General features: G+C 42.4%; 1 protein-coding gene across 2 annotated transcripts; it reads left to right on the top strand.

Moving 5' to 3' along the window:
• The first annotated feature begins 34,882 nt into the window (after positions 1-34,882).
• On the top strand, positions 34,883-63,931 carry LOC126512167 (protein FRA10AC1 homolog). Of its 2 annotated transcripts, none has more exons than XM_050159782.1 (14): positions 34,883-35,078; positions 37,262-37,335; positions 39,148-39,240; positions 39,366-39,411; positions 42,526-42,602; positions 43,767-43,850; positions 45,006-45,090; positions 48,639-48,684; positions 50,896-50,979; positions 52,742-52,784; positions 54,558-54,673; positions 57,491-57,529; positions 62,570-62,648; positions 63,632-63,931. In XM_050159782.1, exons 2-14 carry the CDS (start codon positions 37,262-37,264, stop codon positions 63,672-63,674), a joined length of 909 nt encoding a protein of 302 aa, XP_050015739.1. In that variant the 5' UTR covers positions 34,883-35,078; the 3' UTR covers positions 63,675-63,931. The 2 variants fall into 2 exon arrangements, with proteins under 2 accessions (XP_050015739.1, XP_050015730.1); XM_050159773.1 differs by having other exon boundaries at positions 34,886-35,078; positions 50,896-51,009.
• Positions 63,932-64,407: the final 476 nt, after the last annotated feature.

Here is a 64,407-nt window from a genome sequence, read left to right as displayed (position 1 = left end):
TTTCCTCTGCGAGCAGCTAGGTCAGCCTTGGTGGCCCAAGCCCCACAGCTATTGGAGGAATTGGCAAACCAACCCAGCTGAGAGCCAGAGCCAAAGAGAAGGACGCCACAAAAGGAGCGCGGAGTTTTGGAGCACGGGTGCGGCGTTCTCCGGCCATCCTCAGAATGACTGAAGTGGGTCCCGGGAGTGTGCTGGCGATCTAGAAGAGCTGACGAAAGCAGAGCAGAAAGGAACAGCCTGTGCTGTGGGGATGAGCCCAGTTTTCCCCTCAGCCTGGCGTGGCCTAGGAAACCCCACATTAGCTGTGGTAAACAAGTCATTAAGAACCTTCAAGAATCGGGCCTGGCCCCGCCTCCTTCTGCAAACACTGGACTAGCAAGGCGGTGTCATTTCAAGCAGCTTTCTTACTGGACCAGGGGTTTTGAAGCTGAGCGTCAGATGCAGTAGTTAGCTGGGAAATCAACCTGATGGGTGCAAGCAGCTTTTGAAAGTACGTGATTCTGCATACGAATCTCAGTGAATAGCTCTCCTAAGGGTAACTTGCCTCCTGACTTAGTGTGTGGGAGTCCATCGTGCTGATAGGGATTTTGTTTCTTATAAGTGGCTTACAACTGGAGAAAAGAAAGAATGGGGGGAAGGAACGAGGAAAGGTGAGATTTCCTCCCCCTCAAAAAAAAAAAAAAAAAAACACTGTATCAGAATATGCTAAGGATCTTTGACCACCCCAGGGTCTGTGAAGCAGCAGGAGCCAGACCCGATCAGCTTCACTTGCGGACAGAAAGCAGAAATTGACCCTGGTGAAGTATTGCTTCTAATACTTACTAGCTCTGTGACTTTGAGCACACTGCTTATCTCCTCTGTGCCTTATTCTCTACATTGATTAAAGTCATAGCACGTTTGCATGCTTAGCGTTAAAACAGACTATGATGTGTGTGTGTGATGAAGGCAGGCTTCTGCCAGAATTCCATAGGAAGTGGGGTAGTAAGGGTGGCTAGTGGGCGGGCCGATCTCTGTGGGGATTTAGGAGTAGAACCATGTAGGACTCTTTGGTAGTGAGTGAGAGACTCAGCTGCCACCTCTGCCAACCAAAGCACACAGGAACCTGTTTCCATGGTGATAGAATGCCTCTAGAATCCAAGAAAGGGTTGGGCCAAGCAGGTTTTGAGCTAGAGGAACTTGTGAGAGCTTAGGGACCTCGGTGGCATTTCAGAGGAGTCTGAAGGCTGAGCTAGTGTCCGGTGCCGTGAAAAGGCAAGCCTCTTGACGGGCATTCCCACGGAGGTGTGTGACAGGAGAGGGATGGGTTCTGAAGGAAAGTTTGGTGCTGCTCCTAGAGGCCCAGGAATGGACACTGGGCAGGCAAAACCAAGGAGCGTGTTACCATGGCGCCAGGATGTGCTAGCTAACATTTCCCTTTTCTCTGTTCTGCCACGCCACACCCAACTCCACCGCTGAACAGAAAAAACGATCAGAAGGCAGTTTGGACAAACAGCTGTGGATCATTTCTCAAGGACAGCTAACTTTGGCCTTCTAATGATAGAATCAGCAGAGTTTTGCTTTCTCTGATCCAAGAGAATGAAGCTTCGCCCAAAGGGGAGTTGAGAAACAATAAAAATGAAATCAGGTGCTTATATAATGCCCACTACATGGCAGCTGGCATTCTAATGCACAGTCCACCCACTAACTCCCACAATTCCGTGCGCTGGGTGTTGCTGTGATTCCCATCCCCATTGTTTCCAGAGAGGACTATCATTATTTACCCTATACTCACAGGAAAGAAATACAGGGGGGAAGAAGCTTGACTGGAGCCCTGCAGCTAGTGGCACGGTGCTGGACTCTAACCTGGGACTTCTGACCCTGATATCCATGGTACTTATTGCCTCTCTGATGAGCCCTGGGGAGTGGGAAATACTGTGTCCTGCTTTGGAGGACAACAGTACCAGCACCTTAAGACATTGCTTTGGAACTACAACTCCCAGCATGCAGCTGAGCTAGCTATTATTTTTAACTCCTTCTTTACCAAAAGTTCCTCACTGTCTTGTGTAAAATTATTTATTTTTCAATGACAAGATGCAACCTCTCTATAGGATGATTGTGCGATTACATGGATGTAGACTAAGAGGCAGTAGATGGCTGAGCTTCTAGGTTAAAATAGCTTCTGCATTTCTAGTGTCTGAAAGAGAAGATTGGAGACCTGACACACTGAAGATTCATAAGCTGTGAAAACTTAACCTGGGCCTCAAACTCGGCTGATCTTTGGAGTTACGCAAGGAATTTTTAAAGCCCATGATGCATCTGCCACATAGATTATAATTTATCTGTTATTATTGTTGTTTGGGGACAGGGTTTCTTTGTGTAGCCCTGGCTGTCCTGGAACTCACTGTGTAGAGCAGGCTGGCCTTGAACTCGCGGAGATCAACTTAACTTCTGCCTCCCGAGTGCTGAGATGATAAGTGTGCACCACCATGCCCAGCTATAACTTAGCTGTTTTTTAAAAATTTCCCCCATGGAAGTCTAAGGAATCATGCAGGAACATAAAACAGAAGGCATAGCTTGATACCTAGGGAGGTGTCAACGTTGGTAGAGTCCGACAGAACAAGGAGAAACTACCTCTTCTGAAGAAACAGATGAGGCAGAATAGGCTGTTCGTGGGGGTCTGGGACTTGGCTGTAGTGGTCAGCAGATGATGCCCGGAGTGTGAGAGCCCGAGAGAGCAATGCTTGGTAAGGGGTGGAGTCTGGACTGATTGGTTTGTGTGTGTGGAAGGCACAGCCACCTTGCTAAGTCAGCTGCTATCTCTGGGGATTGGCCAGAGAAAGGCACTCCCTCCCCGTCAGCCTGGTCTCAGATGCCAAAACATCCGAGTCCAGGAAAGAGTACCCACTGACTTACAGTTTTCTGCCCACTCTTCAGTGCGAAGCTCATCAGGCCATGTAGAACCAGAGACAAGTTGGGGACTTGAAGATCATCCCAGAAGGAGTCATGGTCTCCAAGCAAAGGACAAGAAGAAAGTAAAGTAAGGACTTCTGTCCAGGCTGGGACAGCCAATACCCCAAGGCCCTCCCAGTCCAGTGAGAAGAAAGACACCAAATTTGACTGCTTCAAAAATTCTTCTTTGGATGCAGGCCACACAACTTACTTCTCTGTCCCTTTAAGGGAATGTTCAACAGCCAGGAAAGGAAGGTAAAATAGTTATGTAGAAAAGAAAAGTTGGTTTAGAAGTGTGAGCTTGAACTTTACTCAGAAAACAATACGTCACATTTTGCTACATTTTATCGCTTTATTTCTTTATTTCTGACTTTATACATTTTCATAATTTGAACAGTTCCTGTTCAAGGCTGAGCAGAAAGCAAATGGTGGTTCTTGTTTAGGTCTTCAAGAAGAGAGCTACTCCCAGCTCCTGCCAGCAGAAATCAAGCTACCCCTGCTTTTTCTCTGATCCACTTCCTTCCCAGAGAAGGAAAAGGAGTGTTGTTCTCATGGGGATGAAAAAGAGTGAGCTGATGATTATGATAACCTATATCCTTGCCATATAGTGTTCCAACTGTTTCATGTGCTTTAGAATCATAGCCCACTTAGTCATTTAGAACACAGTTTGGTTATTGGTCTCCAGTTTCTAAGTCAGGAAACCGAGGCTCACCACAGTTAGGCACCTTGCTCAACTTGTCTAGCTGGCTTTAAGATAAAACATACAGACCTTAGGTTCTATGAACTTAATAATCTCTCCATCATTACAGGCCCATCTCTTTGCATCACAGTGGTTTCCTGGAATAAATGTGGTCTCTCTTCATTCACACAGGAGCAAGCAAAATCTGTGTAAATGTAGGACCTCCATGAAATGGTGAGTGTTGGGCCTGTATGCTGGTCTAGTTGCTGGCCAAGATTGGGTCTTGAAAATACTGGCATATGGGAGGACTGTCTCTGAGATATAGAAGAAAAGCCATGGACCACAGTCTGCCACGGGTGAATTCTACGATTTGGGTACCACTCTTAAGATTGTGCCTTTAACCAAAATGCATAACTTCAGACCAAAAACAGAGCAGGCCATATGAAAATGCCACAGTGAAACCCCTAGCATATACAAGGTGTATGCAATAACGATTATGATAACCCATACATGGTGATCCATGTCTATAATCTGGCCTGTGGAAAGGAGAGGCAGGAGGAGCATAAGTTTGAGGCCAGCCTGAGCTACATAGCAATTTCTAGTTAGTCCAGCTTAGGCTACATGAAAAGACTGTTCAGAAAAACGACAACAGTGAACAAGAAGAAGTAAACAGGACCAAGTGATCTCAGGCAATAAATTCTGATCTTAACTTTTAGTATTTTCTCAGAAATATGGATGGATATTTTAATTTTATCGGATCTGAGTACCCTGCCCAAGAGCTACAGACATCTATTCTACAAAGGAAGGGTGTTTGGGAATAAAGTAAGGATAATTCTAAACCATGGGCAGAGTAAAAATAGCATAGCTGAAATATATTCGGGGGCAGTGTTATGGAAGAGCCATGGCCCTTAGAGGTGCTACCCCAGAGCGAGGTTGGGTCACTGAAGTACAAAACAGAAAACGTGATGGCTCTCCACCCTGCCTGATGCCTGACTGAGTCACTCCGAAGATGGTTCTCAGCAGCCAAGAGAAAGTGTTAACTGTCCTTTGAATTTTCCTTTAAAAAAAAATTTCATGTTTGTGCTTTGGTTAAGATTGTGACATTAAGTGGAAAATCATACAACTAGACTGTGAAAGCTTCAGAAACTTGGCCTGTGCTGCAGGGTCTTAGGCTTTTGTCTTTTGTCTTATCCCTTTGGAAGGCTTCTGTTTCATTTTGTTTCGCTTTATTCTCTCATTCTGGAAGAACTTAGTGTGTTCTATTGAGGCTATGACTTGCGGCCTCTATTTTACCCCTTAGTTTCAGTAGGAATGGTGACCCAAGAAACAAAGAATTTGACCCCAGAAAATAGCAAGGCGGTGAGAGAACTGGCTGTGACCATAGGATTCATGTCCTGTGGGTCCAGGGCAAGGGTGAGTTGAGCCAGAGACTGCTCGTTTGTTTCCCTGCCACCCAGACCCAAAATAATCACACAGAAACTATATTAATCAAGACACTGCTTGGCTTATTAGCTTAGTCTTCTTATTAACTAACTCTCACATCTTAAATTAACCCACTTTTATTATTCTGTGTACCGCCACAAGGTTGTGGCTTACCTGGGTAAAGTTTTGTCTTCTGTCTCTTTCAGCAGCTACATGACATCTCTTTGACTCCGCCTATTTTCTCTCTGTATCTCTGTTTGGATTTCCTGCCTGGCTGTATTCTGCCCTGCCATAGGCCAAAGCAGAGTCTTTATTAACCAATGGTAGTAAAACATATTCACAGCATACAGAGGGAATCCCACATCAGTGAAGTATAACAGTTTCTGGGCCATGCTTTAGCTGGGCCTCACAGGCAGCAATGCCACGTTGCTCTCAGTCATGGAGGCAGGAAATGGAGAAAGCCAGACCTGGGGTTCTCCTGCAGGCCTAGTGCTTCCCTTGGGTTGTCTTGATGGCTGCTTCACCTACCTTGGACACAAGGCACTAATGTCCTCATTGTACAGACGCGGAACCAGAACCCAGGGGAGCTGTCACAGTAGGCCCAAGAGCATATATATTTTTTCTGACTTTGGTCAATTTCCAAGGGTTCACTGTGGGATTCCTAACTATGGGGTCTGTGAAATCTTGGGCAGTTCTTTTCTGTGTGAGCCCTCCTGCCTTGAGAGGCTCTCAGAAGACGCCTACTGGCTCTCAAGGCTCTGGGGACACCTGAGGGATGTGTCTAGTGTGAGGGCTATGACTCAGGCGTTGACTTTTGACTTAACAGCAGGCATCTGGTCAAGTTTGCTTGTTGTTGTTATTGTTAATTTTTGTTGTTTGGTGTTTTTGTTTGTTTGTTTAAGACAAGGTTTCTCTGAGTAACTTCTCTGGCTATCGTGGAACTCATTTTGTAGGCCAGGGTTTCTTTGAGTAACTTCTCTGGCTGTCCTGGAACTCATTTTGTTGGCCTCGAACTCACAGAGATCTGCCTGCCTCTGCTTCCTGAGTGCTGGGAGTAAAGGCGTGCGCCACCACCAGCAGCTTCTGATCAAGTTTCCTTGCTTTCCCATCCTCAGTTTCCTCCCTGACAGTGTGTCTAAAATATGTACTTCCCAGCATTGCTGTGACAAAGAAATTATATACACATAAAACTCAGAGATCTGTTCATGGTGAGTTGTTATTGTTCTAAACTTGCCTCCTGTTATCCAATGTCTCCTCACCTAACATACGAGTCTTCTCCTGAAGCTGTCAGAAGGTCCATGGAAGGAGAGGGTTAGAGAAAAAAATAGGTCTTGGCAGGAGACCAGATCTGAAAGTCTATGATCTTGATCTGGATCAAGACCAACTCCTCCCCCCCCACACACACACATTGCTCCTCAGAATTCTGACTAGGATCAAGTGAAGATGGTACCCACTAAGCTTCAGGCCTGTGTTCCAGGGACTCTCCTTGCAGTGCAGGGGTAAAACTCAGAGCCATGAAGAGGCATAGCTCTGGCCTCTTTTTTGGAGTTTGATGTGTGAATCCCCTCTGTATGCTGTGAGTATGTTTTTATTACCATTGGTTAATAAAGAAACTGCTTGATTTTATGGAGTCTCTTTGTCTGTGACTATGTCTTTGAATTGCAGGGGAATTGTGAGGGCTAAGAAATATCAGGTATGTAATTTTAACCTTTGGGAGGATGGGAGCATGGAGGATTGTTGAGTTCCAGGCCAGCCTGGACTGTATAGCAAGACCACATCTCCAAAACAAAACTATAAAGTGGCATATGATTAGGGCTGCTGTGAAAAACTCCAGGCTTTGCCAACTCGCAGTGAAGGAGACGTCTGAGGTCCTCCGGAGAGCATCCCTGGAGCTGCTCTATTGTCTTGATGAAGCACCTCCATCAACCCCGGTTACTGTTTAACCTTAGTCTACGAACACTTGCTCCCTGGTTACCTTAAATTCCTCTTGCCACCCATCTGCGCCTCCTGTTTCTAATTAAAAGTTGGAAGTTGCACGAAAATTCGACAGGAACGGTTTCTATGAAATGTTTTCCCCAGAGGAGCAGATTGCGCTGCTCATGGAGTCAGCTCCCAAACTAATTTAACTCTCAGCCCTAGCCTTCGTACAGAAATGTGGAAAGCAGAAGAACCGGAGCCGTGACGAACCGTGCCAGTTGGACCGCCTCGTGCTTCTGACTCATTTCAGAATTATTATCGTGTCAATAGAAACAGCCCCTCTGCACCCTTCCCAGGTTTTTGCAAGGAGATGCAATAAGAAACTCAAGGTCTATAGGGAAGCTGTGCATTAAAATTGTGATCAGGCTAAAAGACAAGGTAACCCTGCCCATTCAGAGGCACCGTGGTCACGTGAGTGAGTGGAAGCACTAGCAATGGGGAAAATCCATGTATCTCAAGTGAGATAGAGTCACGCAAAAAAAAAAAAAAAATCAACCTTGCTTATCAAACATTTAATATGTGTGATATAATTGTTACCTTAGTCCAGGTAGGTCATTGCTGTAAAAAAAAATACAAAATTTAAATGACTTACTATTATAGCAACTGATTTGCTTGGTTTTGTTTTTCGAGACAGAGTTTCTCTGTGTAGCTCTGGCTGTCCTGGACTCGTTTTGTAGACCAGGCTAGCCTCAAACTCACAGAAATATGCCTGCCTTTGCCTTCCGAGTGCTGGGATTAAAGGTGTGAGCCACCATTGCCCAGCTGCAGCTGGTTTCTTTTTCCATAATATGAACAAGAGGAAGGAGGAAAAACTCAGGTTGCTTCTTGAGAAACTTCAACCTCTCTAAGGCCCCTGGAATCATTTGTATGTTGCCGGGCAAATTTGCAAAGAAAGGAGGGTAGATGACGAGGACCCCAGAGGAGGTTTCGTAAGATAAAGGCCTGAAAGGCAGATTTCATCGCCGTCCATATTCTAAGGGCCAGAACTCAGTCGTATGGTTGAGCTAGCTGCAAGAGACACTGGGAATGTGCACCGGAAATGAGCAGAAGGAAAAGGAAGCAGAGTTTAAAGAATGTATCATTTCTCCAAACCACTCACTCTTGCCCCCATACTGAAGATAAAACTGAGTTTCAGGCAGGTAAAGTAACTTGCCCAGTAATCGTACGTGGCAAACCAAAAAGCAGGACAGGTTCTGGTATGCTGTGTTCTTGGAGGATGGGGGACCAAAGAACCTGGCTGCAGGTTATGGTGTCTTGCAGCTAAAGAAGAAACTGTCGTTGCCCCCGAGCGCACCCTCCAAACATGGGCGTTGTCTGACGTTTGAAGATAACATGGGAATGAATGTTACAGTCTTCAAGACCACGATAGATAGGCCAAAGAGGCAACAGTGTGAGGATAAGGTGATCCAAGAGTGTGTACCTCCAGTGATCTGGTTCTCCCCACAGGCGCCATCCTGGCCACTGGCCTTGCTCCCTTAGTATTAGAAGGCAGGCTGGGCTCACCTTGCAGCATGGCTATACCCTTAATTGTTGCGCCCTTCTTCTAGGTATCTTCGATTCTCCCTTTAACGCCATCTGGTGTTGTATATCTCTGAAGAACCCTACCACATTCTAGAAATGGGGACATCTTCCTTGCCACATGAATGCTCTACAGAGGAGCAGTGGCCCCCATGGGTCATCTAAGACCTAAGAGTTTATATCCTAATTCTGTTACAGCTATGTAGAATTATGAATAACCCCCTAAACGTAGCCTGCCTTCTTACCCCCAGACTTTTATACTCCTCTTTCCTCTATGTGGCTTTAGAATCGTTGGTGTGGATCTGACCATCTACTAATTTTTAGGAATTGGAAACTTATTTTTAGCCTCCCAGGTAGTTCTATTTTATGGACACAGTTGAAGACCAGGGGCAAGATCAGCTTAAGCCAATCAGTTGCTCATATTCTTCTTGGTCAGATGGATAAGTGAAAGGATTTGTTAGTAACCAAGACGGGTGGGGCTTTAAGAGGGCCCACTCCCCTGATCTGTCATCCTCCTGATTGTCTGGACCCACTCCAGTATGTTTTTCAGGGCTGCTAAAACATCTTTAGCCGGTTCCCATCATAGAACCAGTCCATGTTTTGCAGATTTGCTTTGGAGGTTCTTCTCTATGGATTTGAAAGACTGTCTATTCCGTGTGTTATTTTAAGACATTAGGGCCACTATGAGGCCATCACTGATCTGTCAGATACTGAAACCATGGCAGTGGCTCTATTTTTCTTCCCGAGCTTAGAATTAATAGAAAGAGTAGCAGTCTAGGGCTTTTTGGTCATACCCCGAGGCAGCGGAGACTGCTTTAGATTTTGATTCCTCTTTTCTCTATTTAGTCCATGATGATGTTAGAATCTCCAATGGCCCTGCCTTCCGGTAGCTCTTACCTGTCCACCACTACCTGAGTGATGTGTTCAGACAAACGAAGCCTGTTTTAGGTCCGGGTCTTTGTTACTCTGACTTGGGTCAGTTTCTCTTCCCTACATGCTCTCCCTCTCTTTCCTGTTCATTTCCAAGCTTCTGCTGTAGTGTTAGCCCCTTGAACTTGAGCACAGGGGCCCCAAGTTTTATAGGAGGGAGATTAATAAGAGGAATCTGAGCAGTCAGAAGTTATTTTGTGTAATCGGCCCCCACAATCTCATAGGGAACGGCACTATTAGGAGGTGTGGCTTTGTAGGAGTGGGTATGGCCTTGTTGGAGGAAGTGTGTCACTGTGGGAGTGGACTTTGAGGTTTCCTATCCTCAGGACACCACCAGTGTCTCAGTTCTTATTGCCTATAAGATGTTGGATTCTCAGCACTACGTCTGCCTGCACACTGTCATGCTCCCCACCATGATGATAATGGATTGAACCTCTGAAGCTGTAAGTGAGTCACCTCAATTAAATGTTTTCCTTATAAGGATTGCTGTGGTGTCTCTTCATAGCAATAGGAACCCCAAGACAGGTAGGCTAGATGCTGCATTGGCTAATCCAGCTGTCTAGGCACATTTGTGCATGCCTAGCTGTGCTTTGAGGACAAAGCAGCTCTGTGTTAGTGTGTGTATGTGCGTGTGTACGCACATGCGCATGTGTGTTCAAAAGTTCTGTATTCTGTGGATGACCCAACCGGAAGCTCCCACCTGTCTGGTCCAGGCTTTCCAAGGGCAGCCAAAGAAGGAAAGAAAAGGAGGAGAAAGAGCTGGAGAGAGAAATGGGAAAAAAGAGGAGTGAGGTGGAGGGAGACAGAAAAGGGGGAGGAGAGTGAGAGCATTTAAACCCTTAAGCTGTTAGACTCTAGGACTCTGGTCTGACCAGTCTTAATGGTTTCTTTTGCTAACTGTTAACTAATTAACAGTAAATTCACTATTCTAGATTCTGCTTCTAGAACTCTGGGTCTTAGTCACAAGACAAGTACCTATGAAGAACAAGATAAAGTGTCCCCATCAACAAAAGAAAACTTCACAGCTGTTGTAAATGGCAAGAGAGACTGTGGCAGGTGAGCTCCCATAGGCCAGTGAGGGACACACGTCATGCAAGAGAGCTTATGTGGGCGTTCTAGCGAGATAAAGGGAGTGGAGGAGGGAAGAGGGAAAGAGAAATACACAGAGGAAGAGGAAGAGGAAGAAGAGGCAAGGACCAGCCCGACTCTTCAGAAGAGCGGTGGGAAAGAGAGCTTGGGAGTGGGCAGGGCTCATCTCTCTTTTTTATCCCTTGTCATTTTTTTCTAATTTTTATTTTTAAATTATTTGTATTGAGCTAAATAATTTTCTCCACTCCCCTCCCTTACTCCCCCTTCCTTCTCTACCCTCTCCCATGTTCCTTGTGCTCCCATTTTACTCAGGAGATCTTGATTTTTCTATTTCCCATGGAGATTAGATCCATGTAAGTCCCTCTTAGGGTCTTCTTTGTTGTCTAGGTTCTCTGGGATTGTGGATTGTAGGCTGGTTTTTCTTTGCTTTGTGTTTAAAAGTCCCTTATGAGTGAGCACATATTATATTTGTCTTCCTGGGTCTGGGTTACCTCATTCAATATGATGTTTTCTAGATCTGTATCCATTTGCCTGCAAATTTTAAGAAGTCATTTTTTTGCTGCTGTGTAGTACTCCATTGTGTAAATGTACCAAATCTTTTTTTTATCCATTCTTTGGTCAAGGGGCATTTAGGTTGTTTCCAAGTGTTATGATCTACTTGCCTGTCCTGTCACCTAGGTACCCTGCCCCCTTAAGAGACAAGCCCCACCCACTCCCCCCCCAAGCGGGATCTTCTGCCCTCCTCCAGTCTGCTTTCACACTCTCTCTATATACTAAGTCTCTCTTCTAAAGAGGTGGTGGCTGCCTCTCTCTCTTCATCTCTCTTTCCTCCCTCTCTCTCCCCCTTCTCCCTTTCCGCTTTCCTTTCCTTTCCCTTCCATAACCCTCTAAATAAACTCTATATCCAAACTCTCTCTGTGTGGCATACCTGTCTGTCTCTCACCCACTGTGGTCTCCTACCTGCCAACACACCGAGGCCTCTGGGGACTCACTGTGTGATTCATTGCAGCCCCTCGTGGGACCAGTCTCCCCGACCCCTCGCCATATCTTTAAAAAGAATAACACCAGGTTCTGGCTATACTTAAATGCTCAACATCCTTAGCCATCAGAGAAATGCAAATCAAAGCAACTCTGAGGCTCCATCTTACACCTGTAAGAATGGCCAAGATCAAAAACATTGAGGACAACTTACGCTGGAGAAAATGTGGGGTAAAGGGAACACTCCTGCATTGCTGGTGGGAATGCAAGCTGTTGCAGCCGCTTTGGAAATCAGTATGGCGATTTCTCAGAAAATTAGGAAACAACCTTCCTCAAGACCCAGCAATACCACTTTTGGGTATATATCCAAACGATGTGCAATTGTACCGCAAGGACATAGCATTATTTGTCGGAGCCTGTCTCTTAAAGGGCTCTTTTGCACTGTGTACCTAGTAGTGATAGTAGCAGCCACAGGACCCTGTGCTGGCCAGTGTACTGCCTGGGTGCATCCTGCCAGGTGACAGAGGCCAGCATGATGCCTGAATCCGAACAATAGTCACAATTTAAACAACAAGACAAATGTGACTCCATGTCGCTCTTAAAGGCATGTGAGGCAGGGCATGCCAATGAAGTTGGCAAAACAAAACAACTTTAGTTCCCATCCTCAGCTCCTTCCTCCTAGCACCGAAGTGCTGGAGTCAAGCAGCAATCCTACTGCTGAATGCTACAGTGTGGGGAACATTCTGGAAGATGCTGGGAGATGGGGGCGGGGCAGGGCAGGCAGGGTGATTCCTGTCCTCAGGGAACTGTGAGGCTGTAGCCAGGAGCTCTGGTTGTGTTCTCAGAATTTCTCTTGGCTATGTTAGGAGAAACTCAAAAGCATTAAAATAGTTCCCGGGCCCCAGGGGACAGAGTAGTGTGAATCTGAATGGAGAGAGTGTTGTTAATTTGACATTTAGAAGGACAAATGTGTATTTGTCTCACACCTCCTTAGGGTTGGTTTTCTCCACGTGAGGAGCCGCCAGCACCACTGCTTGTCAACCGTGGATGGCAACCTTTTCATTTTTCTCCGTTGACAATGTGTGATTTAATGTGAAGTGTCTATTAGTGGACTGTGAGCAGGAGGAATTCTCGGGATAATGAGCTTGATTTTCCATTTGAAAAGCAATCGACAGTCACAAAGTATCTTTTGTAAAGGAAACTGGGAGCAGAGTGGCTCACATAGACTATCTCAACTGACCCCACAAACGCCTCTGGAGTGAGCATCATTAGCTAGCTCTTATAGACAAGAGGAGGAAATGGCAGCTCGGGGTCCGTTCACTTCTGCTAGATGAATAACTTATTATCTTATTCCCTGGGGTTGAATTTTTATAAGCACGTTAATATTAACGCCTTCCTTACATTTGTACAGCTCAGCTCTTCCAAGCCTGCGTCATTTGTCTTCTCTGACTACCATGCTCACCACGCGCTGATAGCATTTGCAAGCCCAAATCTCTGCAGCCCAACTTGCTTTTGTTCTAGACTAAATCTAAACACAGCCTCCAGAAGGCTAGCCTATTTCTTCATTTGCAGGGTCTCTCTGGGGGTGACGCCGCCGCTTGGTCAGAGCAGGGGACGTGGGGCCCTCTCCTGTCGAAAGGATTTTACTGTGGTTACATCAGCCTCACACTTCTCTGAAGACTCAAGAGTTTAGGATGTAGGTGCCTTTACCACCTGCCTTGCCTGGAGCTTCCTGCCCCTCTGTCGTTGGAGACAGTGATAGACAAGAGAACATCCTAAAGAAGGGATTTTCAGATCTGTATGCCTGTGCCGTGAGTTGCAAATATTTTCAAAATCCTCAGGAAGCAGCCCAAAGGGACCAGGAGGCGGGGGCAGCAGACGAAGCTGGAAGCAGGTGCTTATTTAATTGCTCCAGCTGCTGCCAAGTGTTTGGCACAATTTCCCCCTCGTTTTTCAGTTATTGGCACGGGCACTTGTTTCATTTTTCAGCTGAAGCATCTAGGAGCCCCCCCCCCTCTTCCTCTCCTTCCCCCCCCCCCCCCGAAAGCAAGCAGGCAGTTTTTCTTTCAAAAACTGCAAATAAACCCAGTTCCTTAGATGTATTATTGTTCTTTGCCTCAAAACAATACACTGACTATAGAAAGGGGAATTAGCTTAAATGTAATTTGATTTGATTTCGTCAGTGTTGCTACGGTTGAAATTTTAATTTGCCTCAGCAGGTTTGATCCAGCGCTTCTGACTCGGCTTGTGCTCTTGATTTCGGAATTGTGGAGCCGAGCCCGCCTCCTCAGCTGTTATGCCTTTAAGAGGCAGTTACTCCCCGACCCATGCGGCACATTCGTTTCGCTGTCTGGCTTCCCTTTAAATCTGGAAAGCGAACTTTGCAAAAAATATTGGCTTCAGGTTCTTTTACGTCTTATCATCCTGCAAATATTTATGAAAAGGAAAAGCTGTGTCGAAACCTCTGTAGGAACGATGTGCCAAAATCAGGCCAAGCAACCAGGAGGAATGCAGAAATACCTAAGATGTGGTCTTTCCCTTTCAGCAGACTTGCTCCCTAAAGGAATGTAAGCTGGGAATGAGGGAAACCTGGCACAGCTCAGGAAGAAGAACCATTGTGGTGTGTCAGGGAAAGGCCCACGCATGTCAGTTGCTGTTAATGGCAGAAACAACGTAAAGAATATAAAAACTCTTCATTTTCTTCCCTTTCTAGCATAATTTTCCTTGGAGAATGCTATCCAATTATTGACTGATGGAGATGTTTAGGTTGTGATACATCTTGGGTACCTTTAGTCTGACGGGGGGCGGTGGATAAGGGAGTTGAGTTAAAATTATTTTAGATTTGGGCTTCTGTTTGATTCTAAGAGGGAAGGAGGAAGCTGGTGTTGTGAGGGCATTAGGAGACCTGAGTCTGTTTTTTTTTTTTTTTTTATTAATTCATTTATTATGTATACAGTGTTCTGTCTGCATGTATGCCTGCAGGCCAGAAGAGGGTGCCAGATCTCATTACTGGTGGTTGTGAGACGCCATGTAGGTGCTGGGAATTGAACTTAGGACCTCTGGAAGAACAACCAGTGCTCTTAACTGCTAAGCCATCTCTCCAGCCCCTCTGGTTTTGTTTTCCTATGTGCCACTTAAGGTTTTGGTTCCCCGTGGCCTAGCCTAAGTGACTTCCCTGGTTCCCTTCAGTATGAATGATCTGAGCGTGGTGTCTCAAACTCTGTCCTCGATGGGTCTAGTACTCCCCAACAGGCAGCAATAGAACCCAAAGCCTGAGGAAGTGTCCCAGGAGCTAGGAAGAGTGAGGGAAGAAAGAATATTTGGGCTTCTGAGTTCTCAGCTTTAAATACCAAGCCCTTTGTAGAAAGCATGGAGGTCAAGGCCACTCAATTTTGAATACCTTCAAATTCCCAGTGGATGTGGCATTGGCTTTGAAGAATATTAACACACTCACTACCTGGGCAAAAACACATAGATGTTGAAAAGATGGACAAGTTGGTTCAAGTTTGTGCACAACTGTCCACACATACGTCTTGAAGGTGAGGGAAGGGAAGTACGTGCTAAGGAGCTACCCGGAGAAGGAAGGGGCACAGGGTATAGAGGGAGGAGGGCTCTGTTTCTCTCTACCATTTTGTTGCAGGATATTTGTTCTCAGAGACTCCAAGATTGCTAATTAAGTTCACCTAGAATCAGAGGGCGGAGTCAACAATTGGCTGACCAGAATTAGCCATAGAGGTTTTGGAGGACCCAGATAGTAGGGCACAGAAAGATACAGGGAACGGCCTTTTGGTCTGGGAAGTGTGGCGAGTTCGGGTCAGCTGATCATTCATTACTTTACCTGTTGACTGAGGTTTTCTGTCCTGCCTGGTTCCCACAGTTGTTAAGTCCCAAAAAAATCAACAGAGGTCTACATTAGTTATAAACTGATTGGCCTAGTAGCTCAGACTTCTTATTAACTCTTATAACTTATATTAGCCCATTATTCTTGCCTATGTTAGCCACATGGCTCGGTACCTTATTGGACAAGGCAGTCACATCTTGCTTCTTTTGTGGCTGGGTCACGACTGCAAAATGTGCTTCCCTCTTCCCAGAATTCTTGTTGCCCACCTCTACTTCCTGCTTGGTCACCCTGCCTGTACTTCCTGCCTGGCTACTGGCCAATCGGCATTTATTTAAAATATAAGTGACCGGGTACAGACCATCGTCCCACAGCATTCACCTGTCTGGTATCTATCAGATTTTTACCTCAATATCTGACTCCTGAGTTTTATTAATAATAGAACAATATAGGTAAATGCTTCTGTTCTTTAGTGTTCTATTTCATAGACAGCAGTGACCCAGGCCCTGATTAAACTCAAGCCCATAGGTTGCAGCTGGTCCCCTAGCCATAGCCTCCTTTCTAAATCTTCCCGTCCGGGTGAGGCACCCTACCTCTTCCACAAGTCCTGTTGTCACCTTGGTGATTCCCAGGCAGTCACTTACCGTGGATCTCTGTCACCTGTCCCTTCCCATCACAACTCTAGTTTTTTTGTTGTTGTTGTTTTGAGAAAGGGTTTTTGTGTAGCTTTGGAGCCTGTCCCAGAACTAGCTCTTGTAGACCAGGCCGGCCTCCAACTCACAGAGATCCGCCTGCCTCTGCCTCCTGAGTGCTGGGATTAAAGGCGTGCGCCACCACAGCCCGGCCACAACTCTATTTTTATTTATACATATATAGTTTATATTGTGTACACACACACACACATATGCAATGTACAGGATGGGGTTTTGTTGTAATTATAAATAATTAACTAAAGTTAAGAAAATTCACACGTTCACACCTGCAGTGCTATTTTTATGTGTGAGTCCACATGTATACACCAGAAGAAAGCACCTAAAATGGCATTCTTACCCAATTTTCAATATAATTGGTACTATAAGATCTATACGATCAAGATACTCTAAGATCTCAAGACGTAGAAGTCAAAGGTTTCTGCTTTTGCAGCTATCCCTAGCCCAGTAGTTAGTGCTTAGACTTAAGGTATACAGGGATGACCTAGGAGGCTAGGGCAATGACTCACTATATAAAGTGCAAGCTGCACAAGTGTGTGGATGTGAGCCAGGCATGACAGCACACACCTCTGATCCCAATATTTGAGTGGGGAAAAGCAGGCCAGAAGCAGGCAGAATCCCTGAGCTTGCTGGCCAGAAAGTCTAGCCAGTGAGCTCTGGGTTCATTGAGAGACCCTGTCTCAGAAAATGAGATGGACTTGTAGACACACATGTGTGTATATGCATAGGTACACAATGAACATACACACACACACACACACACACACACACACACACATATATATATACATACATACACACACACATATACAAAACCCCCAAACAGTCTCCCCCTACACAAATTGCTAGACACGCCCTCCAGGATTTCTGATGCAGTAAGATTAGGGTGCTGCCTTAAGTGCATATCTAACACGTTTCAGAGTGGGGTTTGCTCTGGGGTCACACTGGTGGGGGCTTTTGCAACACCTCCTTCCTGGATTCTCAAGGACAGAGCAGCTAGCTTCTCATAAGCAATCTAGTGTCCATCCTCAAGACTTCCCTCCCATCCTCTCTGTGAGCTAGCTCTCGGTCCTGTTTGCTTCCTTCTGGTATCTGCACCACAGAATCATTACTGGTACTTCTGCCAATCACCCTCTAGTCCTTGCTATTTAATTAAACTTTCTCTTACAGGTGTAACGTTCTCTATTAACCTAGCCGCCTTTTCTCCAATTGCAAATTTCCGTTTTGAATTTATAATCTTCGTCTTCTCTTTTGAGTATTTATCCATATTATTTCCATTTTAATTCCTAGAAACTCTCCTCTTCTTGTCCCCAGTGGGATTTCTTTTTTAATGAAAAAAAAAAGTGGTGAGAGAGAGAGAGAGAGAGAGAGAGAGAGAGAGAGAGAATGGTGCCATGGCACATGTGCGGACGTCAGAGGTCAGTTTTATGTAGGCAGTTTTCTCCTGATCTCTCCTACCTTTACGTGGGTTCCAGGGATCAAACTCGGACCCTAAAACTTGCACAACAAGCCGCCTCACCTGTTGAGCCCTCTCACTAGCCCCCCAGTGAAATTTTTTACTATATAATTACTTTAAGTTCTCTGACTCCCAGGTATGCTGCAGGCATGTGCTAAGCACTGCATAGATTGTATACAAAAATATCATATGTGAAGAGTTTGTAAGTCAACCTTATGAATGAAATTAGGTATTGCTTTGTGGATTAAAAAAAAAAAACAAAACAGGTTCAGGGAAAATAAATAATTTACCTAATATTCTAGTGTTTTAAGACACTTCAGTTGCATGAATTTTCCATATCCATGGAAGATGGATGCCAAGCTCCCCTGTCAATGACTAAAATTGTACATAACTTTCAGCCTTATGTTTATTGTGGTTTTGCCTCCTACATACATACTATGGCAAAGGTGAATTTAAAGACTGAACCATTAAAAGATTGACAATAAAAAATAAAATAGAGTAACCACAGCCATCCTGTGCAAGAAGCGATACGTTTATAAACTGAGGGTTTCAGCACCAGAAATATAAACTGACAAAACGGCCATGCCAAGTTATGGTTAAGCAGAAGGTTTTTTGTTTGTTTGCTGTTGTTGTTGTTTTCTTATTGTAGATAAGAAAGAGGGTGCAGCCAGAGTCATCTGGAAGAGAACAGAGACAGAACGCAGTTGACTGGACACGGCCAGCAGGCTAGACCTGAGAGACAGAGAGAGGGAGAGGGAGGCAGGAAGGAGAGAGGAAGACAGAGAAAGTGTGGGTGGAGGAGACCAAGAAGAGAACATAGCTGAAATAGCAGGGTTAAAAGGAGAAACGAGCACAGGAGGATTGGGGGAGGGAAGCCTACAAGCTGGAGACGTTAAGGTAAGGGACAGGGTAAGAAGAGCCAGGATGCCAATATGGACTCTGAACTGTGTGACGGGTACTTGCAATACTGAGGGAGCCTGGAGGCCAGCATATGATTTCATATGCTAATGGTACCACAGAGAGCCGAGCCCTTTGTCCCTTTTGCCAGTAGTCAGGCAGAGGGCGAACCAGCTTCACAAATTCCAGAGCTATGGCTTTTGTTCAACTGCCAAAATTTGGACCTGACAATGGAATATGGTCGGTCTCTCACTTTCCAAAGCTCTTCTTTTGACCTCAGTATACATTGCCCCTTTCTCTATTAAGAATTTTTACCTTTTTACTTAAAAGAATCACTTTCCTGCTTCCCTTTGGAGTGTCTGGATTGCCGACATCAATATTATTGCACTTTGGGGACTTTGTTTTGTTTTGTTTTGTTTTTTGAGAGTTTCTCTGTAGCTTTGGAGCCTGTCCTGGAACTTGTTCTGTAGACCGGGCTGGCCTCGAACTCACAGAGATCCGCCTTCCTCTGTCCCCCAAGTGCTGGGATTAAAGGTGTGCGCCACCAACACCTGGCCACTTTGGGGACTTTTAAAGTAAAACAAGGTTACTTGAACATAAAACACTCTGATCTACTATTTTATCTGATATGAGGGCCAGGGCTCCACTCGGTGATTTAACATATACAGTGTGCATACACTGGATGTAGGGACAGTTCATACAACCCGTCTAGATGGAGCCTGTGAAGGAAATGAGGACGTGGCGGCTCCAGGTTATGGTTGAAGAGAGGTATTTTATTGTAGATAGAGGGAGAGCACAGCTAGAGGCATCTGGAAGAGTCCAGACTGCACTGGGCCACCAGGTAGGGGAAAGTAGAGAGAAAGAGAAGGAGAGTTGAGAGCAAGTGGACCAAGAGAGCCAAGACTGAGGAGAGAGAGAGAGAGAGAGAGAGAGAGAGAGAGAGAGAGAGAGAGAGAGAGAGATTGTAGCCTAAATGGCAGAGAATCTGGGGGGGAAAAGCCAAGTCCCTGGACTGAAGATGTGTATGTAGGGTTGGGCCTTGGCGAGAAGAGCTGAAGGAGCCAGGCCCCTGTAACCAGAACTTGTGTAATCAGGGAGCCTGGAGGTCAGAACTTACTTTGGCATGCTAATAGGCACCCTAGCCGTTTTTCCTGAATGTCTTTGGAACCTGATAGCCAGGTAGACAGAGATTCGGATACTTAACACGTCACACATTTTAGAACTCATCTTAATTATTTATTTCTGGGGTTTTTCCATTTAACATTTGCACAGAAACTGATGAAGGTTAGTAAAACCATCAAGCGCAGAGCTCTGGGGCAGCAGGAGAGCAGGAGAACTCCTGCGTACCTATTACAGCGCTCAGTTCTGGTTGCAAGGGCAGAGGTGCTGAAGCAGGCATTGCCAGCACCCACTGAATTCTTAGCCAGCCCTGAGTGGCTCTACTGGGGGCGTTCTCAGAACCACATTTTGAGAAACAGTCCTCTGTATTGACATAATTGGCAGCATCCTCTCTTTAAACACTTCCCTTCGGTTGCTATGATACAGCCCCCCCCCCCAAGTTCTGTGGGCTCTCCAATTCTGTTCTCCATCTCCCACTTCCTTTCCTGCCTATATCACTGCCCCCAGACTCTCCTGCTCCTTCCTCCGTTGTCTGTCCCTTGGGGCATCGCTCCAACTTGGGCAGATGGTTCCCAACCTTGGCCTTCTAGTGCCAACCTCCTGGTGAGATCCGTGGAGCCGCACGGACTGGCTTTGGAACGGAGCTGCGCTTCATTCAGCCTGGGTCCAGGACTTAGCTGTGAGGCAGGTGACATTGACCCTGCTGCTCCATCACCCCCACCCTATTCTTGGCCTTTCCTCTTCCACTAAGTCCTTGTGCTTTGCAGTTTTCTGATGGAAGTTCAGCGGGGAAGAGCTAATCATTTCACACCATCACACTAACGTGCCAGCTCTCCCGGTCATTTGCATTTGCAAAGCTTTTTATTGTCTTTGTGGTTTCATCCCTGTTATTTCAGGATTCCCTTAGCAGATAGGGGGTCCAGAAGGTCACTGACCTAAGGGAAAGGGGAGCTGGCTCCAGAAGGGTTGGCTCTTCTCTTCTTTGACATTTTTTTCGGAGAAGAGACTGAAAACCAGCCAGTCAAGCTGCTGGGAGGGCAGGACTTGGCCCTTTTGGGTCTTGGACAAGGATCAGCAGTATGGGCAGCCTCTGCGGGCCTGTCCCTAGAAGTCCAGAGGGTGAGGACAGACTATAGAGTTGGCTGCTGGCTTGACTTCCTGCCACTCCTACCCAAACGCCTCTCCTGGCTCCTCTTTACCTCTCCCATCTCAGCCTTAGTGTTCGCTCCCGGGAGCAGCCTGTCTGGCAGCCAGTTAGAGGCCCCTTTAGTTGGGATTCCTTGTCGGCAACTGCCTGCCTTCGTTGCATTTATCACAGCTTGTAATTATTTGATTTACTCTTCCTGTCTCCATCTGGAGAGTAAGGCTCACGGAGATGAGACCAAGCTGCCTCACAACCCTTCTCGGGCAGCGCCGGTTCACAATAGCTACCGAATGCCGCAGGAAGGAAGGACTACAGGATCAAACTCTACCCCGCCCCCCCCCCCACCACGCCCACGCCCTCAGTCGCTGCGCTGAAGCCAACTGTCCCCTGTAGCTATCCTGGTGCTGAACCGCAGAAGCTTTGGAGAGCAGAGTGTTCCTGCTGCGTGAGGTGTGGAAAGCGCACTGGAGGGCATAGGGTAAATTATGAAAGACTCTGGAGTAGTCCTCCCCGCACCCCGCCCCACTCCCTCTCCCCCCCAAAAAGAAAAGAAAAACCTGTTTCTCTGGTGCACTGTTGAGTTGTTCCGATTTTTCTGTCTTTGAACTATTTTACATTGCTGTAGAACACTGAGAGTCCTATGAACGATCCCCGCATGTGCGCAGATGCGAGGACACTGCCCACCAGAGAGGCAGTGTCATTTTCCCTGTGGCTGACAACCAGTTTGGCATCAGTGTCTGAATGCACAGTAGCCTTTCTGACTGTCTGTGTGTGTGCTCTTAGAATTCTCCTTTGAGCCAGTCCTAATAGCTTACTGACGGCCTCATTCGCTAGCAAAATATAATTTCAGACGCATTAGTTTCATATTTGGACGTGAGCCACAATTCTAGCTTCTTGAAAGTATTTTTGTGATCTGGGCTTCATGAAAATCACGTATTTTGTGTATTAAAAGGCGCTATCAAGAAAATGAAAAGCCCTCCTACAAAATGGAAGGAAAGCATGCAAATCATGTCTAGAATGTGTCCAGAATTCATAAAGAGCTAAACTTCAATAGTACCAACAGCAGCAGTGGCAAGAACCAACCAAAAATGGTCAGGTTCGACTAGACAGCTCTCCAAAGAAAATACAAAAGCCTGTGGAAATGTTACCAAAGTCGCGAGGGTCAAAGCCAGAGCTCTCCTGGCAGAGTAAGGACTGGGGACAACAGGAAGGAAGCAAGCTGGCAGAGGACAGAAACCTTTCCCCGTACGGCTTCACAACCAGATATCAAACTGGAGAAAAAACCCTTGGCATATAAGCCAGAGGCAGATGCTATGTAGATGTCCTATGAAGGGGTGCACACCTTGTAGCCAGAGCTTCTTCGTTTTGCCCCTTCCCTGCCCTCCGCCATACCTTAGCCACTTCCATCCTCAGGAGTGCTTTCCCTTCCGTCTCTTTCTGTCTCTGACAACGTGCCCCAGGTGGACCCCTTTGATGGAGAACGCAAAAGCCTGGGATGGGTGCCCTCTGAATTCAGATCTACAGTCTGGCTTGAAATGCATCCCCCCCCCTTTTTTTTTTCTAATTTGTTTCTAATTAGTCAAAAGTCTAAGCATGCCTTCCCTGACACCTTGGGCTTCCTCGCTCTTTCTCTGAAGCCCCCTCCTGTTCGCCACACAGCTGCTTGCTGACTGGCTGGCTTTCTGGGACCCTAACTCAAGAAAGCATGTCTTTTTCTTTTCCTCTTCTCGCCTCCTTCCTCTCTAAAGCTACTGAGATTCACGGACTACCTGCTTGTTTTTCTCTCTCAAACACACACACACACACACACACACACACACAAAGTTTCTGAGCCTCCTCCTGATTATTTTAAAATTAACTTATCAGCAAACTATGAAGCCAGAAGAGAACACTATACTCTCTGCTGACACCCAGGCAGTCCTCACAGACTCTTCTCCTACAGGCCAATTTAGAAAGCCAACCCCTAGGGAGAGGCCCAGGTAGGATTTACTGGATGCAGCTGCAAAGGCCATCTTTAGAGTCCTGATTGCAGAGAGTAGAGTATGCAGAGCCAAGCAGTTCCGATGGAGTCAGAGTTTCACCCTTCACTGGCTCAGCCTCTCCCACAATGTGTTTTGAAAAGTTATCCTGACAAACCAAATTCCTCCTCTGGCTAGCAACAGACTTCAGCATGTTCCTGTCTCAGCATAAGATTCCAGAGTAAATTCCAATTCCCTTTTCAGTGCCGTATAGTCAAAAGGAGGAGTATGCGTGTACTGTGTCTTAGCTAGGGCTTCTGTTGCTACGAAGAGTTACCATCACCACAGCAACTCTTAGAAAGGAAAAAACAATTATATTTTCAGAGGTTTAGTCCATTCTCATTATGGTGCGACATGGTGGCATGCAGGTAGACATGGTGTTGGAAAAGTAGCTGAACGTCTTACATCTTGACTTGATGGCAACAGGAAGTGGTCTCAGTCAGTGGCCCCTGGCTTGAACATATATGAGACCTCAAAGCCTGCCCCCACAGTAACACACTTCCCCCAACAAGACCACACCTACTGCAACAAAGTCACACCTCCTAATAGTGCCACTATTTTTTTCCAAGCCACCACATATTTATCTAGAATATTCTTCTCCTTCAGAATGATTTCAATAACATGTTTGGTATGTGTGTAGAAGTCAAAACTTGTGAGAAACCTCTTACACCTGTTAGGATGTCTATAATGGTCATTTTAAAAATGAAGAATAAATGTTGGTGAGGGTGTAGAGGATGTGGGGATATAAAATGGTTCTGCTGCTATTGTAAACAAGTTGGTGGTTTCTCAGAATATCAAACCTACAATCCCCACACGACTGCAGAGATTTGACCAGATGTTTGATGGCCATGCCCATAGCAGTGTTACTAACTAAAACCAAAGGTGAAGTCATGTGAAGCCAGGTGAGGTGGTGTATACCTAAGATCTCTTTACTCGGGAGGCTGAGGGAGGAAGATCATGTGTCAAGGACAGCCTGGAAATACTGTCACAAAATGAAAGAGGGAAGGAAGGAAGGAAGGAAGGAAGGAAGGAAGGAAGGAAGGAAGGAAGGAAGGAAGGAAGGGAGGGAGGGAGAGAGAAAGGGAGAGAGAGAAAAAGAAGGAAGGAAAAAGAAAGAAGGAAAAGAAAGAGAAAGAAGGAAGGAAGGAAAAAAGAAAGAAACATTTGGAGATAATCTTTGTGTATACTGTAAAGATGTGTCTCTGCCTAAGATACCTTCTGACTGGTTTGAAAAAGAGCTGAATGGCCAGTAGCTAGGCAGGAGAGAGTATGTAGGACCTCTAGTGAGAGAGAGGAACTCAGAAAGAATCTGAGGCATTTGGATTTTGCCAGCCAGAAAGGGGGGAGTCAGATGTGCAGTATGGAGGAGAGGTAGCAAGCCTTGTGGCAGAACATGAGTTAATATAAATGGTTGATTAAGTTATAAGAGTTTGTTGTGAACCCACCTGAGGAAAGGCCAAGCGTTCGTAATTAATAAGTCTCTGTGTCATTATTTGGGTCTGTCGACTAAGAATTTCTGATGAGAAAGCTGACTACTTAAGCCCCTAATGTGAGGCCTTATATATACACATAAGGCCTGAGACAGCCTAAAAAAAAAATAAAAAAGAATCCAGAGCCAGACACAGCTGTGGCATGCAGAGGTGAGGCTCCTTTAAGTGACGCTGCTGCGTAGCCTAACACTAGGTAGAAATGCCTGCTACAGCATGGGGCCCTACAACTTCTCAACCATTAGGTGTTGTTGGGATTGTTGTTATGGCTCTTGCCGCTGCCTGCAAACCCGAGAGGGGTGAAGTCAGCAGGATGTGCTAACTGGAGTCATTTGCCAGAATGCCTGACCATCTACGATTTGACTCACATGGTCAGAGAAGGCTGTAGGTGCACAGAAGTCAGATCCAGACTAAGGAAACATCTGTACAGCTACAGTATGCTTGGAAATGTGCTTAGATGCTGAAGAAGGAAAAGAATATGGGTATAGCCAATAATAGAAAAAAAAAACAAATAGTTAAACATAATAAAGTCTTTAGAGAGAGAGTAAAGTATTATATATAATACTTTATATAGGCATGGGAAATATTATGATGCAGGAGGTCTGTATCCTATATAGTGCCTCACTAACTTTAATTTTTTTAAATTCTAATGAACAAAAAACAACAGTTACTGAGAGACACTGGATTGTGGAAAACTGCTAAATTAAGCCAGCTTATATATTTAAGGATATCTTAACTTCAGAATGAAAGTCTGGAAATGTGTTGCCTTGGGGGAAAGATTATGCCTTTGTTTCCATGGGAAACAAAAAGCTATGGATCTCTTCAAAATTAATAAAGATCAGATTTGACCAGGGGAGATCTCTTGAAAATCTTGGCTGCAGACGTGAAGGTAGAAATCAAGGAAAACCAAAAGATAGATGATGTATGTTGTGGGAGGCCACTTGTTTGTTCCCAGCTGCTCAGCCCTGAAATAATCACAAAGAAACCATATTATTTGCAATACTGTTAAGCCAATAGCTTAAGCGTATTTCTGGCTGACTCACATTTTAAATTAACCCATCTCCATTAATCTGTGTATCACCACAAAGCTGTGGCTTACGTGATTTCTCCCTGACTCCACCTTCTTTCTACCAGCATTCTGGGCTCCTCTAAGAGCTTGGCCAGCCATCCACAGCATATGAGTTACATCTTTTAGGCTACTGACTCTGCTCCATGGCCGCTGTGGTCCTTGGTGGTTCTATTAGTCAGGGTTCTCTAGAGTCACAGAGCTCACTCACAGACTAGCCTGTTCCCAGGAGAGGCTGTGTGCTGGCTAGCCCGAGGGTGGTCCACGTGTGTGAGTGTGTGTGTGTGTGTGTGTGTGTGTGTGTGTGTGTGTGTGTGTGTGGGGGGGGGGGTGGGTGTGTGGCGGGGGGGGGGGATCTGACGATAGGAAAAATGCTAACTGAAGTTTGGCTAACAAGCAGTTTAGTTTGTCAGTGGGGCAGTGGAATAAGCAGTTCCACCCATTATTTATGAGAGCAAGAGAGGGAATTTGCTGAGTCTGGGTAGGTGGACTCATTTATTTATATTATTATTTATATCGCTTTTCCTCACTTCTGTGACAAATGCCTGATATAATCAATTTAAGGAAGGAAGGATTTGTTTTGGTTCAAAGTTTGAGGGCTGTCCATCTCATCAGGGAGGGCAGGGGCAGGAGTAGGAGGAGGCTGGTCACACTGTGTCCACCATCAGGAAGCTCAGAGGAGCTGAGCCGCTAATATTCACCCAGTCACGTTCTCTGCTTTGTTTGGCCCGGGACCCCCAGCTCACTGAATGGTGCCATCTATATACGGGATAGATCTTTCCACTGCAGCTGAATCTCTGGAAAGGCACTACAGGCATGTCCCTGGGTTTGTCCCCTAGACACCCAAACACATCACTTTTATTCCAGTCAAGCTGATAATCGAAATTGACTATCACAGCCTTTCTGTTGTCTTATTTAAGTCCAATAAAAAAGAGAGATTCTTTATGGTAAACTGTTTTCCAGAGCACAAGAAAAGATAGAGTAAGGAAGAGGAGAATTCCTTTAACACTTGCTCTGTTTTACAGCATCCAAGGATGTGGCTAAACCCTAATGTCATGCTCAGAGATGTGAATTGTATCTCTTCAATCTGGGTGACAGATTTATCTTCTGAGGCAGCACAGGCTTTAGACCAGGATTTCAGGACCACCCTCTTTTTCTTGACTGCTTAACACTTTAGATTTTTATTTTATTTTATGTGTGTGGGTATCTTGTCTACATACACATCTATGCACCACATCCAGTCTAGGAAGGAGAGGGCATCAGATCCCCTAGAATTAGAGTTACAGATGGTTGTGAGTTGCCATGTGGATGCTGGGGATTGAATCTGGATCCTCTGGAAAAACAGCCAGCACTCTTCTCTGTTAAGCCATCTCTCTAGTCCTTGTGAGGCTTCCCTTGCAGGGGTTCTCAGTACCTGGCTCACCAGGCAGGCCTTACACTCAAAGTCTACCTTAAAGGCCCAGTCCCAGACTGAAGGCAATGGATTCCCCCTTTGGTACCACCATCATGAGGCAAAGGGAATTTGCTTCAGAGACTTTGCTAGTCAAGACACCGGCTGGGGGAATTGCATACCGTTTACACTGACTCATCTCCTGATACCCTGGTGTCATTAACTTCAGGGCTTCTGTGTCCTTACATGCTTACCTGGTCCTCTTGTCCGTTTGTACAAGTGCACTGCCTCATGGCCAACTTAGAGCTCCTAAAATGTAAAGATGCTAGTGACACTTGCTGACTCCTGTACAGCAGGAGGGGCTGCTGGGAGTCCTTTGTGGGTGTCAGAGGCCTGAGGGAACATTCCCATACTCCTTTTATTCAGGACACAAAGCTAACTTAACTTGGGGCACAAACTTAATTCCAGAAGTTTAAGCATTTCCAATATGACGTCTTTGATCTCTGAGGTATTTCTGGTTTCCCCTCTCTTAGGATACGCACCTTCCTGGCATCTCCGTTACTTCCTGGGTCTGCTTCTGTTCTTGCTCACCATAAGGTACTAAATAACCTATTACTCTTAGAGGAGACCCATGTCCAGAGCCCCCAGACTGGTCAGCCTTTGAAGAAAGGTCCACCCAGCACACATCTACATCCCCCTCCATTTCCACATTAGCCTTTCCCAGAGCAGTTCCTGGGTGAGGCTTGGAACCTTGATAACCTTAGATATCTTATAGCAGAACCCAGCTCATCAATTTCCCAGTGATGTTTGGTGTTCCTGGGCTCTGCCTTCTGTCTCATCTGTACACTAAGTGCCTCCTATCTCTTGATCACAAGGTCCCTCGACCACTACTGCCTCACAAAGGGTTTTATAGACAGCCCGTCTCTTCTCTCGTCTCCTGGGAACCGACCTAAAAAAGACAATCAATTCATTTAGCTAGTGGGTGAACTTCTGTCTCCCAGTGCACATTCAGATTGCAGTATTTACTCACCCCAGCCTGATTGGCCGCTTCCTCCAGGCTTTTAGACAAGTGAGCACACAACCTTTGACCAGTTGGCAAAGGATATAGTTGCACCCTTTCTCTCTAACCAAGAGCCCAGCTTTACCGCGAAGGTTCCCTAGATACCTTCGAGATCTGGGCTTGTGAAATCCAAGCTGACTCTGCCAAGTTGAAGGTTCTCTGGGTACTGGTTGTGTCATCTCAGCATTTATGGAGCTCCCCCTGACCCCTGCTCCATCTTGGTGACCACAGGATGTTTGTTTTTGATTATGTGAACATTTGTGTGGCATGATTTCATTGGACATGCTAAATTCTACCTACCATTCTTCAATCTGTGTTTTCAATTGAAATTGCTTCGACAAAATTTTCATTTTCAGTTAAAGTTGTTATGAGCCATAGACAGTCATATACATACATTATGTTATATATCATATATTATTACAAACATATATGAGTTTTCCAATGGCTACAACACATATACATGGAAGTATATAAATCTCATCTGTAAAAGAGCCCCTCATATCATGAGCACCAGGGTTGGCTAGGCCATTCCCATTCTCAGAGCTCTCACCTCCTGTCTTCTTCCCTTTCTAGTCTTGTTCCTTAGACATCACCAATGACTTTCAGCAAGATTGTAAATTCATTTCCTTTTTTTTTTCAATTTGATGGATAAATTTCTTTTCTACTTACCTTCACAACATATTGCTTTGAAATAAATTTACAATGTGGAAGAACGAGATATAGCTAATTAACACGAGCATTACTCTACATAATCATCACATTTGTTGCGTGTGCTCTTTATATAGATAGAAGCATATATGTATCACCTGACATTTGCAATTCTTCTGCTGTACATTACATTTTTTTTAGAATCATCCACACTGCTGTTGTATGGATTTAGTTGTAGTTTCTTCATGGTTTTTGCTGTGTAGTATTCTGTTGTGCACTTAACCCAAAACTTACTCAACTACCTTAGTTGGATTGCTTCTTCTAGCTTCCTTCCTTCCTAATAGATTTGCTATGAATAGTCTAGTTCAGGTCTTTCAATGACTATGAACATTTTGTTGTTAAAGAATCAAATGGAACATTCTATGTTTATCCAGCATCAGTCAGTGTTATTCCAATGCTGTTTCCAATGCTCAGCACCAGTGTGTAGAAGCTGAGGTCAGGGCCCCTCTTCACCATCACTAGGTCAGCTGCCTTCTCCTTGTCCACTGTAGTGTGCAATCACGTGTTCTGTGCTCCCAACCTGCATTTGTCCAGCAACAGTAAAAATGAGTGTGTTCCTGTCTATGCACCAGCATTTGTTATCTCCTGTGGACGATTCCTTCAAGTCCTTTGCCATTTTTTCCCTCAAGACTTCTACTTTTAATGTGATACATTTTCAGTGTTTTTAAAAGCAAGTTAATTGGTTTTGCTTTTATCTGTCTGAGTGTTTTGCCTGCATGCTTGTATGCACATCACATATGTGAAGTGCCTCTGGAGGCAGAAGGGGGCATTAGGTACACTGGAGCTGGAGTTACAGATGATTGTGAGCTGACATGTGTGTTGGGAACCAAACCTGGGTTCTCTGCAAGTTCTGCAAGTGCTTGTAATCTCTGAGCCATCTCTCCAGCCCCTAGTATAATAGTATATATAATATATGTGTATACATGTATATATTTCTATAATTTATTGCCTATGTATATATACTCATATATGTGTGTATGTATGCATTTGTGAATACATATGTGATTTTTTTCTCCCAAACTGCAAATTAACTTTCAGTTTCTTAATAAAAGATTTTAAGTGAACAGATGTCTTAACTTATTTATGTTTCCTTATGGTTAATTCCTTGTGCATTCTATTTAAGAAAGTCTTTCTGGCTCTAAGAAAAATATTTTAAAATACCATGAAGATGTTTTCCTGTTTTATTTAAAACTAACTTGTATATCATTTTAGGCAGGAATCGAGCTTAACTTTTTAAACCATATGTTGTGCGGCAATTTCTTCCAAATTGAAAGATTTATTTTCTTTTTAATTATGTCTATAAATATCTGGGCATGTGCATGTGGACCAGGTGTTGGAGGAGGCCAGAAGGGGACCCTGGATCCCTTGTAGCTGTAGTCAAAAGCGGTTGGCAGTTGCCTCATGTGGGTGCTGGGAACTGAACTCGGGCCCATTGTAAAAGCAGCATGCATTTACTGAGCTATCTCTGCAGCCCCAATTTCCTCCAAATTGAAATATTTCACACAGGAGGGAACTCAAGTCCCTGTAAGTTCTGAAGGAAGGCTAGTTAAGATTCAGCCAGTAAACAACTCGCACATCTCAAGAAGTCCCTGAAACTTATCAGATTTACAAAGCATCTCCCTCCTCAGGGCTATATACTGTCCAGAAGAAGGGATACTGACCTCCTGAGCTGCCTGTAAATTGTGCAGAGAGCTCCAGAATTCTTGCTTTCATGAGTTATAGGGTGAACTTTTGGTGATGTAGCTGCCTGTGTTCCTGTAAGTAACTACTTACCCATGCTCCTCTAAGTGACTCCAGAAACTTGCTAGTTTTCTGAGTTGAACTTTAGTGGTATTGTTATTTTGGTCTGTTTTTGGTTGCCTATCTGGAATGAGTAAGAGGGTTGAGTATCATGCTTCCTCCAGGAAAAAAAGTCCCCCATTTTATTCCATTGACCCAGAATTATCTATTGAACAGACCATACTAAATCTTCTGCTGTTAACCACAGAACTGGGTATATATTCATCTATTTCCGAGGGCATACTTGAGAAGCAGTTAGTAGTTAAACTTATTCTTTGTTTGTATTTGGGTTCTTTTTTCAAGGAGCACTTATTGTAGTCACTATTGGCAAGGCATCCTTTGGTCTGAATCCCTTCCTTTTAAACTTCATCAATCCCTGAAATACAGATACACATATAGTCCCATTTTATCGGTGAGGAAATTAAGATTTAGGGAATGAAATCATTTGCCAGAATTGTCTAACTTGTGAGTGGCAGGAATATGACTCCAGGGAAATTCTAGTTGACTCTGAAGTCAGAGACGCTTTTGATAGGGGGCGACAGTGGTGATATTATGTTCTCAGGGGGAAGATGGAGAGGTGAAAGGCTCTACAAGTAGACAGGCTGGAGAGATGGTCCGGTGGTAAAGAGCATGCAGTGATCTCGCAGGGCATCTTAGTTTGGTTCCCAGTTCCAGATCACACCTGTCTGTAAGTCCTGTCCCAAATGTTCTGATTCCCTCTTCTGGCCTTTCTGGGCACTGTATGCATGTGATGTACAAACATACATGGAGGCAAAACAATCATACACATAAAATAAAGATGAGTTAAAAATCTTCAGAAAAGAATAAAGAGGTAGAGAATGTCTAAACCAAAGTACGCAAATATCAAAGTTTTTCACAGAAGAGATATTTTAATATTTTTGTGTGCTTTGCTAGTTTCCAGTCCCCCCCCAAGCAAATTTATTATTTCACCAAGGACGTATTTTTTTTTTTAAGTAACCCTCCTGGCTTCATTAAAATGCTTACAATCCTTCAATCTTTTCAACTTCACATACAACTTTCGTTCTTCTATCCTTCATCCTGTGCACTCAACTGGCCACAACATCTACCATTATTCCTTCAACTATTAAATTATTTCTCTCAGTTCCCAACACTGCCTGCTATCTGTCCTGATGAACTCCACACTGCCCCTTCTGCCTCCAGCCATTCTTGTTTTTCTACATTCCACTAAACAGAAAATATATCACTAAAACACTACACAAAGTGTTTCCTTTTCAAAACAACAGTGAACACGTATTAAACCTTACTGTGAGCCAGGAATGACCCTTTAAACACACCATCTACACTGATTTTCATGTCCTCGCTGAGCCAAAATACCACCCTGTATTTTAGAACTCTCCTTTAGCACGAACCAAACAGCAAAGCCTAGCTTCCAAGAACATTGCCAGTCTACTCTTGGGTTCTCTCAGCAACCTTTCCCTCACTACTCATTTTTTTTAATTCTGAATTCAGAGTAAGTATTAAAAACACAACTTTGTGGAAAGTCCAAAGTCCTCCCCGCTCCATCTTGGTCTAGGAAGGTGGACATCCAAACTGGCTAGGCTCCCACAAAGCCAGAACATGAAGTAGGATCAAAACCCAGTGGCATTGTCCTTGGCTTCTCAGCAGCCCTCATTGTCCGCCATATTCAGAGAGTCCGGTTTTATCCCATGGTTTTTCAGTCGTAGTCCAGCTGGCCTTGGTGAGCTCACAATAGATCAGCCCCACTGTCTCCGTGGGTGGGTGCACCCCTTGTGGTCCTGACTTCTTTGCTCATATTTTCCCTCCTTCTGCTCCTCCTTGGGATACTTTGGACTTTCCACAGGGCAGGGAACCCTGACTGCCCCTCAGACTGGAGAGGGAGGGGGAGAGGAGTGGGGGGGAGGGGGAGAGGAGAGGGAGGAGGGGGGAAATGGGAGATGGGGTGGGAAATGGGAGGCGGGGAGGAGGCGGAAATCTTTTTTTTTCAATAAAAAAATTATATTTAAAAAAAAAGAAGTTGCACCTTGTAAGAAAACATATTTTTATTATAGCAAATAAAATTACAATTTTTTCCAAAAAAAAAACACAACTTTGGTATTTTACCACCACCATCATCCCATAATCTCCCACCATTATCTCATATTTACCATAGCATTTTGTTGCTTTGGGTTACATAATATCAATGCATATTTACATTTTTGCAAACATCAATAACAGATCTTAAAGCGTGGGACCCATAGGTTTCCAAATACCATCTACTTAGGGTGTATGATAAAATACATTAGTGCTATTACTTTATATACTCTGTCTTTCCAACTAGCTAGTCTTTGAGATAAGGAAGCAGTTTTTAAACGTCTGTTTTCCTAATGACTGCCCCACCCAGAGCAAGTATTTATTTGATGGGTGTTTGTATCTTTTAATATTGAGTTGTAATTGCTTACTTGAGATTTTCCATCAGGCAAGTTTTCAGTCCTGTGTTGTTTCAATTTCAGGTGATGTGACCTAGTTATAGCATATATTTTGTCTTTATGGTCTCCAGTAGCTGGTGACTGCAAAGCAAACAAGGAAAGCTTTGATTGAATGAAAAATAGGCACACATATCAAACCAGAAGCCACTTCCCATAGAGCCATGAGCAGAGGGATAGAAGCTGAAGCATAGAAAGGCAAGCACTGCCCAGCTCCAAGCCCTTGTCGACTTGCAGAGTCCCAATCTGTTCTTCTCTCCCTCATGTGTAAAGCAAAGCATGTGTTGGAGAGATGGGGTCTTACAGTTCCATTGCTGTCCAGAGACACCGTGAACAAGGAAACTTATAAACTTATATTTAACTGAGGGCTTACTTACAGTTGTGGAGGGTGAGTTCATGACGATCATGGCAAGGAACTCAGCAGCAGACAGGCATGGTTCTAGATCAGTAGCCGAGAGTTCACATCTGATCCACAAGTTACAGGCGGCAGGTAGTGGGGAGATAGAGATGATAGGTAGATGGTAGATGATAGATAGATGGTAGATAGATAGATGATAGATAGATAGATAGATAGATAGATAGATAGATAGATAGATAGATAGAAAGAGACTGGGCCTCTGGACTTTGGAAACCTCAAAGCCTACCTTAGTCGCACACCTCCTCCAATAAGGCCACACCGACTCTATAAAGGCCACACCTCTTAATCCTTCCCAAACATTTCAATAAATGGGGACTAAGCATTCAAATATATCAGTCCATGGGCACCATTCTCATTCAAAACCACCACAGTTGGCAAAGCAGTTGAAAGACTGGCTGTTCTTTTAGAGGACTAGTACCCACAACAGATGGCCCAGACCACTCCAACTCCTGTTCCAAGGGCTTCCTACACAGTGTTCTGTCCTCCACATGTAACACAGAGAAGCAGGCACACATATGTACGTATAAACAAAAAGTTTTAAAAATAGTGGCACAGAGTTGTTAGGCGAAACGAAGTTAGCAGATAAAAGACACTTAAAAAGAAACAAGAATTCTAATATATGTCAAACCGGTATAAAGGAGATGGATATAAGGTGCAGATGTTCTTGACTTTATTAGTAATACATAAAAAACCAAAGTATTTTGTATTTAGATATTTATCAAAAATAACTACTCCACAAAATAACTCAATATGTTATAATAGTAAAGTATGAGGTTTCCTGTTGTCTTTAGTTTCTTAAGGAAATATTTTTATCACAGTATAGTTCAAATGCATCTTGAAATACATGAATTTATAATCATGTAACTAACAAGATCACACTTACTGCTCCGGGATGTATCTATAATTTACTGCCAGGAATGAAAAGAAGTCTTGAACTGATTGACAGAGATATTGTTATCTACTGTTTAGGATGAAAGATGTAAAAGCGAAAGTGTATTATTATGTGCCAGAATTTTTCTTAAAATGGGCCTGCTGTGAAAGCCAGTCCTATTCAAGGAATGCTTTAGTAGCTCCTTTGATTTCAAAGACACTGTTGGGTGCGAAGGACGAGATGGATCTCGTGGAGGGAGACAAGGTCTGAAAGCAGAATGGTACGTCACGGTGTATGAGCACAATGCAGGAAGAACTGGTGGGGATTAAAATAATTTAATTTTGCCCCCTCCCTTTTTTAAATTCTATTTTGGATGCCTTTTCGCACGTGCCAGGTCGCTTATTGGCCGAGAATCCGCCACCCTGTGAAACCTCTCCCATTCCTCATGTCTTCCTTTCCTTGCCAATTCGATTTCTTCAGCCGCCAGCACTGCATTTGGAACAGTATCTATTGTGTGGGTGGCGGAACGCGGAGAAGCTATTTTTGTTCTAATTATGAACACTGTTTTCCTGGGGGAAGAGAAGGGTAATAAGGCAGATCTGAGGCTGAGCCGCTTTCTGGGCGAGGATGCTCCGTGGAGGCGTTACTAAGGTTACTAGAGAGAGGACCGCAGGCGACAGGCTATTCCTATAGCAAGATATCTTTTCCAATGAAGGACGTGGGCTGGGCTGCGGGCAGTGCCACATTGTACTACATGTTGGATTCCCCAGAGGGAAAGGGAGGTGGCCCAGGAGAGAATGGAGGACCACAGCCTCCGCTTCCTCTTCCGGGCCTTTACTCCCGCTGTCCTTGTTTCCCCCGAGCCGTTCTGACTGCAGCACCAGGTCGGAGCGCCGGAGATCGGTGCCTTGTAGCAGTGACACACCCCTGAGCCGGCCGGAAGCTGCTCCCAGCCGGTACCCGTAGGGACGGGCGTGCGGCGGGCGGTGGCGGTGGCGCTGGCGGCGTCGCTGCGCGGCTCGGTAGGACCGGCACGGACCTGCAGCGGCTCGCTGAGGCCGTGGGTCGTCGTTGCAGCTGCCACGACTCTTGGGACGAACTTGCCAAACAGAGAGGAGCGGAAGGGAAGGGGTGTGTAAGGAGGGCCGTGGGCGTATTGCGTGTTAGAAGGGACTTTGAAACTGGTTCCTCATAGCTGTTGGTTGTAATTTTTATTTTGACAGATTGTAGGAGCAGCAGATACCATCCCCCCATTCTCTTTGCTTAACTCTAGTCGATTGATAGCATGGTTTGAGTGAGAGGATTTTAGTGAAGCTACTGAGTTAAGGTAGATTGGGATTGGTGAGGCTGCCAGAGGAAGGATCAATAGGGGAGTCAGAGCAGGGAAGTGGTGTCGGGGATGAGGGGTCAGGATGATCTACTAGTTCATATTTACAGGGTTTACTGTGCCAGATACCAGTCCCAAACACTTTAAGCTTGGTGACTCATTTACTCCTGCGAGGTCCGGACTTCTGTTAACCTTTACATCAGAGAGATTAAGGAATACTCTCTTTGCAAAAGATAAGCTAAGTGAAAAGTATCTGTGCCAGACCTTGGATTCGGCCAAAGCCCCAGGCTCCACACTATGATTTGTCAAAATATGAAGAAAGTGAGGATGTAGGATTAGAGGAACCGCTGTGATAATGTGTTGATCTGCTAAAAATTGTGAAGTTTCGATGTATAAAGGCAGCGATAGATGTCAGCCGGGGAAGGTGGGGAACCATGGCATGCAAACCTGTGCCTCCAAGCTTGGCTGTGGGCTTTAGCAGTTGGTGGGATAGGGAAGAGAGGTGAGTATTCACACACCCAAGTCTGGAAGTAGAATTACAGACTTCAGTGGCTGGACACAGCTACTTTGTTTATCTAATGAATGAAGTCCCAAGAGTTGCAGTCACATAAGGAAGGTCGTCGAGATTGGAAGCATCGTCCTAGCTGTACTTGCCTACACACTGGCTAAAGTTAATGCCAGTTTGCCTGCTCTGGTTCCTGTCAGCTGTAGAGATTGCAACCCACCCATACCCCTATTCATGTGTACCCCATGTTCTGTGCACTTGCTGACACAAATACTGAAGCTAAAAATAGTGTCACCTGACCTGGACTGGCTTCCTTCAGGTGTAGGAATTGAATATTGATGGCATCCAATAGTGAGGCAACCCATCTGTACCCCTGCTCATGTGTGTTTCAGGTTCTGTGGAATGCTGGAATCAGATGTCTTTTCAGACATAACTGATTGACAGCTGAGGCTTCTCACCAACTCCAAGAATGTCCATCTAAAAATCAGCAATAAAACTGACTAAGCAAAGGGGTAACGTGATTTATTCTGAGGAAACCTCAAGCAAAACAACTCATGTTTAAAAATTTAAGGGAAGGTTTTCAATTATTTGATAGTGTACTGTTTGCAAACACAGTCTGGTTAGTTGTGACTAACCGTATTCCCGAGACAAGATTTAAACTAGGGCTGTAAAAATCAAGTAGATCAGGTTAGCTATTTGCTTTGTAAAATTGGTTTTGCCCTTGACCCTTCTCATTCCTAAAATGTAAGTACTTGTTTTTAACTCGGAAAATCATAAGCATTGTTTATAAAGTACTTAGCACAGTGCCTATGACAAAATGATTATATAGTACTGCTTAATAAGAGACACTTGAGAAATACATCTTCTGGCAGTTTCTCCAGTGGTCAGCCATCACAGAGCATGTTTACTCAGTGGTACAGCCATCACACACTCACAACCACAGACAGCCTGGAAACTAGTTTCTTTCTAGGCTATAACCCTGTATATCATGTTGTTGTAATTATTGCTGTAGATAAACTGTCATGTAATGCCATTTGCACAGTTGGCATAGCTACACATGTAAAATGTATAGTTGAAGTGCTGGGCAGTAATGTCTCGGCTTTATAAAAAATTTTTGGGGTCTGTCCATGGCTGAAACATCGTTAGGAGGTGCACACTAGACAGTAGCTTACATTGTGAGTCAGATGAAGGTGACACATACAGCCATTTTGCAGCATCCAGTCTTAGGTTTCACTGTAAAGGCCAGCGGCTAATTTCCTTAATAGCAGTTAAAGGTGGAAAACGTTTGTGCACTTCTGAGCTCTCAGTCTGTTACTTCAAAGGCAATGAAAGGTTTAGATAGCTTCATAGCCATAGACAGCGATCTGCCTGCCTCGTCTGATAAATCCTGCGGCTGTTTGAGATCACGTACTTTTTACGCTTGTGTTTCCTGAATATTTGGCAGCCGAAGGTCTGCACAGCTGACTTTGTACTCCTTTGCAGATGCACGGGCATGGAGGTTACGATTCGGATTTTAGTGATGATGAGCAAGGTGGAGAATCCAACAAAAAGAAGAAGTAAGTCTTTATCGGTCTGTAGTTCACGTTATTTCTGGACTGACATGAAGGATACGTAAGTAAGTAGTACTGGAAGGTTTAGGACTGAGATTGCACATGGGAATAACTGCTGTAGCAAGTGAGCTTTGTTCATTACACTGCAGTAGACGGATTTACATTTGGAGGTAGTTGTGAAGGGGTTTATTGAAAGGGATGGTGGGAAAAGGAAAGATTCGCTATTGCATGTGTTTTGTTTTATTTGCTTTGCAGTTGTTAAGACTGTGCCTGAAAATGTCACAACTTAAAGGGGGTTTAGTTGCTAGTGCTTGCTTTCCAAGTGAGGTCCATGTGGAGGATGAATTGTAATTCAGAACAGTTGTGATGCTTTCTTGAACGAGCAGGTCAATGGAGGGAACTCCTGGGGAGCTTTATTGAATTGGAGGGACCAAGATCCAGCACACAAGCCTGGCTGTCACAAACAGGATATGTTCTTTTGTTGTCATTTTTGTTTTCTGGGACAGTGTTTATGTAGTTGAGGCTGACCTGGAATTCCTTATATGGCCCAGGCTGTCCTAAACTCATAGTCTTGCCTCAGCTTCCCAAGTGCTGGGATTCCAGGTTTGAGCTGCCATGTCCAGCTAAAGGCTGTCTTCAAGTTGCTGTGTTTAGGGGCATTGCTCTTAGCTTTTGGTGCTTAGAAACTTCATGTTACGTATTGACATTGGAGTGCTTGATTCATACTAATGGAGCTTAGAGAAGTTGGTTCATTATTCCACAGTGAGACCAATATGTTAGGTTCACTAACTAGGACTGAACGTTTTATAAGATCGTCAATCTTCATGAATAACAAAAAGAATAGTATAATTATGAAATACTATTAATAACAATGTATGTTTTTTAGATTTTCATTAAGAAACATTACGTTTGGTCTGAGGAGGTAATTAAGTTGGTAGAATGCTTGCCCCAGCTGCAGTAAGCAAGAATAGAATTTGACCAAATTTAGTTGGATACCATGGTCTAGGGTTTTATTTATCTGTATCAGTAAGGCTGCTCATTTGTGGTCAGTGTCCTTTATAGTTAACCTTTCTTTTCCATATTTTTTTTAATTGTTAAATCATCCTTATTCCTCCTTTACAGATAAGTAATCTAATAATAAGATTCGGTGGTAAATGATTGAGTCAGGAACTGAACTAGGAACCTGCTGGTTAGAACCAGCCATTTTGTTTTGTCATTTCCATTTTATAAGCATTAAATAAGAATAAGATGCAAAACGTCTTGTTAAAGATCAGCGAATCATTTAAAGTTAAATCTTTAATTCGTTGAATTGATGTGTTACATTTCTTGTTGTGAACCAGTGACTAATGAGAAGCAACTGAGAGGGGTTCAGTCAGGGAGGAGAACACCTGGAGGCAGGTGCATGAATGGGTACAGTCAAGCATGGGGGATACCTGGAGACGGGAGCGTAAAGGGGTACAGTCAGGGAGGGAAACACCTGGAGGCAGGAGCATGTTGGGGTACAGTCGGGGAGAGGAACACCTGGAGACAGGAGCATAAAGGGGTACAGTCAGGGAGGGAAACACGTGGAACCAGGTTATAAAACCGCCGTCCTTCTGCAGTGCTCCATTTCCCAGCAAGGCTCCACCTTCCTAAAAGAGCACCACCAGCTGGGGACCAAGTGTTCAGCTGTAGTTACAGGAAACTTTTCCTTCAAACTGCCGCAGCTGAGATGCAGGTCACTAATAGAATACTTGCTGCGCAGTCATAACCGTGCAAAGAACTGGGGTGAATCCTTCAAGAAAAACTAACTCTTTGAATTTTTTTTTAATACACTAGGACAGTTGAAGATGAGTTGCTACTTACAAAACCATTTCAGAAAGAAAACCATGGGAAGGTCCACAAGCAAGTGGCCGCGGACCTGCTGGACAGGTGTGGTGTTCTGGTGTTAGGACTTTCCTTGGTTTAAGCTGTTTTATAATCTTGGGACAAGAGGATTTTATTATGTTAATAAATATGGATATTTGAGTTAACTTAAGCTTTTTTTTTTTAAACAGGGAAGAAGCAAGAAATAGAAGGTTTCATCTCATAGCTATGGATGCTGTATCCTTTTTATAGTCCTGTTTTTACAACCAATAGAATATTTCAAAATCTGCTTATTAACCGTGTTTTCTAATTTTTAAAATCAAAATCTTGTCAAGTCAGAAGGACCAGTTTTATATTTACAGGCTAGTAATTATTGATATAGATATTTGCCATTTATTTTCAGGTATAATTCTCTATTGCTAATATATAGGAAAAATTCAGGGTAAAAATAATGAATAATATTAGTTTTGTTCTATAAATAGACTTTAAAAAGTCCGTGAACTTAAACAGATGTTCCAGCCTGTTCTTGTCAATCTTTCCAGATTTCCCTTCTCTGTTCCTGTCTTCTGTAGTATCATTTTAATGTATTCCCTTCACACCTGGTTCTTGGCTATTTTAAACTTTCTGCAAAACTTCTGTTTTAAAATTAAATCTGCCTGAGTGCCATCCATAGGCCTGCTGTCACTCTGCTCCTCAGGGGGAACTGGAGACCGTCTGGTCTGAGTTCATGGCCCTGCTACACTGACGTCACACTGCTGAGGGGAGAGTAGAGAACAGGAGAGGTCAGGCAAGACCCGGGGTGTTCTGGGTCTGCTCCAGGAGACTGAGAGGGAAGCATCACTCCAGAGTCATCTGACTCACTTTGTGTCATTCTTTCCCTTTAAGTTACTGTGTCCTAGGTTTTTTTTTTCTCTCTCTCTCTCTTACCTCCTAACCCATTGGAAGCTTGGCTTAGCCTCCAAGTGGGTCTTCTCTCCCATAAGCTTTAAATGTATCTTCTCCCTTCTCTTCACCTTCATTGTGGGTGTTAGGGCACTAGCAGGAATGAATGTCTTTCTGGCGTGGATGGTAGCGGTGTTGCCAGGGGTTTCTGTTGACAGAGATTTCGGTCCTGCCTGATCCTGCAGCCATTTAGTCTCGAAGCACACAGAGGTCTACTTTAATTATAAACTGATTGGCCTATTAGCTCAGGCTTCTTATTACTCTTAATTTGTCTGTGTTAGCCATGTGACTTGGTCCTTTTTCGGCAAGGCAGTTTTGCTTCCTCTGCATCTAGGTGACAGCTACAGACTGACTCTTTCCCCTTCCCAGAATCCTCCTGTTCTCGTTGCCCTGCCTCTACTTCTGCCTGGTCACCCCGCCTATACTTCCTGCCTGGCTATTGGCCAATCAGCATTTTATTGAACAAGTACAAGAAACAAACCTTTATAGGATAAAACCATTGTCTGCAGCAGAGGACCTCAGTTTTCTTCTGGGATGTTTAGCTACAGTGAAGTAGTTATCTTCAAAGTTAGCAGTCTTGCTGGGTGTGGTGGTGGACACTTTCAGTATCAGCATTCAGGAGTCAGAGGCAGGCAGGTTTCTAGATTTGAGGCCAGCATGGTCAGCATAGTAAGCTCCAAGAAAACTAGGGTTACATTGTGGGACCCTGTCTCAACACAAAACAACAACAAAACAGATAATGATTTTTCTAGAATGACTTTTAGCCTTTTAAAGGTGAGGGAGAGCAGGCTGTTGGTGAGGGAGAGCAGGCTGTTGTAATTGTTTCAGTCTGTGCTTAATTAGTGTTTTCTAGTTGCTAGCCTCACCTCCAAATCTGAGATAGATGAGGCACAAAGAAAGCCTAGGGATGTGCCCTTCAGTCACCACCTCTCACAGGCTTGTATTTGTTTTTATATATGGTGCCCAAAGTTGGAGTTGTTAGTATATGAGGAATTTGGAGGGGTGCGCCTTTGTCTACTGGTTCTCCTGGAAGCCAAGCTCCCATTGACATAGTTTTGTTTTAATAGAAGTTGTGTTGACCACAGCCCTGCCTCTTGCCTTTGACTGTCTTATACTAGCAGAGCTGAGCAGTGACAGCAGACATGAGACTGCAAAGCCTGCAAGATTTGTCACCTAGGTCCTTATGGAAAAAATTAGCTGCTCCTGTCCCATGCCCATTTAGTGGTAGTTGAAGAGTTTGAAGCCAGGCCTTGAGGTATTTGAGCTCCCCCACCTCAATTTCATGTTCTGATTAAGTGTTCTGTTAGAATACATCATGGCCAGTGAAATAACTGTGTCTTCAAGAATGTGGTCACAGGAATTGAGACAGCTCAGTTTGCTTGAGTGCAGAGAGTGCTGCCAAGGCTTCACAAGCAAATGCTAAATGTTCATATATCTTGTTACAGTGTGTGGAAAATATACATGGTTTTGTGGAATAAAAAAAAAAAAAACCCTGTGATTTATTTATTTATTTTCTTTTCTTCTTGAGACACTGTCTCACTCTGTAGCTTAGGCTGGCCAGTGTTGTAGGCAGCTGCTTGTTTGTTTCCTAGCTGCCCAGACTCCTGAAGAGCAGGCTGAAACTGTCTTAATTAGCTTGGCCCATTAGCTCTAGCTTCTTACTGGCTAACTCTTACATATTAACTTAACCCATTTCTATTAATGTGTACATCATGGCAAAGTTTCAGCGAGTCTTTCTTCCAGCATTCAGTTTAGTTTTCCCTGCCTAGTTCTTCTCTACCCTATCACAGGCCCAGAACATCTTCTTTATTAACCAGTGATATTTACAGCATACAGAGGGGAACAACACTTGTTGTTCCTCCTGCCTCAGCCTCCTGAACACTGGCATTATAGGTGTTAGCCACCATGCCTGCCTTCTGATTTCTTGTTTGCTTTTTGAAACCTTAATGTTGGTGTGACTTAGTTTTATAAACATTATATCCTATTTTTATATACTTTATCATTGGTTATTACATTGTGTAATAATGGACAATAACTTCTACTTCTTACCTGTAATTTAGAAGCCACAGTTTCTTTATTTGTAATATTATTAGACTGGATAAGAGAATGGGGTTGTGTGCAGTCTAGGAACAGAACAGAAAGCTCCCTCTTCTCCCTGATGGTTGTACATTTTTATCACAAGAATAATGTGTGCATGAAGATTCCAGATACTACAAGTGATACGCACTTGAACTGTTTTCAGCAGAAAGTGAAAGTCTGTCATGCAGTTGTCTGCCTGACATTTGAAAATGCGAGATGGACTCACGCCATTCTTTCTTTCCATTTAGTAATGTATCTCTCATTTAGTAATATATTCCAATGCCACAGTTTTTGAACAGTTATTAAGATCCTTAATGTTTTGCATTTCAGTATCAAAGGCACACGAAGTTTGTAAATGACTATATTTTGTACTATGGTGGCAAAAGGGAGGACTTCAAGCGCTTAGGGTAAGTGTTGTGAAGTTTACATAGAATGTAGGGCGAGTATGGATGGTTTTCTAGGACCTCTGTTATATCCTCCTTGGCAGCAGGCCTCAGGCAGCTTCCTTATCTGTCGAGGCAAGAGTGCTGTGGGAAGTACCAGTGTGTGTGGGAAATACACTTGTGTCTTCTTGATGAGGAAACTGTAGTGTCCAGGATTGCTGGACTGTAAAAAGAAGAAGGCAATGTCCAAGAGACTCTCCAAACATTAAGGCTATTTCTGTTGCTCTTGGTTGCTCTCCGAAGGTTGAAGGGAAGTCCCTACTGAAGATATCAGACACTTAGGACACACGATTCATAAAAGGATCTGAAAGGCTCCTTCCCAAACCAGAAAGTGCCATGCGAGTGTCCAAAGAATGGATGCAACCAATAATTGTATACATCTGTGTGTGTGTGTGTGTAACAGTTGGAAAGGTGGCTGTGAATTTGAATGAGAGCACTTGGGAAGGTATCTGAGAGGGGCTGGAGGGAGGAAAGGGGAGGATAGAAATGATGTAATTATATTTATAATCTCAAAAAGGTAAAAAACATTAATAAAAAGGTAAGACAAACTAGAAACTTCACTCTAGAATTTCCACACAGAAAATTTTTCCTGTGTCGAGGCTCTTGTTCTTGCATGAATTTCCTCCTGGGTAGTAGGCCCTAAAGACTTCAGCACACTTTATTAGCTGTCCCACTCTGATCCCCCATCCACTGAGCCCTCTGCTCAAGTGTTTCTTCTGCTTCCATGCTGAGCATCTATTTCTCTTCCTCCTTTACTGGTCTTCCCAGGAAACTGGTGAAAAGATGTAGCATTGCATATCATCGAGGGCTAGTCTCTTGGGTCTGTCTCACTTGTTGTTATTCCTGTTTCCTCACTTAGAGTCTATTCACTTTCTCATTCTTGCTTTGGTGACCCCTTAATTGTATAATTAGACCCCTTAGAAATGATTGAATTTGTTTTTCTACTGAGCTTGCTCCTTTCTTGCATTTTCTTAGTTTCTGAAAATACTGAAATAGTTGTTTTATGTAAAAATTTCCAAATAGAATTGTACTTTTATCTATATTTTTATTCAAGGTTTCAAAAATTTTAGCACTATTTAATCTAAATCTGACTTATTTTTGTACTAAATGAAAATTTTTGCTTCCTAGGGAGAATGATAAGACAGACCTGGATGTTATACGAGAAAACCATAGATTCCTATGGAATGAAGAGGATGAAACAGATATGACTTGGTAACTTTATTACATTTTATTTATTTACTTTGTGTGCATATGTGGATGGAGGTCAAATGACCACTTGAAAGAGTTGGTTCTCTTTTTGCAATGTGGTTCCAGTGTTCAAACTCAGGTCAGCAGATTGGCAGGAGCTGTCACTGGTTAAACCGTGTTGCCATTTTGATGGCTTGGAAATTTCAACCATTAACTTCTAGTGAAGCAGATGTTTTAGTCTTGTATTTTTTTTTTTTTAAGATTTATTTATTATGTATACAGTATTCTGTCTGCATGTATGCCTGCAAGCCAGAAGAGGGCACCAGATCTTATTACAGATGGTTGTGAGCCACCATGAGGTTGCTGGGAATTGAACTCCGGACCTTTGGAAGAGCAGACAATGCTTTTAACCACTGAGCCATCTCTCCAGTCCCAAGTCTTGTCTTTCTTATTCTGTTTTCTCTTTGCTTATTACTTATTAAATATATTATTATTTTTATTTGTATGTGTGTGTGTATGTGTGTGTCTGTGTATGTATATGCCACATGTATGTGGGAACCCGTGGAGGCCAGAAGATGCTGATTCCCTGGAATTACGGGTGGTTGTGAGCCACCCAGCATGTGTTGGGAATTTCAGTCCATTCTCTTAGTCTCTGAGCCGTCTCTCCAGCACCAGTCTACACTGTCTTAGTCATCATTGGTTCAGGGCGTTCAACTCTTTATAGGACAGTTTCTAAATCAAGGATAGAACTTAACTTAAAGACTCTTGACTCTTAAATGTTAAATTTCCTCCAGTAATCTTTGACAATATTAATTCTAATTGTTTGACCCCCATCTTCAAAAATAATTATTTTATTGTTGTCTTATAATAAGATATTTTATGTTTCTTATAAAATGTTTTGAATACTTTGGGAGAAAGAAGTCATGAAAGTGCTATTCAAAGTCCAGATATCACAAAGGGTAATGAATGAAGAGTAATTCTATTTCTCATTTCCCCAAGTCCTTCAGTTTCCAAGAGACTTGCCATTAGCAGTTCATCTCCAGATAGTCAGCACATCTGTCTGCGTTAGGCCTCTTTTAACATTAATATTTATATCATAAGCTACCTATTTGATAATGTTTCAAAGCAGCAAACTGGTTGGATTTCTAAATGTATGCTACATACTTTTTATGGATTTAGGGAGAAGAGACTTGCAAAGAAATACTATGATAAATTATTCAAGGAATATTGCATAGCTGACCTCAGTAGATACAAAGAAAATAAGGTATGTCCTGTGAATATTTATAGCTGGAGCTCTTGTTCAAGTACAACATTAATTTTTATTAACCACTATGACCCACATTATTCTTTCATGGCACTGATTTGAGTCTGTTATCTTGCACTTTGAAATATCATTATGACTGCTTAACTTGTGCGATCATGGGACTTAAAAAGAATCTATGGAATTTATGAAGGATGGGGTGCTTTTTGTTTGTGAGATAACCATAAAAAGCCTAAAGTTACACACAGCTGGCAATTGGATCCTATCCGGGCTCTCATCTTGAGCCTCTAGTGACTAAACACTGCAGAATGATGTCTCATTCACAGATCATGTTTGAAATGAACGGTTTTGATTGATTGACATTTATGGAGTAGCAGATGCACTTTTGTTACATAAATATTTCTATTTTGGTGAAATTCACTTTCAGTCAGTGCTAATTAGTCGTTGCAGATTCCCATTTCTACTTTACATCTTTAATTAATATTAAAGCTATTTTTATTCCTAGCTCAACTTCCACAGGAACTAAAAAAGGTATTCTAGGAACGGGTAATCTCAGTCGGAAATGCGAAAAGAAGGAATACATGTTGGGTAGTGCATATTTCTGTCTACTAAGAAAACAACTATTTGTAAACAGCTATCTTAAAAGAAACTGCAAGGAGTTCCTTTTCATTTAGTTTGGTCTCTTTAGTGTTTTTAGTTTGTAAGTTGTTTTCTAGTTCTGTATAGACAGTAGCAATAATTATTTGCATGACCCTGGCCGCTCAGTTTCTTGCAGGTTAGTTGTGGGTGCTGCTGCAGAGCTCCTGTCTGTACCAGTTAGTTATCGTAACTAATCTGGAATCCCCACGGCACTGCTGCTCAAGTCTGAAACACCTTCTTTCCAGGGATACATGGCAGTGGCTTTCCGCCATGGCTTTTTATGGATCACTCCAGTTTTTGTTGAAATTGAACTGGAAGCAGTATATAGTGACTGCCCTTCATGAAGAGCTGCAGTCTAGTCGGATGTGATAGTGGAGGACATAATCCCAGCATTCAAGAGGCAGTGGCGGGGTGGTGAATTCAAGGTGAGCTTAGGCTGCAAAACAAATGTGAGGGAGATCCTCCCTCAAAACAAACAAATAAACAAATAAGAAAATGAACTTGTGGTGTAGTTGAGGAGAACAGATATACACAAATAAAAGTTAAGTGTTTAAGGGCTCTATTTAAAAAGTATTAGTAGATGTATCCTGGCATACTATGTTTAAAGTGTTGCAGAAAGTGGTCCAGTGTTAGGATGCATTTGCTCTTAACTTTGTTTACACAGATAATGCTTTATTCACTTAACTAACCAGCTCTTAATTCAATGTCTTCTCTCCCCCCTTCTAGTGATATCTACTCTCTCACTCTGTATGTGTACACACACGTTTATATATGTGTATGTGTGTGTATACATATATAGAGAGAGGGGAGAGAGGAGGCACTTCTAGTGACTTCCTTTTTCCACATTTCTATATCTTTCTTTGAAAAAAATTTTCACGCCTTAAAGTGGAGTGCACTCGGGAGGCAGAGGCAGGCAGATCTCTGCGTCTGAAGCCAGCCTTGTCTACATGGTGGGTTCCAGGACAAGATAGAGTTTCTGTCTCAAAAAACCAAAAAAGAAAAAGAAAGGAAAACTTCATAATTCAGAATATATTTGGGGGCTGGAGAGATGGCTCAGAGGTTAAGAGCACTGATTGCTCTTCCAGAGGTCCTGAGTTCAATTCCCAGCATCCACATGGTGGCTCACAACCATCTGTACTGAGATCTGGCACCCTCCTCTGGTATGTGGGCATACATCGAGGCAGAATGTTGTATACATAATAAAATAAATAAATCTTAAAAAAAAGAATATATTTGGATTAGTCTGTCATTTAAAATTAGATTCAGACACAAGAAAAAGATAACTTTTTAAAATATTTTTTTTATTCTGTATACAATATTCTATCTGCATGTATGCCTACAGGCCAGAAGAAGGCACCAGACCTCATTACAGATGGTTGTAAGCCCCCATGTGGTCACTGGGAATTGAACTCAGGACCTTTGGAAGAGCAGGCAATGCTCTTAACCACTGAGCCATCTCTCCAGCCCCCCCAAAGATAACTTAAAAAAAAATATTTTTTCCTTTTAAATAAAAAAGGAAAGAACACTGCCCTAAATGAGCCAAAGGCTATTTTTCTTTCACAAAAATTTCAAGTGTACAGAATCTGTGTTGCAGGAAGCAGGATTCAGGACCAACCCTTTAGTAACTGCAGCTTGAATCCAGCAAGAACTGGTATCAGGAAAGGGTATGAGGCTACAGAAGTTACCTCATATGATAGTGTGGTTCCTCATTCCCCATAGATTACAACTTTCTTGATGATGGATATCGCTTTGTAAAGACTTACTTGTTTTTATCTTCTGTGTATGAATGTTTGCCTGCACATATGTGTACTATGTGGGTGCTTGGTGCCTGTGGACACCAGAAGAGGGTGCCAGATCCCCGGGACTGGAGGAACAGATGGTTGTGATCCACTCTATGGATGCTGGCAATCAAACCTGGGTCTTCTGCAGCAGCACTAAGCACTCTAAACAGCTGAGCCATTTCTTCAGTCCCCCTCCCCCATTTTTTAAAAAATAAGATTTAACGGACATTATTTTTAGAATTACCTGTTATCCTCATTTGAATACCACATCCAATAAACGGGTGTTTAATAAGTATATTTGTTAAATAAATTAACTTAAGGAAAGGTTTGGGAAACCCTTGCTAGTAATGCACTTGATTTGATGCTTCAGCAGACAGTCCAAGCGTGTTGAATGGTACACAATCTCTGCACTCATATATAAGTTTAACCACAAAATGAAAGGGGGCTATCCTCAAATTTTTACTTTGTTTTTCTTTGCAGACTTGGAGGATTTTATTTTTATGTGGGGTTTAACTAGAATGTTTTGACATTCTTTTGTGTCTTTATTTGCATTTAAGATATAAATTTGACAAAAAAGATTAAATCTTAATTGTTCCTTTTTCCTTCTTTTTAAAAAAATGTGTATGACTGTTTTGTCTGCATGTATATCTGTGCAGCACATGTGTTCTGTACTCGTGGAGGCCAGAAGATGTCAGATCCCCTGAGCTGGAGTTGCAAGCAGTTATGAGCTACGACATGGGTGCTGGGAGTGGAACTTGGTTCTCTGTAATCGCAGCCAGTGCTCTTAAGCACTGAGCCGTCTCTTGAGCCCCTGGATTCTTTCTCAGTACCATGATCCTACAGGGTTAACCCGTTGAAATACTGTCCTTTGCCATAACCACAACCCCTAATATAAATGCAGGTGTTTTCCTGCCTTGACACCTGTAACTTGTAGTGGATTTTAAAAGTCGTTTTTAACAGAGGTTGGTGATTGTTCAGAGGTATTTCAAATTCCTGTAGAAAGAGAAAAAGCCATCACCTTGAGAATTGGGTTTATTTTTCAGGTTGAAAATGTCGTCATCCATGGCCTTATGTTTAGATGTGCATATGTATGTAATTTAAATTTTATGCTTACATTTATTTTCATGCCAGTTTGGATTCAGGTGGAGAATAGAGAAAGAAGTCATCTCAGGAAAAGGTAACTTTTTTAAAATTATGTTTTAATAGAACACAGCTTATCTTGTTATATAGAATTGAAATCATTGGATCAGATTTTTTCTGTTATAGACAAACTATTATCTATAAAATTATGGAATATGTATTTCAGATAAACACTTTCATGACTTTTCCTTTAGAATTTGACCTTTAGAATATTTGAGAATATGTAGAAAATGTTATGAGAATTAAAGACTTAATAACAGGGAATAAGTGAGTGTTTGATTACCAATTAAAATAAAATATTGGCAGTACTCTATTCCAACAGAAATCAACATTCTTTGAAAGTAGAAATTAAGCATCAAATGTGAACCCAATAGAAGTTTTGTACAAACTAGTTCTGGATTGAGCACAAATATTTAGTCTAGTATCAAAAGATCAAGCATTGAGAGCCGTTCAAGAACACTGTAGTTCCAGGGGATCCAACCCTTCTCTGGCCTCTCCCAGCAGTAGGCATGCCTGGGATGCACACATACACAACACTAATAAACATTTAGAAATAAGGCAGTGTAGACATTCTCTTAAGATTACATTTTCTTTTATAGTTTTGTCTAACGTAAGAGATCCTGAAATGTCTTTCACTAATAAAAATGTCTGTGTTAATTTTGTCAAGTATAATTTTTAGGAGAGTATATAAAACTGCCTTTAAAAAAGTTGGTGGGCGTTTTTCTCTAAGGTCATGAGCGTAGGACTAGTTGGGGTGGAGGGCAAGCTGTTGCTCTGTTAAGATAGAATGTTGTGGTTGTTACTTAACAGCCATTACTAAACATACTAAATAAACATGTGCATGTTTAATTTGGAATGAATTATAAAGTCATTCTGTGACTCCCTTATATATGCCATGGCATAACACGTATACACACATACATGATAGATAGATAGATAGATAGATAGATAGATAGATAGATAGATAGATAGATAGATGATAGATAGATCATGTATACACACATAGATAGATAGATAGATAGATAGATAGATAGATAGATAGATCATGTATACACACATAGATAGATAGATAGATAGACAGACTAAATAATTAAAAATATGTATTAAGTTTGTCATCCTCTGCTGCACAGTAAGTTTGAGGTTAGTCTGGGCTACATGCAATAGATTATGTTTCAAAAAGCTGAGTTATGAATTAGCCTTTTAGATATTAATGTTATAAATTCACTTTGGCGGTCTTTTGCATTTTATGAAAAGGATTTTGTGGTTTCTGTTTGTTGCTTAGTGTAAATTATTGTGGTGGAAATTGTTGTATAAATCATTTTTAGTTTTCTTTTTCTGACAAAATAGATAATTTTTAGTTGTCTCTTCACCTCCAGATCATCAGTTTTTGTCCTGGTTTAGAAGTTTCAGATATATGATAAAACAGTCAGATGTTAAAATTTAGTATGTCAGGTTAAGGTTTTAAAATGTTTTTTATGAACATTTTGCTAGAACTTCAAGTAAAGAATGTAATAATACTTGAGAACATTAATTTTAATATTGCCATTAAGACTAAGGACTCAGATCTAAGAAGAAATATTTTGGGAATGATTTCTCCTTCCAGGGTTTTAGTGAGCACACTTCATGTTTTCACTTTCCCAAGTGCAAGATTTTCTAATATGGACTCACTACATTTCTACCTAAATAAACAGTTTTTCATCAGGAGTTCTATGACTGGTTTTTGTTTGTTTTTGTTTTTATTTTCTTTCCTTTAAAAGTTAGCTCTTGAGGTCTGGTGACACAGTCTGATGGTTCCAGCTACCATTTGGGTGATGAGACAAGATGTCTATAAGTTCAACTTTGACCTATAGAACAAGTTCTAGGTCAGCTGACGCAATGTTGCAAGCAAACCAGCAAGAAACAAAAGAGCAGGGATGTGGCTTAGTGGTAAAGCACGTGCTTAGCAGGTACACGACCCTGGGTTCAGTTGCCATCACAAAAGGAAAAACCCAAATAATCTCTGATTTCATACAGCATCATATATGATGCTATAATTATTATGGTCAATTATTTTTAATAATAAGCTTTGTTACAATTAATTATATATTTTTGAGTATTTATTTTGCATCCTATTATATTTATTATTTATTTTACAATTTTTAAAAGAAGGTTTTAGATGTAATAGGTTTGTAGGGTTAAAGTTCAGAGGTCATAGGTTTGTATGCCAATAAGTCGTGTGTCCTGGCTGATAGTCCTTTCCTTTTTGCAGGTCAGTTTTTTTGTGGAAATAAACGTTGTGATGAGAAAGAAGGCTTGAGGAGCTGGGAAGTTAACTTTGGGTATATTGAGCACGGTGAGAAGAGAAATGCACTTGTTAAATTAAGTAAGTTGAGTTTAGTGGAGATGTGGCGGATTTCTTCCATGATAATCTTTAATTTGGAATTGGAAAATGTGTAGATTATTTACAGTTCAATTTTAAAAGATTCAATGCTTCTTCCTGAAAGTGCTCTTTTCCCCTGTAGTTCCCCCAAACCTCAAAGAAACTTTGAGTCTAAAATTTTTAGCATTTTGGTAGCACTTTGATAAAAACAATTCTAATGTCAGATTTCTAGCTGGTAACTTGTAGAGTGAAGATCTCACGAAGTTGAGAATGTCACTAGATTGTGTGTCTACGTGACTGTCAGAAAAGGTGGTGTGGACCCCGTGGCTGAATGTGTGGCTGTCTTGTGGTATGGACAGGAAATAAGCTCGCTTTACAGTGAGTCGAGATTTTAGGAAAGAATCCTTTCAAAGACCTTTTCACTTCACATACAGTAATTTTACTTAATAATAGGTCTCACAATGACATTTTCATGCCTGTATATAATAATATATGTTGCTCATCCCAAACCACTCACTCTCTTTCACCCCTCACCTCCTGACTGTCCATTCTTCACTAGTCCTCCTACGTGTCTTGAGTTTTGTTTTTGTGGGTGGTCCAATGAGTGTAATTGGGTTTACTTAGAGAGCACGGTGAGGGATTATTTATAGGTGCATGGGCAGCACTTAGAAATCGTAGGAAGGTGCAGGGCCTCGTGTGTCTCCCCCACTCTCACTTATCTAGTGCAGATTTTCAGGTACTCACGACTGCTGAGCATTCAAGAGTCTAGCAGCCGTGTCATGCTCAGAGGACAGCGTTACACAACATACCATGCAACCTCTGGATCTTAATCTTTTCCCCGCTTTCTTGTTGATGTTCCCTGGGCCTTGGAGGGGGTAGGACAGATGCCCTGTGCAGAGCTGAGCACTCACAGCTGGTTATTCCCAGCACTTTGACCTGTTTAAGTCTCTGCAGTAATCGTCTCTCACTGCAAAAAAGTTGACCACAGCATCACTCTATTAGTGTTATTATATGCATATTATGACATCATGTTATTATGTTAGGAGATATCTTTGATGTCGGACACTAATTCTGCCTATGAGACACAATGGATGGCACTTTTTCTAAAGTCCTTTTAAAGCAGTTTTTCTGGACCCAGCAGGGCTGATACACTGTGAACTTACAGAGACCAGCACAGGTTCAAACTAGACAGGGGAAATGGGTACAAAGTCCTGATCCTAAGCAAGAAGCCATTTGTAATTGAGAACCGAGTACAGAGAGGGGGGCAGTTCATCTGGCACAGGGTCCCTCACCTGCTCGTCTGGCTGGTGTGGCCTGCACCCAAGCAGTGGAAGTCCACCAGAGTTGGGGGCAGGGCCCAGCAGTGGGGCAGAAGGTGAGGTGGGCGGTGTATGTAATTGATAGCTGCTGTGGCAGGGAAAATCCATTGTCTTCAGTGAGTCATACCTTTTCTCTAAGAGAGGAAGAATGTGAAGTGGGGTGGGTGGAGGGGGTCTCTTGGAGAAATAATATAACCAAAATTATATGAAAAACTTTAAAAACAAAGCATTGTTAAAAAATATTTTCAACTCTCAAACATTTTAATATAATTTGAGGTATAATGTTAGATTATTCTCTTCATATTATTTCCTACATATAGCAAGGGGTTTATAGAACATGAGAAATCATAACTAAAATAGAGTGACAGTACAGTCACAGATTCAGAAGTTCAGTGCTATATGTTTTTCTCTTTTAGGATTATGCCAAGAATGTTCCTTTAAATTAAATTTTCACCACAGGTAATTTTTTTCTTTTAAAATACTATTTTTAATATTTAGTAATTTAGACCATACTCATTGTTTTGTCTAAATCTCAATTTGGAAAGTGGATTTAGTTTATTGTTTAGAAAATAGAACATTATTGTGTGATTCATGGAACCGGACATCCACTCTACCTTGATCCAGCCAAGCAGTTTTGTATGTGAACATCTGTGGGGGGCAAAGATGCCCTTTAGGAGAGTTGTTAGTTTGGAGCCAATGGCCAGACACTGTAATATTCTTAGAAATGATATTATAAAGCAGACTACACAGAATGGTTCTTAGAACTCTTAAAGTTCAAAAGTAAGTGTGTGCATGCATGTGTGTTCTGAAGCCAGAGGCAGACATTGACTGTTGTGCTGTCCAACTTTCTCAGCATTGCTCGTTTAAGACAAGGCCTCTCACTGAACCTGGAGATTGCCATTTTTGACTAGCTTGACTGGCAGGCCATGGTGATTCTCCAGTCTCTGGTCTCAACCTTCCTGCCTCTTAACCCCAAGATTATTAGTGGACATGGTCACACTGACATTTACGTGGATTCTTGGGATTCAAATTCAGATCCTCAAGTTTGTACTGAAGACTCTTTTACACTCTGAACCATCTCTCCAATCCTCCTTGTTACTTTTAAACAGTCTTTTAAATAGAGTTTCTCAGTGATAAAAGTGTCATTGGTCAAGTCAGGCTCCTGTTAAGTCATGTGGACTGTGTCTGATTTAAGGAGTACCACTGGCCTGTACCATGCATGCATAGGAGATCATTGACCTCGGTTTTATTGGTTTCATATTATTGTTATTTCTTTATTGTTGTTGTTTTGTTTGTTTTGTTTTTGAGGCAGGCTAGCCTTCAATAATAATGTATCTGAGGCTAGCTTCAAATTTGTGATTCTCCTGTCTCAGATTCTTGTATGCTGGCGTTACAGGTATATACCCCCACACCTGGCTTAAGATGGGTTTTATTATAAGCATGTCTATATAGTGTTATAGCTGCTACAAATGAGTAATAAATTCTTAAAGTCAGCAGATGTTGTGTTACATAGGCAGCCAGCCCTAACCTTAATTTCCTCTGTCAGCAATGCTGAGAGAGACTGAAAGTCTTTTGTGATTTTCTCTTTTGAGTGTCATCAAATCTGAAATGACTTTGATAAAAGAAAAAATAAGATTAACTGCTGTGACAGCGTGATAGCGTCAGCAGGGATGTCTTAATCAGGAGTCTGCTGAGAAATGTTTGATAGCTTTTTTCCTCGTGCTTCCTTCTTAAGCAGTTAAAATTAATTGCTTTTCATCTATTGTACTGACTAAATTGTAAGAAGAAGTAAAGCCAGAACAATAAAAAGGCAAATTATAAATTGTCTAATGCTGAGAGGTGAGTTAAAAATAAGCACTTTCTCCATTCCCAGATCCCTTTTCTCTAGTCTGTATTCTGAGAGGAGAGTGTACTCTCACCGTGTCAGAACCGTCACAGCACTTGCTTCTCCTCGTGTTTTCTCTGCTCGGTGGGTGTGGGTCTCTTGCTGGCGGAGGGCTGAGTAAAGCTGTCTTATTGTGTGGAGACTCGTGAAATAGTTCCCTATCTCTGTTTAGGCTTTATTATCTTACAGAATTATCTTAACTTGTATATTGACCTAAAATATTTACATACTCATTCGAGGTTCTTTATTATATAAATTATATATACTTTAACTTTTTTAATTTGTTCAATTTTTTTTATAAAATAAGTTGAAAAATTAACTTCAATATTGTGTTGTTTAACATAAAGGAGAAAAGAAATCAAGTCAAAAAAAAGGAAGGCTAAAACCAAGATTGAGTGTGACGATTCACCACGTAAGAAATCCAGATCATCTTCTTCAGAGACCTCCAAGGGGACGGATGGAGGTAAAGGAGGTTAAAGAGCTCCTCATTCCGAGTGTGAAATGCAGTCTGTGCGGTGCTGATCAGAGTCTCGCTGGTGGTGCAATAGAACTGTGTTTTGTAGCAAGTAAAGTAAAGTGGTTGAGAAAGCAGATGTAGATTTATCGTCACTTACAGTCTTAAGAGCACAGTTGGCTTTGATTCCTTTGGGGCAGGTACAACATATCACATGATACTGCAAGCAGTGTCCGTTCCTGACGTTCCCAAGCTGAGTTATCTGGAGGACACACCGACCCTTTGAGCTTACTTTCTCCGTGTATGGTGGGTGATTTGAACACCCACCTCCATATTTGTCAAGCTCAAGCAGAGTCAGAATGAGAATGTGAAGGCGCCCAGAAGTGTAAAGCAGCTTTACAGTGTGTCACTCAATCTAAAGTCATGATTGTACACCTAGCATACGGGATTATGGGAAAACTGAGATAATTTGTTAAAGAATTTGACTAATGCCTGCCGTGTAATTAGCTATTGTAAAGGTTACTTCTAATTGCTATTTCAGCATCATTAGTTAATTGGCTATAACTTCAACTGCATCACACTAGGTGGGCAATGCAAGATTCAACTAAATTTAAACTAATGTTAATATAAGATTTGGACAGGAGAGGGCTCCCTTGCTCTAGATAGGAAGATAGTTGGCTGAGGTGCATTCTTACATGCATTTTTCCGTCTTGCCTAGATAGTACATAGTATTGCTGAGCTGCAATGGATGGTTAGTAGAAGAACTGTTATCCTGTCGTTTATTGAGAGTTGACATTTGAACCCGAAAGTCTTTTCATGTCTTTCTTAATTATTTCCTAACTCCAAAGTAAATCTTAATTAATAAATGTGAAAATCTCACTTGAGTTTAAAATTTATTTATTGTAATATGCTAATATAGTAATATACCATTTGAAAATTTGGTTATATTCATTATTGCATTAATAATGTTGTTACCTTTTGCTATAATCATATCATGTAATCATTCAGTTAAGGAAGAGCTCATCTCTACCTAGACCTTCTTAATTTGGCATAAGCTTTAATAATATTTAAACATCACAGTTGCGTATGGCATTGGCACTGCTTACTTATCCAAACCTAGACATCCTTTCCCGTTATGTGAGGCTGTATCCTTTATAGCTTCATGTTAGATCATAGAGAGTATTAAGTGAGTGGCTGGGCGGACAGCTGAAGCCCACATGGATGGATGTGTAGAATAATGATGTGTAGAGAGGGAAGTAAGACAATAGCTTGTGTGTGAAGAGCGGTCACTTTTGCAAATAAGGAAAAACAAAATCCTTAGATATAGTTCACTCTCCTGGCCAAAGATTTAAGACCGTCTCTTCCCGTTTCCCTTTCTCTCAGCGACCTCACCCTTCAGTTTCAGTTCAGCTCAGTTGGAAAGGCCCTTCTTAAGACCGCTGTCTCACTTCCCCAGACTAGGAATACACAGAACCCTTGAAATAATTCATTTCTGTGAGAAGGGGTTGTGTGACTGTTTAACTCACCCCCATTTCTAACACTGTAGGCATTTAGTAGATGTTAGGTGAGGGAGTCCTTCGGTGAATTCATAGTTGGAGAAACTTCAGAAATCAGTCCCAGATTTATAATCAAAATGATGTTCTGGAGTTCTTGCTTTTCAACCTACAGTGCTCTGACCAGCGGTGTTGATCAGTTGTATGTTGGTCTGAAGTCACTGTCTCGAGAGCTCTGCCCTGTGACCTGTGTTGGTTCTGGCTTTGCTTCAGTGTCTCCGGGAAGAGGAACCCAGCCCACCTACAATAGCCCTTCACATTTCAGATGGTCGTGTTTGCTAGAGCTTCCCCTGACGTGTGGCCCCAACCTACACTTCCCAGTTTGGTTCTGCTGATGTCAGGAGGCCCACAGAGTTGGCCTCACTTTTCCACCTACATTGGGCACATTCCCATGCCTTTACTCTGCACTCTTGGACCCCTTTTGCCTCTGAAAGACAAACACTTAGGCTTCTTCGCCCTCTGCAGTTTTGTTAGGGTGTCATTCTGTCACCTCTGCTTTTTATTTCGTCACCCTCCAGAAATGTCTCCCAGAGGATTTTGTAGAGTGGTCATCTAAGATATAGATAGATGGTGGTGGTGACCCACACCTTTAGTCCCAGCACTCAGGAGGCAGAGGCAAAGGGATCTCTGTGAGTTCGAGGGCAGCCTGGTCTACAGAGGTAGTTCTAGGATGGCCACGGCTACACAAAGAAACCCTGTCTCCAAAAACAAAATACATACACACACACACAATGTGTACTTTTCGCTTCTTGTCTCCCTCAGTAGTTACTGCTGAAAAGCTGTGCTTTAATAGCCCCCGTGGCTGGACAGGGTTGGCTGCGGTGTGGCTCAGTGGCGGAGCACTTGCTTTGCAGCTCCAACCCTTCACCACCCCTTCCAGCCTTGGAAAAAAAATGTATATTTGTACACTGTTCAGTGGAAGGGCTGAACAGGGAAAAGGCAATATTATTATTATCAATTTGCAACCTGTGAAATATTTTTAAGTCACGTGAGACTTTTCCTAGGCTCTCAGATTTTAAGTTTTATGTTAGCTATCCCAGGCTTTATGAACACATAAGGTGATCGATCTAAAAGGACCTAATATTTTAATTGAGGAGATAAGACTAAGGGACCTGAAAGATTAGAAAGTAGTAAGGGTTTGTTTGTTTGTTTGTTTGTTTGTTTGTTTTTGAGCATAAGAAAACCAAATTTGTGAAAAATTTAAGGTTTTATCTACAACTGTCAACACCACCCAAAGATGATTCTTGGTAAAATGATGCTGTTTTCCTTTCAGGACATTCATCCTCAAAAAAGCCAGAAGATTCTAGAAACAGTAAGTATCAAGCTTTTCTTTCTCAAATAGCAATATGTAGATTCAAAGCATTTGTGATTTGTGTTTTTTGTTTGTCTCCTACTCTGATAGGAATTATATTTGTTTTTGTACAACATGAGAAGAATCATAAAGGACAAAAAGTGAACATTAATTCTTCAGTTAAGAATAATTTGAAGTTTCTTATTTTAATTATAGAAAGCACCAGAATCTTTTCGATAAATATCATTCATAAACATTTTAGTTTCACACTGCAGAGTGTGCAGGAAGAGACAGGGATACAGTTGGAGTGGGGAAGGAAAGGCAGTTGAGAATTAGAGATTTCTCACGGTACCTGAGTCTGAGCGGCCCTGTGGCTCTGGACTGGAGGAGCTGCTGCTGTGGATGGTGCTTCAGTTTTACCACTTAGAGTGAAGCAGTGATTTTACCGGGTGACTGCTACAGATCCTCTATTTCCCTTGAAATACGCCCCAGGTGTGCACAGTGACTTACAAAAAGTGTATAAGGTTGTTTTACAATTGATGCTGTGGGAGTAATGGGAAACAAGGTAGAACGGCAGAATAAAGACAGAGGAAAAGTGTACGTTTTCCCAGACATGTCACATGACTGCAAAGGCAGCCCTCGGCTCTGTCACTGTTCTACCCATAACTAAAGCAAGGAATGAAATCACCAGCAGAATAACAGTGCCATTGTGAAGTAATAAAGAGACCCTCAGTGTGTATTTAGCTTTTTCCTGGAAGCTTTGAGGGAAGAATCTCCTGTAGGATTATAAAAGGGAACATACATTTATAGGGGTTTTTTAATGCTCTGTCTGTGATAGAGAAAACTAGTTTTATTTTTTAAATTGTAAAGGTTTATTTTTATTATTTTTTAACTTATATATGTGAGTATATCCACTTAAGTCTGGGTGCCATTGAAGTGCAGAAGAGGATACTGGCCCCCTTAGAGCTGGATTCCAAGATGGTTGTGAGCTGCTGAATGTGGGTACTGGGAACCAAACCCAGGACCTCTGAAAGAGCGGCACTCTTTACCACTGAGCCCCTCTCCAGTGCTGCCCCTTTCCCTGCATTTTTGAAATATTTCTTTTTATTGTTTAAAATTTTTAATGTATTTATTTTTGAGACAAGGTCAAACTATTCTTGAATTTATGATCCTTCTGTCTCAATCTTCCAAATTTCTAGAATTATAGGCATATGCCACTGTGTCCTGTTAGAGGACATCCATTTGTGGTGAGTTAAGCTCTAGACTATTCACGAGGTCCCCTGGGAACCAGAGAACTCAAGAAAATTATTCAAGGCTAAGTAATTACTGTCAAAGATAGGGTTAGATTCAAGTCTGTAGTCTCTTAACACAGTACCTTTTTGCTCTTTGGTCGATTATTGATGAGTTAATAAGGTGTAGCCCTATTATTTACATTGTAATTTTGACAGAATGGATAGTTAGGGAGGTAGATAGATAGACAGATCCATCTTAAATGATTGATCTGTCCGTGTCTTGCTTCTTTTGTAGAATGGGTGTGCAAACAGGTCAGCTTCATTGAATTATTGTGGAAAGAGAAGACACCCACACACAAGGCCTGTGCCGTACACAGAGGAAGTCCTTGATACCCTATAGTTCTGTTGCAATGCCAGCAAAAAGAAAAATGCCAGACGTTAAACAGAGTCTGTATTTGCTCTCTAGAATTGATCAGATCAAAAGTTAATGCCTGTCGTTTATTATAGTTACTGCAGACATTCACCATCTCATCAGTGGAGTGAGTTAGTTACCATATATATCCATTCAGGAAAACCCAAAGTATTTAAGCACCCACACTAAGGAGAACATCAGAGGCTTAAGTAGATCGAACACAGAGCAGCCGGTGTGTGAGGAGAACTGAAATTGTGCTCTGGGGAGAATGCTGGCGCAGCTACAGATGTGAAGGAGTGAGAGGAGGGAAGGGGTAGGACGAGGTCGTAGAAATTGGAGGCTGTTACTGTATGGGAGATTTATTTTTGGTGATTGGTCACAGAACTAGAGTCTATAGATAAAAATGGCCTGAAGACATATTTTTGTCTCAGTTTAAGAAAAACTGCCATTTGGAATTGTCTGACAAAAGGAATAGAGGAAGTGAGCTGTCTCAGGAGACAGACTGCACGCTGCATGTTATCAGAAGTGTTACAGTGAATGGCTTCATTTTGGAGGTAGAGTTGAATGAAAATACAGAAACCAATAAAGACTGTTGCTGCCAAGCCTGATGACCTGGGTTCGATCCTTGGAACTCACATGTCCTCTGACCTGATTACTGCAGAGACTCAACAGTGATGCTGTAAGAATGTCATTGTCTATCAGCCCTTCTCCTTGTCAGTCCTGAGCAGTACTCTTTGTCACCCCTGCTGGCTGGTGTTTGTAGTGACTGTCACCTCAGGGAACCAGGAAGTTTTAGATTCATAGGGTAGAAGGGACTTTACAAATCATTCCGTCTAGTCTATACATTTGTTTCCTGAGGCATTTTAAGGTGAGTTAACTTTTTTAAAGTAAATTTGCATTATCTGGTCTCAGGAAATTGATGTACAGGGCCGGATCAGTAGTCCTGTTGGTACAGCGCTTCTATGAAACAAGAGAAGCTAAACTCAGTCCTCAGAGCCCACTTTAAAAACAGGGCTACGGTCAGCTCAGCAGGTAAAGGTGCTTGCCACCAACCTGACTGTTTTAATCCCTGGGACCCGCATGGCAGTGGGAGAGAACTGACGTCCACTGCTTGTTGTCTGCTCTCCATACTGTGTCCTGCATGTGCACACCTGCATGCGCATGTGCACAAATAAGTGTAAAGAGAAATGCTCAGGTGTGTACCACACACTTTGAGTCTTCCTGCTGGGGAGTGGGGACAGGCAGATCTCTGGGTCCTTGTCAGCCAGCCTTACCTGCATAGTGAGTTGAAGGCCAAAAAACAAGGTGGACAACACCCAAGGAACAGCACTGACCTCTGGCCTCCATGCTTTTCCATGCATGCACACACACATAGACAAATACACTCACACAAAGGAAATTGGGGAGAGGAAGCTGACTTGTGGAAAATATTCTTGGAAGGGAACAAGAGTAAGCAACAGCAGTTTGTAAGGTAAAACTTTTTTAAATCAGCTGCTAGATTTGGAAGGCCCTGTAGATTCTGTTCTCTGACATCTTAACAGTAATGCCAGAGAGATGACTTTATTAGGCATAATATTTTCCGTTATTTCTAATCTCAGTGAGTGGAAGATTTTATTCTTTCTTCTTGTGTGATCTGTTCAGGATACTGGGAATTGTAGTAATGGCTGTCACAGAACAGACATCTTCCTCCAAGACTTTTTAGTTTCATCACCTTGTGTACATAGCTCATTAGACTGCACCCTCCCCCTGCTATTTGTTAAAATCGGTGCCACGACAGACTCAGTTAGGATCAAAGTTCAGGCATACACATTGATTCAAGGATCAGAGTCCAGCGGGTAAAAGGCTAGCACCACCGTGGCAAATCAATGCTGCTTTATTTTTGTACTGTGCTGTGCTGTGCTGAGCCGAGGGACATTCTGTACTGGCAAGCCAAATCTGGGTTAAGTCAGAACTGCAGTGTTAACTCCTCCAAGGGGATTATCTCTTGCAATGTCATTCTTGACTTAGTGTCTGTTAGTCATCAAAGTCGTGGACGTTAAGGTCTGTAAAGAGCACGTTGTGTTAGGGTGAGCACATGAGAGACCCAGCCTCTGTGTAAAACAGCAGTTACCTTACGAAAAAACATGTGCCAGACATTTATAAAAATGATGTTTATTACTTTAATTATAACAGCTGTTCAAAAGAGTGGAAACTGAGTAACCTTTCTTCTGGAGGAAAGTCTGGCCCTATAGCTGCTTTAGAGCGCATGTTTGGTTGCCAGTGGTGCTACTTTTAGAATTTGATATTTTATTTGGAATAGGTAAGCACCCAGATAAATGCAGACAGTAATGTGCACCGTGCAACAAGAGAAACAATTCAGCTAGGCTGTGGTCCCACTGTGGAGCCCTCGCCGGCATTTTTTAAGACCCTGGGTTTAATCACTATCACTGACCCCCTTGATAAAAATAAAAAAAGAAAACAGCCTAAATTTCCACTATTCAGGAATTGAAGGTTGGTTAATCAAAATTTATATAACTGTTTTTATTTTGTTTTTTGTTTGTTTGCTTAAAGCTTTCGTGGGACTAGAGAGATGGCTCTGTGCTTGAAGCATATAGTGGTCTACAGAGGACCCAAGTTCAATTGCCGGGACCTTTGTTGGGAGCTCTGACACGACAGGCTTCTGTAGGAACCTGTGCACACATGTGCAACATTAAAAATAAAATCAATTCTTTAAAAAATTCTTAATTATAGTGAAGGAAAACTGTGCTATCGCAGATCTTTTATAGTTACAGAAAATATACACAGTACAATCCAATTTATTTAAAAATGTGTATGTTATGTGTCATAATTTGTAAGGGCCAACCAGACTTAAATAATGATCGTATTACCTGTAAGCTCGGAATAACTTTTCCTCTGTACTTTAAACATTTCCAAATCGCTCTTATTTTAGACAGTGAGCACTTATTACCTCTAATATAGTAAAAATAATATATTCCTCTTTAAGAATACTAAAAAGTAGACCTCAAATGAATCACCTAATATTCAACTGAAATTTACTCAGTGTTGGATAATGTGCAGATAGACCACCCATGATTAACTTGGTGACTCCTCTTCAGTGACAACCGTTGGTCCTAATCCAGATGTGGTCTCGATGTGAATCTTCATTTCATTTCTCTTCTATGCCCGAGGAAATAACTAAATCAGCTGCTAGTTTTGTTCAGTGTTACATGGGGAAGGTGTTCCTAAAATGTGCCCTTTTTGCTGAAACTCTGGTATTTCTTGTATTGTTTAACTTTTAAATTATTGTATCTGGAGGGATAACTTAAATTTCCAGGGAATTGTAGAAATTGCTGTTAAATTGATAGTTAATTTAATTGCACTGGTAAATGATTCAAAATGTGTTATGTTAAAACAAAACATTTTCTTCTAAATGAGCAGGAAACACTGATGAGGAAGACAGTGCTTCAGAGTCCGAGCTCTGGAAGGGTCCCCTGCCAGAGACAGATGGAAAGTCACAGTAAGTGCTAGATTCGTAGATGCTGCCTTCTGCGTCAGCTTAGGGGCTGTGGATACAGCTGTTCTTGGTATCAGCTAATGAAAATAGTTAATGCCATGAAAATTTAGTGCCAAAGACTCCCTTCCCTGGCAAGGTGAAAGTCTATTACCAGCCATTGTTGTTGGCCGTAAGGAGGCAGTGGGCCCAGCATCACTTCACTGGAACAGACAGCCCTCTGTTCCTGCTTGGACTCCTTCTGAGGCGGCTGCTCACTTGCATCTAGGACAGCCTGTCCCATGATGTTACATTCTCAGGACCCATGCTGAGGAGCCCCATGAAGGTTTACACAGCTGTGGAAATCCTTGCCAGCACTCAGCCCAGCCTCCCAACAACAGATAACTCGAGCACTTGCTCGCTGCCTCTGCTGACTTCAGAGCCTGGGCCGCTTGGCTGCTTGAGGCCGGCTGCAAACACTGATGCTCCTCGCAGTAGTGGCAGGTTCTACTCAGAGTTCTCTTCTTTCTCTTAGACATACCCTTACGAGCTACAAATACATATTTACTATTCTCAAATGTCCTCACATCCCTGACAGTAAGACTTGTATTTTTTTAAACATAGTTTCTGTTCCATGCATTTCTTAAGCAGATTAGAATTTGAAATTAGAATTTGAACAGAAAAGGTATAAAGTCAACCAAAAAAGCAAAGACAAGCAATGTTGTTTCACAAAAGTATTTCAAAGAAAACTTGAGGGCTTTTGAGAGAGGTACCAGCATGTGAGATATTCCAATTTTAACAATTTTGAGAATAGATGATTGTTTAGAAACTCAGAATTATTTGAATTATAAAAACATATTGATATGTAGAATGGTCAGCTCTTATACTGAAAGGATTTTATTTTTATTAGTCTCATATAAATGTATCTTTTTACGCTATTGATTTTTTATTTAGTTTTTATTATTTTGAGTACTCTTGAGTATAATCCATGTTTGTACTTTTTTTAATAGGGAAGAAGAATTTGATGATTATTTTCAGGACTTGTTTCTGTGAACTGGGAGAGCACATCATTCCTTAGTGAGGAAGTGTACCGTGAAACTCCGTGAACTTGTCCGTGCTATTGAGTCTGGACAGCCACCAGGACAGACTGTTTCAGACACTTCCTCCTTCACTCGTGTAGTGTCTCAGTTGCTTTTCTACAAATCTGTTTTGTCCATAGCTTTCCAATATGATACACTGTTTTAAGTGACATTTGAACATGAGTGGTTGGCAGTAAACTGTAAATAAATTATTTCGTGTCTAATTTTAAATGGTTGGTGTCAAGAGTTTTTCCTTTTATCGGACAGTTGTTCATTTGCTCTGTAACTGCTGGCCCAGCTTCTATTAGGCACGAGGCACTGTGCTGAGCTATTTCAGAAGTAATTTTGCAATCCTTTCTGAACTGTCAGAAAATAGTAAATTAGTGTCAGGTGTACTGATGTTAAATATTGCGTAAAAGTTCCTTATTTCTTAAAGGTGTTTTCAGCTTACCACTTAAGGTGAGTAAAAAGGAATCTTGATTTCTGAGGGAAATTATCTGAAATGTCCAACACCAAAGTTATTAGTACTGGAATTCCCGTAGCTAAGCATTCTTACAATGAAGGTATTTTCATCATCCTGCGATCATCAGAAGATAGAGTTCTGCAAAATGAAATGCTGGGAAGACTATGCATTGTTTTCCCATAGAACAATATATTTTGAAATAAATACAGTTGATGATATTAAGTCCAAGTATGAATTCAGATAA

This window comes from Alexandromys fortis, unplaced genomic scaffold (assembly GCF_014885135.2).
Source record: "Alexandromys fortis isolate MF-2015 unplaced genomic scaffold, M_Fortis_MF-2015_v1.1 scaffold_10, whole genome shotgun sequence".
Classification (NCBI taxonomy): Eukaryota; Metazoa; Chordata; class Mammalia; order Rodentia; family Cricetidae; genus Alexandromys; species Alexandromys fortis.
This window is presented reverse-complemented; position numbering and strand designations above follow the sequence as displayed.

What these genes read in the sequence shown, in the direction of transcription:
- LOC126512167 (XM_050159773.1), top strand. Translation starts at nt 37,262, where the DNA reads ATGCACGGGCATGGAGGTTACGATTCGGATTTTAGTGATGATGAGCAA. An exon ending in GCCGCGGACCTGCTGGACAG is followed by an intron (nt 39,241 to 39,365) that starts GTGTGGTGTTCT and finishes TTTTTTAAACAG; the next exon opens with GGAAGAAGCAAGAAATAGAA. An exon ending in GCCAGAAGATTCTAGAAACA is followed by an intron (nt 57,530 to 62,569) that starts GTAAGTATCAAG and finishes CTAAATGAGCAG; the next exon opens with GAAACACTGATGAGGAAGAC.